Source organism: Moschus berezovskii, chromosome 23 (genome assembly GCF_049115385.1).
Source record: "Moschus berezovskii isolate FMDL1 chromosome 23, NW_MosBer_1.0, whole genome shotgun sequence".
NCBI classification, from domain to species: Eukaryota; Metazoa; Chordata; class Mammalia; order Artiodactyla; family Moschidae; genus Moschus; species Moschus berezovskii.
In genome coordinates, this window is record NC_142482.1 from 36840966 (window position 1) to 36901913 (window position 60948).

Below are 60948 nucleotides of genomic sequence, written 5' to 3' on the forward strand. Positions count from 1 at the left end.
TCCCTGACCAGTGATCAAACCCATGCCCCCTGCATCGGAAGGTAGGGTGTTAACCTCTGGACTACTGGGGAAGTCCTTTCAGCCTTTATCTTTGATGAGCTTATAGGAGCAGGCGATCTTTGGAAACTGGATAAATGGATTCGTGAGGACTATGGTCCAAGAATATACTTTAAAAAGGAGGCTTTGATCTTTTATTAAGCATAAAACAAGCACACAGCTAAGTAAACCTCCTCTTAAATTTGTGGTTATAGGCTTGGCTGTATATTGTAATCACCTGGGATAGAATATTGGTAGGTTTAAAAAACATACTGCTGCCAGGTCTCAGACCCAGACATTCTTGTATAATTGGTTTAATCTACAAATTTTTTCCAATAGCCATACATAGATGTGAGAGTTGGACTATAAAGAAAGCTGAGCGCCAAAGAACTGATGCTTTTAAACTGTGGTGTTGGAGAAGATTCTTGAAAGTTCCTTGGACTGCAAGGAGATCCAACCAGTCCATCCTAAAGGAAATCAGTCCTGAATATTCATTGGAAGGACTGATGCTGAAGCTGAAACTCCAATACTTTGGCCACCTGACGTGAAGAACTGACTCATTTGAAAAGACCCTGATGCTGGGAAAGATTGATGGTGGGAGGAGAAGGGGATAACAGAGTATGAGATGGTTGGATGGCATCCCTGACTCGATGGACATGAGTTTGAGTAAGCTCCGGTAGTTGGTGAAGGACAGGGAAGCCTGGTGTGCTGCAGTCCGTGGGGTCACAAAGAGTTGGACACAATTGAGCAACTGAACTGAACTGAGCTTCAGATTTTAAAAAACTTCCCAGGAAATTCTAATTGGCAGCCAGAGCTGAGCATCATTCTCTTACATGAGTGAACATATTTAATCAGTGTCTACTAAATGCCAGGCACTGTGCTGGGTATTTGTTATTCTTTATTTAACTAACAGGGAAACTGGAACTAGTGGATGTTGACTTGCTTACCATGATAGAGCAACTCAGTGTTAAAGTTGGAAAGAAAAAAGATCCTAGGGCCTTACACTCTTTTTGCCATTTACATCATAGTAATTAAAAAATATGCTAGTGACTGCAGAAGCCAATGTCTGACCTTTGAAAACATAGACATGAGTAAATGAAGACTGACTTATTGAAGATTAGAAGGGCAGTCCTCAGAATGCTATGTGAAGCCAATTTTTAAATATTTATTTTTATTATTTGGCTGTACCAGGTTTTACTTGTGGCTTGTGGCATCCCCAGCTTCAGCTCACAGGATCTTTAGTTGAGGCACCGAAACTCTTGGCTGTAGCATGTGGGATCTAGTTCCCCAACCAGGGATCGTACCCTGGCCCCTGCATTGGGAGCATGGAGTCTTAGCCACTGGACCACCAGAGAAGTCCCTGAAGCCAGTTTTAAAACACATATGGAAACAAAATCTGGGTGCCAAGCCTATTGGATACGTATTTCCTACTAATGTATTTAGGATGTATACATATTTCCTTCTATTGTTCAAAACCCAGCAACGTCTCTTACTGGATTGGAAATTGCAGATCGTTAGAAGGGCCTGATGTCAGCCCTTGTTGTGTTGAGCCTCAGCAATGTACTTACTAATAGCCACTGAAGAGCAGGACTGGGTGACCACCACAAAGAAAATCAGGGCTGAGCTGTCCACGGGTGGGAGTCACAAAGGTGCTACATGGCAGTCAGGGCACTCATTGCCCCTGTTGTAAACTAGCGTGCTGTGGACGGAGACTGCGTATCATTTATGGACATCAGACTGCTTAGAGACCCAGGGAGCAGCTATTCAGTTAAGAAAAGGTAAGCTAAGAAAAGCAAGACTTCAACCGAACCCCACCGTAATCGTGATGGAGAAGCTCATTGTCTGTCTGGAGGTGGCTTGTGACTCTAATATGTGAGTACGCTGTGTATGTTTTGGCTTGAATAGCCCCTTATTCACAGTGTTATGCCTCAAGTGTCCCATCAATGCTTCCTTTTTCTCTCTGAATTTCCCTCTCTTCAAGGTCTTTCCTCCATCCTAATAAACTCTCTGTTGGCCAAGAAACATATGGAGTAAGCATGGCTTGTGGGCATTTTAGAGTTCTGTTGGGAGAAGTGGGAACTATTTAAGAAATAAAGAGAAATCTGAGACAAAGGCTCATGAGAGAGGAAAGTGGACACAAAAAATGAAAGGGCAGGTAGAGCAAGTAATAGGAAGGTACTTAAATAAGAGATGGAGAAGAACAGATAGTATAAGAGTGAATGAGACAGAGACACGCAGAATCCCAGCGAGAGAACGGAGAGAAACACAGACACAGAGAGAGCCAGACAGACAGGGAGACAGACAGACAGACAGAGGCAGCAGAGAAGACCAGACAGGAGACAGGGGTGGTCAGAGGTGAAGGGAGAGAGAGAGACATGTATCGAGAGAGGCGCTTGGGAACAGAGAGAGGTGAACGGGGAGCAGAGGGAGTCTGTGAGCAGATGGGAGAGGCCAGCGGGGCTATGGTGTGGACAGCACTGTGCATCTCCTCACAGAGAAATGAGAAGGTGGATGGGCTTGCCGGGAGGGACACCCTTTCTACTGGGGCTGCTGAAGGGGATGAGTTTAGTCATCCTCAATAGAAGCAGGATTGCTTCCTCCCTAAGCCCAAACCCATGTTCCAACCGGGGGGCAGTCTAGTCAATGCGGCTTCCTACACCCGCACTCTGGGCCAGGGGAGGACCTCACAGAATTACACGATGTGGGAACCGAGACCCTTGTGGTGGACGAGTGTGGTTTCCTGGCCAGGCCTTTTCCATACACTCTGTTTCCAGTAACGACCTCCCATGTTTGTGGGGAACCACCCCTCCCCACATCCATCCCCTGTGGTTTTTGTGGCCTTGGCAGGACCTCCCACCACACCCATTTCAGGGACAGTGTAGGATCCAGGCTCGGCGTCTGATCCAGAGCATCAGTTTCCCCTGTGGTCAGTGACTGGCTCGGGGTAGGCACATAACTCAAGGGAGGCAAGTCAGAGCCAATCAGTCTCCTTTGGAGGGTGTATGTGGGCTCCACGGTTTGCCCTCAGATCCAGACTTGAACCTGGAGACACGTTGGCTGAAGCTGGGGCTCTGCCATCTTGCCAACTCGCATAGTGGCAAAATGAAGCCAGCACACAGTGAAACAGAGCAAAATGAAGAACCTCTGCATTCTCGTGGTCTCTTCTGAACCGTGATCAAGCTGTTCCAAGTCAGAACTATCTCTGGAGTTTTTATTTATAAAAGTTAATAGATAACCTTTTTCTCTGATAGCATAAACCAGTTCAAATGGAAGTTTCTGTCACTTGCAACCAAACCCTAACTGATATAATGTTCTGGGTTATATCATCACATTCTACAGACTTGTAGTTTAAATAACTTATCTTTTAGCTAGTTGGTACCAGCACATGAACTGAGGTTTCACCAGCCAAGTACCCCTCTGAAGTCACTCTTCCATTCTCTCCCCCTCATTTTAAGATAATGAGTCCATTTCAAATAAATAGTTTTACTCTAGTGACTTCATAAGGTTTGGAAATGCCAGCTCTAAGCAAAATTGCTATCCTCAGGCAATGCTTATTTAGGCTCAGCTGTTTTCTTATTCTGTGATGTTCTCCTCTCCCTTCCGTGCCGTGGTAAGCAGAATATGACAGGTATCTCAGATACTTTCATGTGAAAGCATCTTACGGTGGTTCAGACATTAAAGAATCTGTCTGCAATGTGAGCAGCCTGGGTTTGATCCCTGGGTTGGGAAAATCACCTGGAGAAGGTAATGGCAACCCACTCCTGTATTCTTGCCTGGAAAATTCCATGGACAGTGGAGCCTGGCATTCTACAGTCCATAGGATCACAGAGTTAGACATGACTAAGCAACTAACACTTCTGCTTCTACCAAGTAGAACTTTTACCTTAAAAGAGAACAGTTAAAAGATCCTGAAGGAATAAATCTCTAAAGCAGGAATCCAAATATTGTAGCATATGATTAGAGAACGTACTTGGAGGTGCTGAAGCATCTTCGTATTCTCTGAACAGTGGCACTAGGTCCAAGAGTCATTTTATAAGATTGTAAATGAAACCTTCCTGAAGAAACCTGAAAAATGTCCCCCATGTTACATAGAGCAGTGATTCTTCAACTTTGCTGCACATTAGAGTCATTGGAGAGCTTGTTAAAACAAACGCTGGGCCCTGCCCCCAGAGTCTCGGTCTCTGTGGGTCTGGGCCCAGGCCTGAGAACTTGCATTTCTAAAATGTTCCCAAGTGATGCTGGTACTGCAGGTCTGGGTGGCACCCCACTTTTGAAGATCAGTTCAGTTCAGTCGCTCAGTCGTGTCCGACTCTTTGCGACCCCATGAGTCACAGCACGCCAGGCCTCCCTGTTCATCACCAACTCCCGGAGTTCACTCAAACTCATGTCCATCAAGTCGGTGATGCCATCCAGCCATCTCATTCTCTGTCGTCCCCGTCTCCTCCCACCCCCAATTCTTCCTAGCATCAGACTCTTTTCCAGTGAGTCAACTGGATGCATGAGGTGGCCAAAGTATTGGAGTTTCAGCTTCAGTATCAGTCCTTCCAATGAACACCCAGGATTGATCTCCTTTAGAATGGACTGGTTGGCTCTCCTTGCAGTCCAAGGGACTCTCAAGAGTCTTCTCCAGCACCACAGTTCAAAAGCATCAATTCTTCAGCGATCAGCTTTCTTCACAGTCCAACTCTCACATCCATACATGACCACGGGAAAAACCATAGCCTTGACTAGACAGACCTTTGTTGGCAAAGTAATGTCTCTGCTTTTTAATATGCTATCTAGGTTGGTTATAACTTTCCTTCCAAGGAGTAAGCATCTTTTAATTTCATGGCTGCAATCAGCATCTGCAGTGATTTTGGAGCCCAAAAAAATAAAGTCTGACACTGTTTCCCCATCTATTTCCCATGAAGTGATGGGACCAGATTGCCATGATCTTTGTTTTCTGAATGTTGAGCTTCAAGCCAAACTTTTCACTCTCCTCTTTCACTTTCATCAAGAGGCTTTTGAGTTCCTCTTCACTTTCTGCCATAAGGGTGGTGTCATCTGCATATCTGAGGTTATTGATATTTCTCCCAGCAATCTTGATTCCAGCTTGTGCTTCTTCCAGCCCAGCGTTCCTCATGATGTACTCTGCATATAAGTTAAATAAGCAGGGTGACAATATACAGCCTTGACGTACTCCTTTTCCTATTTGGAACCAGTCTGTTGTTCCATGTCATGTTTAGATTTAAAAATACAACTCTGAGAGAGTTTGACCAGCTGACATAAAACCTCCACCCTGAGCTGCTCTAGGGCTAGATAGCAGCAGACCCCCACTTCTCCCCACCCCACCCCCCAGTAGAGATGCCAGAGCTTGAGGTGTAGCCTGGACAGTGGTGCAAAGGTCCCTGGTGTCCCCCAAGTGAGCCCACTTGTGAATAAGATGCAGGACTAGAGACCAGAGTCCAGGAGGGCTAAGATCTGCTGATGCTTGTGTGGAGAGAAAACATTTTAAAAGTATGAATTCAGAGTTTTTTCCTTTCTGATAATTCCTGTTACTCTAGCACCGTCCCCTACCCAAACCTCTCCTCTGACTCTACTCCAGGCAACAACTAGAACCCCTTTAAAAAAAATTATTTATTTGGCTGCACTGGGTCTCAGCTGCAGCATGCAGGATCTTCGATCTTCATCGTGGCAGGTGGGATCCTTAGTTGCAGCTTGTGGGATCTAATTCCCTGACCAGGATTTGAACCCAGGCCCCCTTCATTGGGAGTGCAGAGTCTTAGCCACTGGACCACCAGGGAGGTCCCAGCTAGAACCCTCTTATTCTTATTGCACCCAGGAGGGGCTGATACAGTACAAGAAACAGGAAGTCTGTTTTGAGCTTTTGTGCATCGGACCACACAGGCCAGCCTGTTTGGCTGTGTGACCAGTGTCGTGCACAGAGCACTGCTCCCAGAAGGCCCTCGCACTTAGATAGAATGCTCCGTAGTGGTTGCCCTGAAATTCTTAATAATTTTAGCTTTGAATCTGTGACTTGTAAACCAGACCACAGGACAGTGGAGCTCGCACCAGGGGCTTGGAGCCGTGACTGCTGTGCATCCTGACCCCACTGTGTCTGGCTTGGGTTCCCCACTACTCACCCCTATGTCCCCTGGTGACACAGTCCCTGTCACCTCCCTCTTCATGTGTTGGGATCTGCTAGCTCCCTCCACACCTGATGTGGGCCTGGGCACAGTGCAGGCACTGGGGGTGTCAGGGCTGGGTATGCCAAACCCATGGCATCTGGGGGTGGGATTGAAGGAAGCTGCCTTTTGGCCTCAGGCTGAGGGTACCAATCTGGTGGAGTTTCTTGACCACTCATCCAGACACTGAGTGTGCGCACGTGTGTACCAGCATGAAGGCTGCCATCCCCTGGGATCAGCTATCTGCTGTGGGCTGGCACTGTGGGCCCTCGGGAAAGAGACATTGACTTTCCCAACCCCTGCCCAGCTCGGTGTTTTCATTTTGCATGGAGTCTGGCAAGTGATGTAGCTGCCCTGAACATGGGGCCTAACACAGCCCACCAAAACCTCTGTACCCAAGAATAGCAGAGATGTAATGAAGAGATGAAACAGCAGAGATGAAATGAAGTTCATAGATAGCCCCACGGAGGTTCCTGCTTTTCCCAGCACCATGTGGGAAAGACCGTTGCGCTCCAAGTAGTAAAGACTTGAGCTGAGAGCAAGCTGGAATTCGGGGGCCTTGGGTCAAGGATGACTTAGCACTGACCAGAGCAGTCCAAAGGCCAGGTGAGAGCAGTCATCCACTGCGGGATACCAGCATGGATGGGCTGTGACCCAGACGAGGTGGATCTATACCTGTGTATAAACCCACTTAGACAGATAAAACTCCTGCCATCATATGAAATGGAGGTTTGAAGTAGAAAGTAAGTTTGTTTATAGACAAAGAATCTTCAAGGTCTTTCCTGAATTTATGAATTGCGGTTCATACCTGACACACTATCCTCCCCAAAATGGGAAAAGGAGGTTGTAGAGGCATAGGGTTAAGAATGTGCAAGAAAAGGCATCATCTTGCCGACTGTGAGCTGAGAGACTGGTCAGCCTGGCAAGGAACCACTGTTCAGAGGGCCTAAATAGAGAACTCTGGATGTCACCCACAAGAGACAAACTACCCAGGCTTGTGAGACATCAGGACTAAGGCTGGCCAGAGGAAGCCACCCTAAGAAGCAGGGCCATGGCCCACTCAGAAACTCCCTTATAAGAGAGTTGTTTAAATTGTTCATTAAAATATTTTGTTCTATCATGGATATATGTTTCTTTTGCATTTTATTTGGGAGAACACTTTCCTTAAAGTAACTTCGCTAAAGTGGTTTACGAATAACAAAAAAAAATGTTGGTTGCTAGGGGCCAGATCAGAACTTATGAAAGTGAGCAGGAGCTGAGTTAGAAAGACTGGAAGGGGGAAAGTGACCTCAGCCTGATATTTTTACTGAAAAATAGTTTTAAGATGTTTTTCTTTTTATCTACTTTTTCTGTAACAAGCATGCCTTCCTTGTGCATTTTTACAAGAGGGGGAAAACAAGAGGAAACTGGAGGGACTCACAATACCTGTGGTGAAGGCCATTTTATGATTAGCCTTTCTCTGCATTTTGGAGGAGAGGAGGAATAAAGGAAGAAAAATCCCCAACATAGACTACCTGTCACATTCTGTTTTCATTAGCTGGATCCAGATGTAAATGAAAGAACAAACATTCCCAGGGAGCAACCGGAAATATGTGGCAGCAGGGTGGTCCCCAAGGGGCCTGGGTCTTCAAAGGTAGAAAGTCCACCTGCAGGAGCCCTTCTCAAGTTGTCAGCTTGGGTTAGACGGAAGCTGACCCAGAGGATGCACCCCAGCAGGTTGCTGGGCTTTTGAGACTGCAGGGTGGGGGCAGGGAGTGGATTCTGTGGCCAGACTAGACCTGTGTCTGTAAAACGTCTTACATAATCAAGTATGTTCCAGGTTGCAGCAAACGAGACAAAACTCAGATAAAACCAAAACCACTGCATCCAAAGTGCACAGATGGTTCCCTGGGGTTCCCTGGAACTGGATCTGACTTAGGGAGGGTTTCAACTTCTCCCTTTGGTGCCAAATCTACCATAAGAGAGAACTCCCGATACGGATGCAACTCAAACCTGTGATAAACTAGGACAGAAAAAGCCATTCAAAAAGCCGAAGCAGCTACACAGGACAAAAAGGGAGCAGAGACAAGCAGACTCAAAGAGAAATGGCATTTGATCACTCAGAGCAGATTACTAACTTGTTCTTATGCAATCAGAGTGGGAAAAGGTTCTTCAGAAGGGGGTCAAGGCCCCTGTCCCATTTGAAAGAACATGCACCCCACTTGGCTGGGCGCCCTTCTCCACCAGTGTGGCCTCTATGTAAAGAGAATTGGACCTTGGTTCTCAGAAGCTTGTGTTTCCTCTCTGTCAGGGAGCCTGTTTAGCTCATGATGGGAATTCTGTCTTCAGCAGCATCGGTTTTCAAAATTCCTCACATGGACACAAAATTAAAAGGGAAGTGGAGTCCCTGTGGGATGTTTTATCTCATGAATCATCTGTCCCTTCCTGACTCTCCTGGGAATCCCATCCACACACAGAGGTCCCATTGACTCCTGTGGTCCCTGTCAAAGCCAACTTCAAGAATGGAAAAGATGAGCCCTAGTTGATTTCATGTCAGACTCACCAGCTAAATTCTATTGCTGGCAATGGTCAGATCAGCCTAGGATTAAAGAGACAGAAATACAAGAGCCTGCTATTCAAGTACTTGGGGGTTTCTAGCATTTGGACTGTAAACAGATCCAATAATTTATATGCAGACAGATGAATGGGCAACAGAGCTCTGTAGAGTTGTTGTTGTTGCTAAACCTACTCTTTAGCCTGTTTGGGTAGTAACTAGGCTGTAAACACATGCAACTAAAGAAAGTCCTTTGTCAATTTTTATTTTTCATTTAATATTAGAACCAGTAACAGAGTTTAAGAAAGTTCATTGAAATCTGTGCAGTCCAAATCCTTTCCAGGGACACAGCAACTTCAGTTTTTGAAATACTTATCTGATTTAAATATTCAACAAGAAAAATTATTTTTCATAAACAGGCTAGAACTGTTCTGTATACCTCACACTCCCAGGAAGAGAAGAGAGAACTGACTGATGGTCATCAGAAATGTGTTCTCTGGAAACATGAGTATTTCTGTGTTATTCGTAAATAACGCAAATAACTGATTTGTACACTCGTTCATTCACTGGACATCTGGTAAGTCCCTTCTTGTGCTAGGCCTAGGTGAGGAAAATGAAATTAGATAGATTCCAATTCTGTGTAAGATGGGATAGGTAGCCTTGTGTCTCCCACTGAATACAGCTATAAAGCCTGGACAGAATACATGGAGCAAGTATTCACCGAGAAAAGTAAATAGTATTAGGTTGACTGGAGAAAAGACCAAATTTTGAAATACCACTGAATAGGTGGTGAACCTGACACTTTTTTCCCACTAACATGCCCTGGCCTGGTCTCAAGGCAGCCTCAGACCTGGAGGTGAGCCTTGGCAAGGATGTGAAAAGGCTCCAGGAGACGCCATTTAAATTCTGACATGAGGAACGGCAAAGGGTTTCCTGACATTCAGAGAAAACAGAGAAAATTCCCCACTTTTCTTTTTCCTTCCTTTGCTTTTCCTTAATCTCTCACATGATCCAGCCTCCAGCCTTCAGACACCTAAAAACTCTGAGGGAGAGGAATCCTCCTCTCTGATTGGACGAAGTGGCCCAAGAACAGCACAAATCCTATTCCTTTTTTTCTATCTTCTGGTCCTTACAATGATGGATCTGATTCTTTTTTTGAAGTTCGAATGCTCATAGCTCTCACGCCTCACCATACCCCCACTTCCCTTTCTGCCCCACATCTGGGCAAAACTGATAGAAAGCTTAGATACTCCTTTGTAGCTAGCAGGCAGTTCACACTATGGAGCTCCAGCTCCCAAGAACTCACCCCAGCATCACAAACACCAAGCCAGTCTCCTTACCTGGTTCTTGCAAGCCATTTTCAGACCAGCCTGAGAGCTCTCCCTGCTCTCTCCAGAATGTAACAACCCTTTTCATGCCTCCTAGTTGCATCTAGCTGCCTGTGTGGTATCATTGATCTTAATATCCAAAACAAAAAAAAACTGGGGGTGGGGTTCTATCTCACTTGCACTGAGTGACCCTAACAGCTCCAGACATGGGTGCAGTTATGGGAAACACACAGCAGACGAGGGTCAAAAAGGGACACTCCAGGAAATGAGAGGGCACCAGGGAGATCTCAGAAGGTATCGGAGAGGAGGCAGATGAGGCGCTGCTCAAGTTGTTTAAGAATCTGGGCTTCTTCTATAGCTGTGTATGTGTGAATCTGACTCCGAAGTCAGCGAAGGACTGAGAAACCTACCACGGGTGAGATCACCGCCCGTGTTCAGATTGGCCACTAGGTGGCGTACACACAGGATCAGAAGAGCTTGGCAAAGGCTTTGAAAACAGAACCAATGTTGAAAACACCATCCACAGCAAGTTGGTTAGGCCTTGCAGACTGAAATCAGCTAAGTTGATTGCCTGCTAAAACAGAAATGGCAACATTTTACAGGATTCAAACAAGGCTCAGAGTCTCATAACATCATTTCAAAATGTCCAGGATACCATTATTCAAATTATTCAGTATATCAAGAACCAGGAAAATCTTAACTCAAAAAATATGTACAATTGTCAAACTTCATAAACCGTATAAAAAAGTCAGATTTGCTGTATGTCAAAAAATTTAATTACTACAATGTAAAAAATTTTAATAATGTTATTTGCCTACAAGAAGCTCACAATCTAGGGTTGGAAATAGAATAAAAAATGGATAATGACATAACCTTTACCACCTATGATTTTTTTCGTTTTTGTTCAGTCACCAAGTCGTGTCCGACTCTTTGCAACTCCATCAACTGCACCACGCTGGGCTTCCCTGACCTTCACTATCTCCTGGAGTTTGCTCAGATTCATGTCCACTGAGTTGGTGCTGCCATCCAACCACCTCATCCTCTGTCGCCCCCTTCTTCTCCTGCCCTCAATCTTTTCCAACATCAGGATCTTTTCCAATGAGTTGGCTATTCACATCAGGTGGCCACAGTACTGGCGCTTCAGCTTCAGCACCAGTTCTTCCAGTGAATATTCAGGGTTGATGTTAGGACAGGATAACGTGGATGCACAGGACACCTAACTCAATCTGGAGAGGAGGGCGTTCGGAGATTAGGATCACCTTCCTAGAAGCACGGATGCTTAAGTCTTAAAGAATAAGTAGGAAAAGAGAAGGTAGGTAAAGAAGCAGAAAGTATTCACATCTAAGTAAGGGGTTTCAGGAGCAAAGATATAAGGCCTAGTGGGCATGAGGAACTATAAAAGTTTTGTTTTGTTGAGGTTCTAGCTGCCAAGTGGGATGCCCAGAATCCAGCCATGGAAGTCTTCATCATATACTACACTTAACCTGATAAATCATCGTATCTAGAATCTGATCTTAGTTCTGTCAACATTAACACAATGATCATAATGAAATCATGGCATTCCTCTGTGTCTTGGCTTCCTGTGGGAAAAAACTATAGGTGTGTGACCGATATTGGTGTGGTCCTCTGTTTCCCAGCCTCCTTTGCAACTGGGTTGGCTGTAGGATCCATTCTGCCTAAAGGATCTGAGTGGAAGTGATTCATGAAATACTCAGGCCTTGGATGTCTAAAGTAGCCAGGTGCCTTTCCTGAATTCTCTTCCCCTTTCCCATGGACTTTTCAGGCCACGTGTTGAAGGGACATAAAACAAGATAGAAGGAACCTGTATCACTCAGTCATCACTTGGAGGAGAATGCCTGATCAGAAACATCCGTAAAGGAGTTTGCACAAGGGAGCAATCAACTTTTCTTCTGTTAAGCCACTGAGATTTCATAGTTTATTAATGCATCATAGTCTAGCCTATCTGACTGATAGTTTCTCCATTTCTTTATCAAGAGCATGACGGTCACCCCCTAAAGTCTTTTCCAGCTCCATAAATCCAATTTAATCTAGAGAAGGCTCCCCTCCAGTTATCTGGCTTCTTCCTGGTGCTTTGCCTAAATATCTTGGGACCAGTCCTGCCTATACTCTTCCTTTCTAGGATAATTCTGCATCTTCCCTTGGAGAAAGGAGATGTTGCCAGAGACACCAGCACTGCATAGGCTCTCAGAGTTCACCTCATATAACTTTCTACTGCCTGACTCATTTCTCCAACACCCCTGCTATGTGGTGGTCCAGGGCCTGCTTGAAAATCTCCAGTAACTGGAAACTCGTGACCCTGACTATACAAAACTTCTTCCTCCCTAAACATTCTAAATAAGGAACACACTGCCCATAATTTATAATCCCCATGGACTGTGCTTAAATCCCCCTATTTTTCAAATATTCCATTCAAGTCAACGAGCTGTAATTCAGTTTGGGACATCTGAGCCTTTTCCTGTCCTCTCCTCATCATGACAACAGTTCTTTTTTTCTTTATACAAAGAACTATTTATTTGGTGAGATTGTATGGCCTGTGTGTGACAGTCCAGAGATGACTCTTATATCCATCAACTCCCTTATCCCCATGGGTAAAGAGCTTTCTTTGAAAGAAACTTGTCCATAAGATCAAGGACAAGATCTGATAAGCAATGGTTGTCTTGCAGTTCACATCCTTGGAAATTTCAAGTTTCTCTGTATGTCCTGGGGTTTCTCTGAAACCACAAACATCCTTTAAAAGTCAACACACCTAAACAAAAAAAAAAAAAAGAGAAGGGAAACATCTTCATATAGATGGAAAGTTTTAACATGAAAGCTCTTTGCAGTGAGGGACTCAGCATTCTTTGATGCAATGTGTTTAGTGGATAATGCTAAACAGTCCTTGAGTAATGTCAAGCATAATCCATGAAAAAATGATAAACTGGACTGCATCAAAATTAAACTTTTGCTCTATATGGAAAAACTCTATCAGAAGTGTGAAAAGACAAATTCCACATGGGAGAAAATATTTGCAAACCACAAATGTGACAAGGGACTAGTATCTAGAATATATAGAGAACTCTCAAACTCAAAAGTAAAAAAATGTCATTCAACTAGAAAATGGGCAAAGACATGAATAGACATTTCACCAAATTGTGGCAAATAAGCACATGAAGTTCAGTTCAGTTCAGTCGCTCAGTCGTGTCTGACTCTTTGTGACTCCATGGACTGCAGCACGCCAGGCCTCCCTGTCCATCGCCAACTCCTGGAGTTTACCCAAACTCATGTCCATTGAGTTAGTGGTGGCATCCAACCATCTCATCCTCTGTCATCCCCTTCTCCTCCTGCCTTCAACTTTTCCCAGCATCAGAGTCTTTTCCAATGAGTCAGCTCTCTGCAACAGGTGGCCAAAGTACTGGAGTTTCAACTTCAACATCAGACCTTCCAATGAATATTCAGGACTGATTTCCTTTAGGATGGACTGGTTGGATCTCCTTTCAGTCCAAGGGACTCTCAAGAGTCTTCTCCAAAACCACAGTTCAAAAGCATCAATTCTGTGGTGCTCGACTTTCTTTATAGTCCAACTCTCACATCCATACATGACTACTGGAAAAACCATAGCCTTGATAGATGGACCTTTGTTGGCAAAATAATGTCTCTGCTTTTTAATATGCTGTCTAGGTTGGTTATAACTTTTCTTCCAAGGAGAAAGCATCTTTTAATGTCATGGCTGCAGTCACCACCTGCAGTGATTTTGGAGCCCCCTGAAAATAAAGTCAGTCACTGTTTTCACTGTTTCTCTATCTATTTGGAAACACCTGGAGTAACAGGAAAATTTGGCCTTGGAGTACAGAATGAAGCAGGGCAAAGACTAATAGAGTTTTGCCAAGAGAACGCACTGGTCATAGCAAACACCCTCTTCCAACAACACAAGAGAAGACTCTACACATGGACATCACCAGATGGTCACACTGAAATCAGACTGATTATATTCTTTGCAGCCAAAGATGGAGAAGCTCTATACAGTCAGCAAAAACAAGACCAGGAGCTGACTGTGGCTGAGATCATGAACTCCTTATTGGCAAATTCAGACTTAAACTGAAGAAAGTAGGAAAAACCACTAGAGCATTCAGGTATGGCCTAAATCAAATCCCTAACGATTATACAGTGGAAGTGAGAAATAGATTTAAGGGACTAGATCTGATAGACAGAGTGCCTGGTGAACTATGGATGGAGGTTCATGACATTGTACAGGAGACAGGGAACAAGACCATCCCCAAGAAAAAGAAATGCAAAAAAGCAAAATGGCTGTCTGAGGAGGCCTTACAAATAGCTGTGAAAAGAAGAGAAGCGAAAAGCAAAGGAGAAAAGGAAAGCACATGAAAGGCGAAATAAAAGGTGTTTACTTAGCCATTAGGAAAATGCAAGTTAAAACCACAATGTGCTATCACTAACTAAAATCGAAGAGACTGACAACACCAAATGCTGGTGAGGATGCAGAGAAACTGAATCACTCACACATTGCTGTGTGTGATTTTTTGCATTTTTACGAATGCAAAAATGGTACAGCCCCTCTGCAAAATAGTTCAGCATTTTCTTTAAAAACTAAACATGCACTAACCATACAACTCAACAATTCCACTGCTGGACATTTATCCCAGAGAAATGACAATGTATGTTAACACAAAAATATGTACATCAATGTTTATAGGAGTTAATTCCTAATAGTCAGAATCGGGTAACACTCCAGATGGTAAAACAAAGTGTGGTACAAACTAAATATTGACACCTGCAACAGCCTGGATGAATCTCCAGAGAATTATGCTGCATGAAAAAGTCTAGTTCCCAAAGATGACACATTGCATGATTACACTTATATTCTTAAGATGACCAATTATTGAAATGGAGAGTAGATTAGTGGTTGCCAAGAGGTTAGAATGGGGTTGGACGTCAGGCATGAGTGAAACTGCGGCTCGCCCTCCGTCTCCTATCACTGATGACCCTTCAGCTCGACCATCTCCCGCCTCCCCTTCCTCCTCCAGTCAGCGACTCTTCTCGCCTGTTCACGTGATGCCGGGTCCTGCGTGCCAGCCATTATAATGCACTCCCGTACTTTTCAAGGCGCTGTACTGTGAGATCAAAATTGTTTTACTTTAAAAAGCAAAAAAAAAAAAAAAAAGGATGGGGTTGGAGCGGGCAGGGAGGTAGGTGTGGCTATAAAAGCCCAACAAGAGGGAAGGATCCTGATGATGATGAAAATGTTCCGGATCTTGCATGTATCAATGTCAATAATGTGGCTGTGATATTGTGTTACCATTTGGAAGGTGTTACCATGCAGGAGGTACTGGGTAAACAGTATACGGAAACTCTCTGTATTATTTCTTACAATCATCTGTAAACCTATGTATAAAAAGATTAACAAAACCACTTCCCATGCCTGGGTTGCAGTCCATACCTGGTAAATTACAATACTGAGAGATGGGAGCCAGGCATCAGTAGTTTTTAAAGGTGATTCCAGTGGGCAGCAAATTTGTGGACCACTGAATTGAGAATTTCAGAAGCCTCTAAGGAGATAATCTAAGAACAATGAGAAAAAACAAACAGTTTTCCTAAAATTCTGTTAGAGGCATCTTTGCAAAAGGGAATGGCAGAAGTATCCTATTACATCTTGGGCACATCTCCAGACAATTTGAGGGGGAAGCCCTGACTGTTTCTTATTCATCTTGCAGGCTCCTAGCATTGAGTTTCCCCTAACTGAAAACTCCAGCCTCCACGCCAGCATTATTAACCACGTTACCTATTAACTGACAAAAAAGTTTTCATAAATAGTTCAGTTTCTTCCTATCCATCTTTATCCCAATGATCTTCATTAAATCCAGCCTGAGAAGTGAGTTATATAAACGCTGATAGAAGTTCCGGGGCCTCCCCAGGTATTACAGGTGTGTGGTTGTTTTAAAATTAACTCGCCATCCACACTTAGTTGGAATTTCAGAAACTAATATTCACTTCCCTTTCTTCCATGATATTTGTTAGAGATACCACATAAACTTGCTCTAATAATTGGTATGAAGCCTAAGACGAAAGGAGAGAGAGAGGCTGAAACGTTCCTTTCTTTAAATTTGGACCCAATTTCACCTTTACAGTGAGTCCTACTACACTGATGAGTGGATTTTCAGAACGTTTCTCCATTGCATGTTTCCAAACGTTATCATGCCCTCTTTTTCGACCTAAGTCTTCTCTTGGGACTTTTTCTTTTAAATTAAAAACACTGTTTAAAATGCATGATCAGAGCAACATTAAAGTAATGAGGAAAGGCAGCCTTATCGGATAAGATAATCTGCTTTTCCTCAAAGATGCCATTTTTATTGCATTAAGGGTTGCTTGCTCAAAGAGATCTGAAGAAGAAACACAAATTAACTCTGTACATCAAGTCCTCTTTCTCACATCTGTTTGATTTTTACACTACTAGTACAGAATTGGCTCCATGGAGACCCACAGAATAGGAAAAATGAGCTATCTTTAATATGTGGTTTTTTTATTCCAAGAAATCTTTAGGGAAAGATGTTAGAGATACTACGGAATGACTATAAATCCATTTTACCATTCTTTTACTGCTAAGCAGGACAGAAGAGTCAGGAGTCACCTCCTCTGAAACAGAGGCACTTCTGGATTTAAGCACACACAGATGCAAAGCATTCAACTCAGTTAAAAACAACCAATGGAAACAAAGCAGTGCACAAGGTTACCTCTCACCCCATAATGGAAATTTCCTTTCAGCAACACCTGGAGGCTGCACAGTCAAGACGATCTAAATAAAAGACTCAGAGGCAGGAAACCTGTACTCAGCCCAGCTCTTTATGAACACAGCTTGTTGCTGCACCAGTTTACTCTGCCTCTAGTTCACTATTCTCTAGCCCCACCCTCCTTTGGCTCTCACCAGGCATGGAGCCCTTCCCATCCAGCCCCCCTGCAAGGGCCTTTGCTCAGGCCATTCCTGCTGCCTGCAGTGAGGACCCCCTGACTCCTTGCTGCTGGCTCCCTCTCAGACTTCAGGTTTCAATTATAATATCCCTTCCCACTCCCCTTGCTCCAGAGTCAGTCTCTAACTCTGAGTCCTATTCTCAGACTCCTGTTCCAGGGCTTGACATCTGTTGAGGGGCATCCCACAGGTCTGCAAGCCTTGTAGTTGTCCAGCCTTGAGAACAAAGAAATAGCCTGGAGACAGCGACAGAGATATGGGTGGTTTATTGGACGGGGGAATCCTACAAAGGGTCCTGGAGCGACAACTCAACACAACTGGTGGACAGGACACAGCAACAGCCTTTGCTACTCAGGGGAGGAGGAGGCTATCATTTACAGGGAGAATTGACATCAGTTGCCAGGGACTAATTAAGCCCTATAATTAAGAGGAACTGAGTATTTATGTGAGTGAAGCAGTGGCTGGTGGAGCAGGGGATGTACACAGAGCAAGAGAACAGTCATCTTGAATGGCCTGACCATATAACATCTAACAGATAATTGTGAAATTAATAAATGCTTTCTCTGAAAAATTAATAAATGCTTCCTCCAGCTAGAAGAGTAGATAGCCTAACATTCCTTAGGACAATTTCAGTGACTAATAAAAACTGACTACATTTTTCTTTTGGCCTCACCGTGTGGCACGTGGGATCTTAGTTTGCTGTCCAGAGATCGAACCCCTGCCCCTTGCCTTGGGAGGAGTCTCAACCACTGAATCTCCAAGAAAGTCCTGACTAGATTTTTAATTAAACATGCATACCCATATGATATCTAAATACAGAGACTACAGTGATCAGCTCAAGCCATTCAGGATCTGAGACCACTTTCTACTGATGATACGTAGGCTTCTCATTTAAGCAGGTTTCACATTCAATGATCTGTGAGCCAGACCTGACCACTCCTGTTTCACAGCTGTTTCCCCCTCCACTCACTTCCATGCATCTATTCTCTGTCCCATTCACCCATTAGAGACATCTCTACTGCCTTATGAGTCATAAGGACCACTGAAAGTAGATTTTAAAGTCTTGGAGAGCAAGGACGACTCTTTTAATAATAATAGCAAACACTATTGAGTATTTCCTCTATACCAGTCAAAATGTTATGAGCTTCCCCGTATTAATAAAATATGCAGTGGAGCCATGATTGGAGCCCAGGCACAATGATTGCAGAGGCCCTATACCCACTCTTCTTTAACCTGGATCGGACACTTCTCAACTGTCAGCATCACCTTTGGCAAGTTGCCTCACTTTCCTCTTCTGTAAAATGGGGATGACCCAGTGTCTATCTCAGACGGTTACTGAGAGGGTTAAATGCTTAGAAGGTGGCCAGCCCACTATACTCATTAGATGTTAGTTATCATTATTGTTTATAGTTATGTCAAAAATTCCAGGAAACCTCTCAGTCCTGGTTTTAGCACGGAAAGTCCCCTGTTCTCGGCAAAAGTTCAAAATGAGTCTAGATGGCAGGCTTAGGTAAACAAGTCAGAAGTACCCTGCTCATTCTCCAGTGCCTGCCTCTTTCAGAGCCCACCTTAAAATTCCGTTATATCCTGGCACTGACCCTTCCCCTCGCCACAATATCTCAGGAACCTGTACTCCGTAGTCTACAGGTCGTAATTCAGACAGCATTACTCTTGTACATTCTTTTACGCAGACCACCGATCTGTTCTCTAAGAGCAAGTTATTTGGTGTCAGACCGTTCCTAAGTCAATCACGGTTTGAAAGTCCCGGCTACCTGAACGAAACGAGAGCATCTAGTGCCCCCTGCCGCCTTTCGTAGGTAAGGCACCCAAACGAGAAGCGCTCGACTCTGACCGTGAACTTTGGCTTATCAAGTTCTAAATAGAAATCGGTATAAATATCCTAAAATTGAAGTTAAGATTTCCGTTTTATCTTTTCTAGAATTCAGTGCCATGAAATTCATCTGTTTACTTTGCCTATGCAAAAAAAAAAATGACTCTAGCTTAATTAAAATTTTCTCATTTACCTTTGCTTTCCTTGAATTCGACTGTAGCTGTTTTGACTTGGGGATTTATTTGTACTGGTTTTTGTCTTACTCTTGGCTCGCTTTCACTTCCGTGAAGCCTGAGGCTGGCGCCCGGTTGAGGCGTCGGCTGGCGGAGGCGACCTCCGCCGGCTTCACCGGCCTCGGGAACCGCCCCCCGACGCGCCCCGGGAATCCTCTGACGCGCGGCGACCGCTCAGCTTTCTCAGACACCCGGATTTATGGAGCGCGCCCTTGGAGCCAATGGGACGCCGCCGCACGACTGAGTGTCGGATGGGCTCAACCAATGAGCACGCGAGTTAGGCAATATGGGCCCGCCCACCTCGGCCATACAAGCTGCCGGCTGCTTGCTCATGAACAAAGGAGATGGTCACCACTATGGTCTGGGCTGTGGCTGGTGCCCACGAGCGGGCTCGCGGCGTCCTCGCCGGGGAGGGTACAGCTGGATCTGCTATGGGGGTCAGAAGCAGGTCAGGGCGAACAGCCTGTGGAGACGGTGCGCCCGGCTGAGAACAGGCACGGGGCCGCCGGAGAACCGTCCAAGGGCGAGCAGGGCGCGGGTAGGGGCTGGGAAACTCGGGAGTCCTTGGGTGGCCTTGGGCGTCGTCCCCAGGCCGCCTGGCCTAGAGGGTAGGAGGCCGGGAGTCAAGTGTGCGCTCGGATGGGGCTGAGCCAAGTCCTGCCGTGCCCCAGCCAAGACCTCCATCCCCCCGCGCGCTCTCCCCTCCAGCTGGGAACGCACTCACCGTGTGACCGCAGTCTCTGCCCCAGGAAGGCCACGTTTCCTGACAGCGATATCTGAGCACAGAGGAAGACAGGGATAGACGGTAGCACTTTGATAAGAGGGTGTCTTCCAGTTGTGACCGCCGGCCCGGGTGGTTGCCCTTTCTGTCCTCTGCCAGCCTGGAGGGGCTGCGGTCTTGAGTTTTGTTAGGGCCTCGGTGGAGTTGAGATCTCAGTTAGGAGGTGGTGTAGCTTTGTTAACTGTCTTTCCAAGATGAAATCCTTCATCCTCAGGGTAAGTGAGAATGGACTTTTGCTGCAGATTGTGGCTTTATTTGTAATCCTTCCAGTGAAAACTTTGGGATATCCAGCCCTTCCTTAGCTCATGTATTTCTAGTAAGACATTCAAAGCTCGTAAATTCCTTGTAAGACTTCTTGTGGCCTCGTGTCTTACCCAACCTTTTCTGAAAATTGGTCATTGGTGGCATAAGCTGGGACACCCAGCCTGTGTATTAACTGTCATTTTTTCTATCAGGAGAGTGCTAGTTTTAACTTTTTTTTTTAATAACACTGAGTATCGTGACCATGTTTTCTAAGAGGTCAGATAATGAAAATGAGAACAGTTATACTATCAACGCAGGCATGATCCCGTCACCAAAAAAAAAGGCTAAACAACTGTGTTATGTTAACTTCCCTGGTAGCTCAGACGGTAAAGCGTCTGCCTACAATTCAGGGGACCAGGGTTCAATCCCTGGATCGGGAAGATCTCCAGGAGAAGGAATTGGCAACTCACTGCAGTACTTTTGCCTGGAAAATCTCATGGACGGAGAAGCCTGGTAGGCTACAGTCCATGGGGTGGCAAAGAGTCAGACAGGACTGAGCGACTTCACTTTCACTTTCTTAAGTTAACAACAAATGGAAGGACACATACAGTTGGATCGAAAGGGGTGGGTGGTGGTAAGTAATCCACACAGAGCATCCTGTACAGTGTGTGGGAAAGACTCTGGGATTGGGCATAGTGGAGAAGGGGATGTGAAAGCACATTTGGAGATTGAATCTGGCAAGTTCAGAATGAGAGAGGTGAGTGCCTCCAAACAAACCGTCTTTTTGGGAAATGAAATCAGCCTTTAGTCAAAAGTATCAACAGCAGCTGCTGAATTAGCGTGGGTGTCCCATATGAACAGACATGCCTTGTCCTTTGGGTGCCTTGATTACTTTATGAACCTGAGTACAGTCACTTTTCCTGATTCAGAGGCAGTGACCAAAATATCCTGTGGTTATATGATGAGTTTATGGATGTCAGCAGCTGGGCTGTCACAGCAAGCCTGTGGAAACAAAGTGGACGTTTTTGGAGAAATGGAAATGAATTCCTACAAATCTAAAAACTTGTTGTTGCTAATAAGTAAAATTCCAAGTATTCCATGTTCAAACATTTGTATTGAGTGGATATTTAGCTTAATGTCATCACATTGGACTGAGCCTCAGTGTCATGAGCGTGAGAACAGAGCTGCAAGTCAGAGTGAATTTGACTTTTGACCGTATCGTATGCAGTTTTACCACTGCATCAAAGAGAAGGATGTCCTAAAGGCCGCAAGTAACTCAGAAAAGTATTATTGGAAAAGAAGACAGAAAGAATGAAAATATTCTACTGTATCTTGGGACAGAAAGAAATATGCCATCTTTTAAATATGGGAAATACCTGTTTAATCTTATTCATAGTTTCCTTTTAAAGTTTTACTTTATGTATCTTATATATTTGTATTTAAAATATCCACAATGTGTTTACTTTAGAGATGAATGATACACATGTATTGAGATGCTTGTTCAAAATTTGTTTGACTGATGAGCAGAGAGAGGCCTAAATGATAAGTAACCACGTGGGATCTGGAAGAAGAAAAGAATCAAAGACCTGATACAGGCTTTGTCATTTGTTTAAAAATCAACTAGTCCCTTATGATGTTGGTTTCTATGAATCAATCTCCCAAAGCCAGGATGCCCCTGGAAGAAAGGATACAAACTGAGTTTCTGCACATTTGAAAATGAGGACCAGGCTCAGGATCACAGAGCACTTACTGATGTGCAAACCTCCTTGGAGGTCCTGCCTGAGCAGCCCATCTGCAAGTCAATAGGGCTCTTAGCCTTGCCCTTCTTCCCTTCACGTCCATCAGATACAACTTAGGAAACCCTACATTACTGGGGACAGGGAGTTCTGCAAATCCAAAGGGAGCTGAGGATAGAAATCAGGAATTGGAGAACCTGGATGGGAAAAAGAAGTTTCTGTGTTCACCAACCTCTAACTGAAATTTAACATTTGTTTCCATTAGGAAAATAGGAAGCAAACCAAGTAGTACTGGTACCTGTGACTTTCTCATCCCCAGGAGTCACAGATATTCACATGTTATGGATACCTCAAAGTATCGTTATATGCACCACTACTTGGAAGTTACGGTAATTAATACACCCACTCCTAGATCCCATTATTTATTAATGAAGCACATCTTTAGCACAGATTTAAATGTTTACTACTTTAATAACTTTTCTTCTTTGGATACCTTTATTTCAATAAAACTGGCTTCCCTGGCAATCCTGTGTATTTTATCTTGTATGTTTCTCTAGGAGTGGTGGAACACTGGAACTTAAGAATCTGCTGTGGATAATGAGCAGACAGCTTTACAAAAAAGGTAGAGGTGAATTGATTTTGCTGCACCCTCACCTTGGGCTCTAACGTTCCCATTAGATGGAGTAGGTGGCAGTTGGTGGCATGTAAGCTGAGAGGACAGTGGCCCCTTTGCTTAAGAACCTTCCTGTTCCCACATGTTGTTCATGTTGCTCTTTTTCTTTAGATGAAAATACCTTGAGTAGGAATATCATGCTTTCAGCCTCTAAGACCTCAGTGACAGGGCTGGAAGGGATCTCAGCATCATAAATCCAGGCTCTGGGGTTCAGGGGTAAGTTATTTACTTGAGGAGGGGGATCATATTAGTTAAAGATACTGAGGCATCTCAAGATAGTTTTGGTCTTATTCTGGATACAGAAAGTGTCCTGGGAGTCTTGGGAGAGAGAGAAAAAGGGGAGGGAGGAAAGAAGGAAGAGACACACACACACATGGGTGTGCACACGCGTGGGCGAACACATGCACAAGGGTGCCAGCACGCACTGGGCTAAGGATGGGCATAGAAGGGGGTGAGGAGAGCTGGAAGAACTCAGCACCAAACTCCAGGATACCTCTTCCTCCATCCACATTCCAGCACCTGCCATCAACTCTCCTATGAATCTCCCAGAACCCTGTTAACTCCCTCGGCCCACCTTAGACTTCTCAGAAGTTAGATACAGTCACACTGCTTCCTTGAAGCACTTTTAAACACAAGGAGTAGATTCAACAAACAAATTTCACAAGGTTTAACTTATATTCTTAGGTTTCTTTTTCTTTTTTAAAGAAATTCTATTATGCCCAACCCCACAGCACCCTTAGAGCTGCTTGATGAACCCGAGATGATGCTTTCCTGGTGGCTCAGACGGTGGCTCAGAATCTGCCTGCAATGCAGGTGACCTGGGTTCGATCCCTGGGTCAGGAAGATGCCCTGGAGAAGGGACCTGGAGAATTCCAAGGACAGAGGCGCCTGGCGGGCTACAGTCCATGGGGTTGAAAAAAGTCGGACACGACAGAGCGACAGCCAAGATGACAGCCTTCTTCAACTCTGAAGAGCTATTATACAAGGAAAAGGGTTGGAGTTACTGGCAGTGGCCTGGAAGGCAAAACTGGAGTGAGATGAGAAGTTGTAGCCTGGAGGCAGGATTCACAGGTTTATCCCTGGGAATGCTGGAATTAGACATGATTTAGTGCCTTTCAGTTCTGGCACTCTGTACCTGGTCCCTTCAGGTACTTAAGCCCGGCAAATCCTGGGTTTTACCAGGATGCTGGTCTCCGCACCACATCTAGATAACGTCATAGACGGTACGATGCAATGAAGGGTGCTCGAGCTTTGAAACCAGACAAACTCGGCCTCTAACCTTTGCACCCCACTTGAGTGAGAGTTGAGTCTCTGGAAAACTCCTTCGCCTCTCCGAACCTTAGGTCCCTCCGCTGAAAATGGGGTCAATCTTCTGGAGAGTACGTAAAAGGCCTGCTGAAGAGGCCCCACAAACGCCCCTTAAATGAAGCCATCTCTACACGGGTTAAAAGTCTTCTGCGGTCTGGAATCCCCGTTACACCCAGGTCCACGCCCAGTCTCGCTCCATCCGGCAGGGGGCAGCAGTCTCCAGTCCCGGGATCAGGCCAGGACCGAAAGCCGAGCCGCCGGAGTGAATAGCCGGGTCCCGAGCGAGTGATCAGGTGTGGCCGCCGCCAGGGATGCTACAGCGCCGGCACTGCAGGTGGTACAGCTAAGTAACAACCTCCGCAGCAGCGGGAGGGGACCCGCAGGGTAGGACCGAGACGCGAAGGAAGGGATGCAGCGCATGCGCGTGCGGGGGCGGGGCCGGTGCTTCCTGGAACCAGCAGCCCCGCCCAGTGCTGGGAGGCGAGCTCTGAGTGGGAAGGCGCTGGCGGCGAGGTTAGCTTGGCGGTTCCAGGTACGAAGTTTTCCCGTAGCTGGCTCCCAACTTTTTTCTTTTCAGCCGCGGGGAGAGCTTGAGGCTGCAGGTGAGCTATACATCTGGCTGTACCTCGAGATCTTTCTGCCCGTAATTTTCATGCAAAGGTGGAGAAATAGGCAGATAACGATGTCGAGAAACTTGGGAAGATTTTGCAAGGGGTGGAGTCTTCTCTTCCGGGGATCGCCTCTCTCCTTTTTCTGGGAAGTCCCCGAATTTCTTCCTTCCAAGGTCCTGAATCTCCTACCTGTCCTCCCTCCTCCCTTCCCGGAGCTAGGGAGAGATGGAGAAAGGGGTGGGGCCCTTGGGTCATCGCAGAAATGCTTAGTAAGGTTTCAAACCTTCTCAGCACCACCCAGACTTCACTCGAAAATGTCTTTCAAGCCCCAAGGAGTTAAAAGGTAGGTAATTATTGATACTCAGCATATGGAAATGCTTTTTATATAATAGCTTAGGGAGATCTCTTATTGGGTTCTCCAAATTTTGGAAAGCTGGGGACAAGGCAGGGCCCTGTCACCTAGTTTTGTGCGCTGTGCAGTAAATCATTTTGCTGCATTGCACCCAAGATGCTTTCTGGCCTTTGCAAGGGCTGGGCATTGCATTTGCGATGGGAGCACGTGATGCGTCGCGCACACCATCTTCATTCCCGCCCCCGCCTTGTTAACTTAGCCTCTGGCTTTCCTGTGTGATTCTGAGCAAATCAAACGGTCTTGCAACGGAAAAGGAGCGACAGGGCGAATTGCCTTTTGTTTGGATTTTCGCTGTAAACCCTTACAAGAGTTGAGAATAGATTTCTTTTGCCTCTTTAGAACAACACTCAGCTCCCTAAGGATATGAAGGGCTTTTTCCTGGCAATAGAGCTATACCGAGGGTATGTCAGTTTCAGAGTATCTTAAGGCAGAAGTTATTCCTGAGTTTAGTCCTCAAGGACCTTGACTGGCGAAGAGGAGAGAGCTCAACGGAAGTGACTCTACATCAGGGCCCCAAGAGAGGGTCAGAGGAAAAACCGGGGGGCTTAGAGGAGGGAAAGGAACCAGCCTTCCACAGCAGGTGATTGACTTAAGGAAAGAATCAGGTTCCTGAATTACCACCTGATGATGAGTGATCTCTCTCATAACTTCACCTCTGTATGTGAGCATGTTTCCTGACTGTGTGTTGGTCATCTTAGACTGAATATGTTGTTTCCCTGTCTCAGGAAACAACATCAAGGTTCTCCTCCCCACTAGTGGTCCAAGCCAGAGACTCATCCCTTCCCTGCTCCCCCCCACCCCCACTCCCCCACTCCGGGCTTGTTGACTCACTGACCTGTCCACATCACTCCACTCTCATTTCTCCAGGCCAGACCACCATCATCTTTTGCTTGGCTTACTGCATCAGCCTCCCAGCCCGTCTTTACCAGACTCCCTTTACAGGGCTTCCAGGAGTAGTCCGGCCCTTACTCACCAGCCCCCACTCTTTTCACACCCCCTGCATTTCTCTCCGTTTTAAAACCATGCCATGCTCTCTCATGCCATTAGGCTTTTGTAGGTGTCTCCCTTCTGCCTGGGACACACCCTTCCTTGCCAGCCTCCTCCTTTGCTTTACTCCTGCCCTCCTCAAGGTCCCAGCTGGGTCCCTGCTTCCTCACAGAATGAAGTTTAGGCCGGCAGCCTGGGAGGGTGAAGCTCCTGGTTATAGAGCCTGTGCCTCTCCTCTGAGGGCTCCCTCAGGCAGCTGCGGCCTTCCCGGCGCTGCCCTGGAAGTCCTGGAAGACCAGGGCCCTGTCCATCAGTGGGGCTTTCCATCTCTTCCTGCTGCCTGCACACAGAAGACGCCCAAGAGATAGTCATTGATGTAACTGAGTATACATGCAAGTTATATTAGTAATATTATGGTTTGAGTCTATGAACGCCTGTATCATAAATCCACCCTGCCTCAGTTGATTTCTCATTGTGCTGAAATAGTATTGCCCTTGTTCACGTCCAGCTTAAAAATGGGTGTAAGAGTGAAAGGGAGGAATCATCATTTGAGCAGCTAATATTTGTTAGGTGTTCAGTGTGTGCCAGGCATGGGTTCTGAGTGCCTTACAGCATTAACTCATTTCATCACCACAGGAACTCTGTGACGTAGGTATTTTTATTATCCCTGTTTTACAGGTGGAGAAACTGAGATACAGAGAGATTAAGGAACATACCTAACATTACACGTTGGTGAAGCCAAGCATACACTGTGGAATGTGATGGGCTCCTTGAGAAAGACAGGAAGTAGGACTGGACGTGAGGTGCTCACAGGGCTGAGGGTGATAGGTCTCCAGGTGGAAGACAGTGCAGTGTAGGCTAAGCTACGACGCCAAGTGCTTAACCCATAATTCAAAGTTTTCAGGAACTTCAGTCTCACTTGCACGTTTACTCTTTTGGCAGCTAACTTAGTTTTTGGAAGTACTACTGATCAGGAATGAAACTTCTCTGAGTTTGCTATCTTAGTTCTGCTCTGTGACCTCGGGGCTGCTGCTTGCCTTTTCTGTGCTTTAGTCGCCTCATCTGCAAAGAGGATAACAATAGTACTTACCTCCTAGGGTCGTGGTGATAATAAATGAGTTGATACATATAAGGCCCTACAGTGGTGCCTGGCACGTGGTAACTGCTCAGGAACAACATCCTTATGATTTATCCATGATTTTGGAACACAGGTCCTTCTTCTATATTCAGCCCCACTGGACCACTTCTTGGGCATCAAGAACCATCCTGTTTTAATTCTTCATCCCACAGACATTGAGAATTTTCCATCGTTGCCTCCTTTTCAGCGCCATCACCTCCTGTGCCTTGGGCTCCCAACCCCAGACCCTTCCTCACAGTAAGTGCTAGCTTACTCTCCTTTTCCATTCTTCTGGGCGAATTTGTTACCAGTTACTATAGAGAATTAAAGACCAGGTTAACATAAATGGCAAACAGTGAGAAAATTGTGAAAATACAAAAAATTCTCATACCATTCCTCGTGTATACAAAGATAATTATTTTTCCCAGGGAGAAAATGGAAATGTAAAAAGATGTGCAGTCACCGCCAGGAATCTTAGAATTAAAAAAAAAAACAAAAACACCTCTAGAGCTTATCTCATCTATTCCCCTCACTTTGGGGGAGTTAGCCTTTTAGGGATGGGGCATGGTCCAGGGTCCAAGCAGCCACTCGTGACCAGAGGCCATGTGTCCAGCCTGTAGCCAGCACTCTTTCCTACGTCTTGGAGAATTCCAGGCAGGATTTCCATGGAATTTCTTCGAACTTTTCACCCGTGGGTGTTTCAGCTGCTGCTGTGAGCCCTTCAGGATCTCACGGTCACTCAGTTAACTTCCTGCCAGGGCTGCATTGCATTGCATCCTTCAGTGGTTTCCCATGGACCAGGCGTGGGTGTCTCTGCCACCACAGGAGAGCTGTCTCACAACAAAGAGCACGTTAAAAGGGAATCGGCCAACAAGCACACGTCCTTGTTACCCCTTTCCTGTTCTTAGGTGTGAAGAGGAGCAGATACAAAAAGGAAAGAATTACAGATAGAGTTAAGGTCAAGGAAGTTAGAAGAGCAGACGCTTCAGACCAGGTGGACTGTGCGGGTGGGAATGGTTAAGAAGGTTAGGGGTGTGGCTGAGAGGGGGCGTGGTCAAGGAGGTTAGGGGTGTGGCTGAGAAGGGGCGTGGTTAAGGAGGTTAGGGTGTGGCTGAGAAGGGGCGTGGTTAAGGAGGTAGGGGTGTGGTTGAGAAGGGGCGTGGTTAAGGAGGTTAGGGTGTGGCTGAGAAGGAAAGTAGGTTCAGAGGGAAATCGTGCGTAGAGAACGTAGGTCGGGGAGAACGGGGCAAGTTCCAGGCACGGGAGTGCAAAGTCAACATGGCAGGGTCACTGCCCCGCTAGGAGACCGGGCTAACCAGAGCAGAAGTCCTGCTGGGGAGGTGGAAAGGCGTCCCCAACTGAGAGGACAGCAAGTCTTGCAGACAGGAAAGGAAAATCAGCCTCAGGTGTCTCCCTGAGTGATCTTGAGAGTGATGAGGGTGGGGGGACGGCGGCTGAGTGTTGGGAGAGGGGGAATATCTAGCTGCCCTTTTCTTAATGGACTAGAGAAATTAATTTATATAATTCTGTGGAATACACATCATTTTTATATACATTTGCTCCCCCAGACTCTTTTTATCTTGTAAAATATGTCCCTTCCCCCTTGCTTTAGACTTGAACCTTGCCAATGGACCTGATTGGTTTTGGTTATGCAGCCCTGGTGACATTCGGAAGCATTTTGGGATATAAGCGGAGAGGTGAGGCCAAACCAGATTTTTCATCAAAAGGACCTGGTAGGAGGTTGTGCTGGGATCATCTGAGGAGTCTATAAATAGGACATGATGTCCTCAGGTGGCTGAGGACCAGCATGTGTTGGGAGGATTCTGGGAAGTAGGGGGGTTCCCTGGGGCAGGGTGAACACAGCCTGTCATTCCAGAGCCTGGGCTTCTGGGTTTCCCTTCTTCTGTTAATATCAGTTGCATAATTAATTGACTTAACCTCCTCAGGGCTACTCACTTATTATCAGATGAGTTTGTTTTTTTTTTTTTACATACTCATAGTGTCAAAGGGAGAAGACAATGGCACCCCACTCCAGTACTCTTGCCTGGAAAATCGCATGGACAGAGGAGCCTGGTGGGCTGCAGTCCATGGGGTCGCTACTAGTTGGACACGACTGAGCGACTTCACTTTGACTTTTCACTTTCACACATTGGAGACGGAAATGGCAACCCACTCCAGTGTTCTTGCCTGGAGAATCCCAGGGAGGGCGGAGCCTGGTGGGCTGCCATCTATGGGGTCTAACTGAAGCGACTTAGCAGCAGCAGCAGCAGTGTCAAAAGGGCTTCCCTTGTGGCTCAGGCTGGTAAAGAATCTACCTACAATGTGGGAGACCTGGGTTCAGTCCCTGGGTTGGGGAGATACCCTGGAGAAATCCATGGACTATATAGTCCATGGGGTTGCAAAAGTGTCAAAAAACTGAATTGTGTTGATATTATGTGTGGCTACAGAAAATTTGTTCAATACTTAGGTATAATATCTGAAGTGGTCTCTTCATCTCTATCCCAAGATGGAGAAAACACCCAGTTGATAAAATAAAGGACTTTCATGGAGAAAAATGAAAGGCCAAGTTTTCTATTTTACTTTGTTTTAAGGTAAATGCATTTATATAGTCATGCTGCTGCTACTGCTGCTAAGTCGCTTCAGTCGTGTCCAACTCTGTGCGACCCCATAGACGGCAGCCCACCAGGTTCCACCATCCCTGGGATTCTCCAGGCAAGAACACTGGAGTGGCTTGCCATTGCCTTCTCCAATTAAATAGTCATAGTATCCCACATTTCTCTTTCTTATTTTTTTAAGAAATTCACAAAATGAAGTTACATTTTGAAGACTGTTTTATTAGTGACATTGGGGGAGTTGAATTTCAGGTCTATATGGTTTTGAAGGTTACTTCTTTTAGTGATTTTTTTGAGGTGTAGGAAAAAGAGCGCGCGCGCGCGTGTGTGTGTGTGTGTGTGTGTGTGTTGGGGTTGCTGGAGGGTTGTGGCAGGAAAGGGTTACTTTAGTTATAAGGCATCTTCTTCCACTTGTTGCCTGAAGAATTAAGCTAGGACCTAGTGCCTGTGGCTTCTGTTTCTGGATGGGTGTGTGGGTATATGTGCATTGCTATAATGGTTCTTAACCCTGCTGCAATCTGAATTTTCTGTAGACCTTTTAAAAAACAGAGATGCCTTGTAACTGAATCACTTTGCTGTACACCAGTAACTAACACAACACTATAAATCAACTATACTTCAGTAGGAATAAATTAATAAAAAATAAATGATACATTTAAACCCCTCTCCCTAAAAAACCCCTCCAGAGGTGCCTTGACCCTAGAGCTTCCAATTTGATAGATTCTAAATAAAGTGAGTACCCTGAAGTGGGGACTGTGTATGTTGGTCACAGTATCGCTGGCATGTGCCCTCTTGCTCCCTCCGCGGGGCAGAGGAAGTCCTCTGTCTGTCCCAGTGCCCAGGGCAATGCTGGGTGGGTACTGGGTGGGGAAGGGGATGGGTTGGCAGCTGGTTAGCTGAATCAGTGACTGGGTTTTTCCTGTTACTCATTGTGGTCATGATCCACCCCTGAGTCCCGACGTGTTGAGGCTAGAAGCTTTGTTAATTATTCAGGACAGAATCACTGCTTGGTTTGCATAGGACCCCCTCTACCTCCATGAGTTGAAAACATCATTTATCTTATTTTTATCATCACAACCTGAGAGTGAAATAATAGAGGCAAGGAGAATAGGGGGAATAAAAGCGGGGCATAAATAAGTTAGATAATTGTCTAAGATCATGCAGTTGCCATTGGAAGCACTACTACAAGGCAGGCTTTATCACCACACCCATCCCTCCCATTGCTGTGCACTTGTGGTTCTGCATGAAACAGTCATTTCTTAGAAACTGTCCATGGATAGCTGATACCTGACTTGGCCTTGTCCAGTTACAGTGCCCAAGAAGAAACACATTTTTTCCCACTTGTTGCATGTATCACACATTAAGTGATAAAGGCATGTCTTCATTTGAGGATTTTCCATCTGAACCCTTACTTTTCTTTCCCCCTCCAGGTGGTGTTCTGTCTCTGATTGCCGGTCTTTTTGTTGGATTTTTGGCTGGCTATGGAGCTTACCGTGTCTCCAATGATAAGCGAGATGTAAAGCTGTCACTGTGTAAGGTGTTTTTTTCCTGATTATGCAAAATCAAAGCTTGGGGGTAGGTTTTTAATACCCAGCCCAGGTGTCCTAGAAAATACTGGTGAGTTGGCAGGTGGCAAAATGCTTGTATGGAGATGGAACACACTATTCTTGTTCCTTTCTACACAGACCCAATCGAAAGTAATGATGTTGCTACCAGGCCTCAGAAGAATATTTCTGTAAAGTTTGTTACTAGGAAGAAAAATAAAATTAGAAAAAATGAGGAATTATGTCTGAATTTTCTACTAACCCTCCTAAATGCATGTTAGCATAGTTTTTATTACTATGAAAATATCTAAAAAGAGACAGTCTTGGATTATTTTTTGAATTCACAAACTGCTTTTAGATCCCACTTTGCCTTAAGATTTAACCTAGAAAAGCAAGACTGGGGCTCCCCTGGCTGTCCAGTGATTAAGACTTTGCTTTCTAATGCAGGGGGTGTGGGTCTGAACTTCTGGTCAGGGCACTAGATCCCACATGCTGCAACTAAGACCTGGCAAAGCCAAATAAATATTTTTTTAAAAGCTATACATATATTGGGCATTTTATTCATATGCACTTAAACAGTTAATATATCTTACTGCCAGTCATGTTGATTTGTGTATCAGCAAGTGATTTCGCCTTGAAAGTTGTTCTTAAACTGTGATATCAATGGCCTAGTCTCTTCCACAATCTCTTATCATAGTGGTTCAGCTCCTAAAAGGCTGGTATGGTGCTTCTGAATTTGTATTATATTAGACTGTACATTTCATCTCCAGGCATTCATTTTTTCAAAATGGAATGCTATGAAATAAAGTCAGCCTTTTCCTACTATTATTTTATTAATCAGGTCTTATTTTAAAGATTCACTTTAGAAGCCGATTCTTTTCCTTCCATTTATTGGATGTCTCCTGTGAGTCTAGGCATACTGCCTAGTGTTCCTGAGGAAGCTTGAAAAAGATAACAGCCCTGGCCTTCCCAGGAGTGTTCTATAAATAGAAATTTAAGTTAGAAAAACACTTTTTCTTTTCAAGATATTTCAGTAATGGATTTTACCATACTTGTTTACTCAGAAACCTTTTTGATTAGCTAATTTATAAAGTATTTTGACAGAGCACTTTATCTTTTCAAAAACATAGCAACTCAGTACCAACACATAATCATCGTTATATTAGAAAGCTGAAATCAAATCCATCTGTCTCACACGCAAGCAGTGATAACATGTTTGAGGCCCTGGTTCATGCACTGGTCTGTTTTTTAGTTACAGCTTTCCTCCTGGCCACCATAATGGGGGTGAGATTTAAGAGGTCCAAGAAAATCATGCCAGCTGGACTGGTTGCAGGTTTAAGGTAAGGAAAAACCTATTTTGATCTATTCTTTCCTCTGCTGTCATTTTGAAGTGCTGAATTTTGGGCAAAAGTCAGTTTTAACTTGAAAGGTCAAAGTAATTTTCATTATAGTCAGCATGACTATAAAACCTTAAAACATCATCCATTCAATCAACTGCTGATTTTTTTTTTATCAGCATACACTGTTTTATCAAATACACTTAGTGTTGCTATAGTTTTTATCAAATACACTTAGTGTTGCTATAGTATCTAATCACATGTACACAGTTACCTTTTTTCAGAATAAAGAATTAAAATCAGCCTCATTTTTTCTCAGGATTTACCTGTCTGAGACAGTAAGTGGATTCATTTAAATCTGATATCTCTCTTAGAGAGTTCGACAGTGACAGTCTCTCACGGTTATTTTGAGTTTTTAAGGGAGAAAACAATATTTTTTAAAAAGATAAACAGGGAGCTTCATGTTTCTCTTAGTCTCAGTAATTCTTTCCATGAGATTAAGCACATTCCCAAGTAAAAATTTGTGCATAACATTTTAAATTCTTCTTGGAAGCTGCCTTTATACTGTCAATGTATTCATTTTCTTTGATGTACGTTTTCACTTTTGGCAATTTATGCTAAAGAAATAATGAGATGTATACAAAGACGGATGTTTATTGCAACTCTGTGTCTAGTTGAAGACATGATGAACTGAAAAATTAGAAGCAGCTTGAAAGTTCACCAGTAAGGAAATGGTTCAATAATTGGCTTTTCCACTTAGTGGAATATTGAGCAAGCATTGCATCTCATGTTTTCAAAAGCCATTTAGTGATGTTTGAAAATATTAATGACAAAATAGGAGATGAAAACAGAATAAACAACCAAATATAGTGCGATCTCAATTTACTTCAAATACTTCATATTAGTAATTTCTAGGTGGTAACAGAATGAGAAATTTTCTGCTTTCTACTTTTCAATAGAATTTTCTAGCATGGCTGGATATGATGTTTATGATTTGGGATTATACAGGCCTGATTTCTAATGAGAGTCCTGTTCTAATGATGATACTTGGTGGTGGAAAGTCAAAGTATGGTTTACAGGCTAAAAAGACAAGACTTCAAACTTGGAAAGTAGCTGAGATTGTAATAATAACACAAAATTGCCCCCTGATGAGTTTTTCAAGGTCCTTGCCTTTACTATCTATTGAAAATTTTGTTTTCTAATCTTTCTCTTATGAAAGTTCAGCCCTGATTTTCAGAACATTAAATTCTGATTTTTCTCCTTCACTTAGTGAACATTTTTTAAGTGGCCAGTTCAGTCACATCTGGGAAGTTCACGTACAGGGATCCTGAGAGCGTCTCTGGCCCAGGGATAGCAGCAGAGCTGCACCTTGGAAGCCAGGGTCTAGTACCACACAGGTTAGGTGGGCACATGAGCCTTCTCTCACCTCCTGAGTCACCTCCCCTTGCCTGTCTTTTGTTTTAATCCAGCCTCTTGATGATCCTGAGACTTGTCTTACTGCTGCTTTGAGAATCCAGAGAAAGTGAAAACTAAATCTGAGTTGTTCTCTCTAACGGGCAGAAGCCTACTGTTTGTACTGAAAAGATAAATTCCAGTATGGAATGTTCAATGTGGTCTTATTTTATGTTGGAAACTACCCAAGAAACACTGTTGCCTCTAATATGGACACTAGTTTGAGGGATTTTTGGTTTTTCTAAGTAGTTTAACTGTTTTCTAATTGTTAGATTCTGATTTCATTAAAGATATTTTAATGAAATTGTGACGTACATCATAAATTGTGATGTCCTCTTTGATTTTCTACGTCATGTTTTATAGATGGTGGTTCCAAATACTCATGTCTGGAGTAAGTTTAAACTATAAACTTTAAATCATAAACTATAACTTATCAGATGATGGAATGCCCTGAGTGGGCTTCATAGAATGCTCTTGTATCTATTTGTCATTTGTGTTATATTCGATTTTTTTTTCCATTTTAATTGTATTTCTGCCAGTGTTCTGTTTTTTTTTTCTTTAATAAACTTCATCCCCAGCACACTCTGTACAAATAGAATGTATTCAGTATTCAAATAAAAGACCTGTTTTAAGCCTGTTTCTCTCATTTTAAAGTCTTCTGTATATCCTCATCATCTTTGATAGTATTTTTCCCAAGGATTCTATTCTACTCCCTTTATAATAACAGAAAATAAATAAAAGTTTAAGTGTTTACAATTTGGAATAATAAAAAATATTAAGAAAATATACTGAACATGGCTCCCTGATTGTCATTCCTTAATATTTTATGTTAAGTAGTGTTAAACCCCTGAGGGCGTCAGATCACCCTCATTCTATACCGTGAAGATCAACTACAATTAATTAACTGCCATTCTCAAAACCAACAGCAAGAAACATCTCTATTTCCAGGGAATCCTGCCATTTTCAGAAGATAGGACAAATGCAAAGATGAAAAAAATAAATCTGTCTTCCCCTTATTCACTTACAAACTATTTTCAATATTATTGCATAAGTTATAGGAACTCATTGTAGACAAATCAGAAAATATGGATTAGCTAAAAACATTTGTCCTCCCTACTGGCCTTTTTCCTCAGATTGAGCAGGTGTTTAATAGATGTGCATTTTTCCTTGTGGCTATGTCTTCATGAGTAGAAACTGGCATTCGCAAGGTAGACACTGGGCACTTAGCTACCTTTAAAAAGAATCCTGTGTGAGAGTGGAGTGTGTGTGAGGGCGTCTCTTTTTTCCCCTCTACTCTTTGTTTTCGCAAAATAAGTTCTCTTTCACACTACTGTATATAAAATAGGTAACCAACAAATTCCTACTGTGTAGCACAGGAAACTATATTCAGTATCTTGTAATAACCTGTGATGGAAAAGAATCTAAAAAAAGATAGATAACTGAATAACTTTGCTGTGTACCTGAAACTAACACAACATTGTAAATCAACTATATTTCAGTAAGTTTTCTTAAGAAAAACAAAACAACCCCAAATAAGTTCTCTCTGGGTCTGCTCATGGCGCCCAGTATTAAGGCTTTCTCTCCGCCGCCTCTTCTTCTGTGTCCCCAAACTTTCTCATTTCAGACGTTGGTGGTGGGGATCCCGCGCTTTCCCTCTCACGTATTTTCACCAGCAAAAGAAACAAAGTTGGGGGGAGGAGCTGACATAATCACCTTGGTGCTCTTCTACAAGCCTTTGTTTGATTCTTGGGAAGCCCAGAGACATCAAGTGATTTTCCTAAAGTCCCTAAGCTAAAAGGTGGGAAGGACCAGGGCTGGGATCTCTTCTTTCCAAGCCCACCACCTTCTGGATACTCTCATCTTAGCAAATGTCTAATTTGTATTTAACTACTTTTGATAGGAAGAAGCCGTGTTCCAAAATTAATAACAAATACAAGAATACAGATAGGGGTAACCAAAATAAACCAAAGCTTCCCCCAAAGCATTTTCCCCTAAATTTAAAGATTACTTGTGACTTTTATGAAGTGTGATTTGAAAGAAAACCCATATGTTCCTGATTTCAATTTCTCCTAAAATTTCTCATGTCAGGAACTGCAGGCTAATTTTTTCCTGTCTGGTTTGGCAAGACTTCAGAAGCTCCCAGAGTGGAGCCCAGTCTAAAATTCCAATGAGGCCATTCTTGTTACCTTGTTAGGCCTTGCGGGCAGCTGGGGAAGAGGGGAGAGGGCAGCTGTGAACCCCACCAGGCCCAGGGGTGCACAGTCTGGGTGGGGCCATGAAACATCCTGGGATGCATCAAAAGTCCAAATAGATACTGTCAAAAGAATTTTCTGGTATGTTAAGATTGAGTTTCTCCAGATTACACAGAAAAGTTTTACCAGCAGAACTTTGTTTTACAAAAATGATGTGTTTTTCTCATTTTTTCAATGTGCTTACAGGCTTACTATGTGAGGGCTTACTATCTGCAGGGGCTCCAAGGATAAAGTGCAGCTGTTTTGGCAAAGTTGTATGATGATTCAACTTCTGAAAATTTGCTATGACTCACATCATAAGAGAAATTTGGGCACAGAAGGTGAATATTGACTAGGAACTTTCTTCTAACCCTGGCCGGCTCGGATGGTGCCAACACCGAAAATAAAACCCATGAGGAAATCAGAAGACCCAGGAAGAGCATCACATAGCTCAGATTTGGCTCTTCCCCGATTTGAAAAAATTAGGTCATCAGAAGAAGAAATGACAAGCTAAAAACTTTTTTATACTAAGCAGTATTTTTTTTTTTACTGTTTCTTAGCATTCTTGAGATACAGTTAAACACAGTACTTGGCTGATAAGAATGAGATGAAAAGCATTGTGTCCCTTCACTGTTTGCACCACCTTGGATAAGCTCAGTATCAACAACCAGTTACCATAGACTTTGGGCACTTATTTAAAAACACTGAGTCATTCATTCACAGCTCAACATTTTAAAAACTGCTTTTTGTTTGGGTATCATATAAAGAGTTTTCTACAACTGCTCCCTAGGTAAGTGCTTAATAACCCCCTGAGATCAAAGTCATTTTCTTATGCTGTTATGTTTTTTTTTGGGTCACATTGCAGCATGTGGGATCTTAGTTCCCAACAGAGATTGAACCTATGTCCTCTGCATTGGAAGCACAAAAGCGCGGAATCTCAGTCACTGGATTGCCAGGGAATTCTTAGCCCCCATCCTTTGAATACATTTACAATTCATTTATTTTACAAGTTTTACAAATTATACCAGCATACTTATCCGTGAAACTTCAGAAAGCCAAAGAGTCTAGCTGAGTTGGCAAATCCACACTGACTGGTGTTCAGTTTCCTCTTCATCCTTTTTCTGGTGCAGAAGCAGATGAGTTTTTTCTTCTTCAGTTCAAGCCATGCTTTCAAATAGCTACAGTGTGAAATTATGCCTCCCAAAATACTGTATCATCTGGCAAGAGCTTATGGAAGAAAGCCAGACATTGGATTCTCACTTCATTTAGAATAAGATCCAAATTCCTTGACAGGACTGAAGGAGCGTGTCATCTGCCATCTGTCGCCCCTTCTCATACTACAAGTGGCTCAGATGGTGAAGAATCTGCCTGCGATGCAAGATACCTGGGTTCAACCCCTGGGTAGGGAAGACCCTCTGGAGAAGGATATGGCTAAACCCACTCCAGCATTCTTGCCTGGGGAATTCTATGGACAAAGGAGTCTGGCAGGCTACAGCCCACGGGGTTGCATGACTGAGCAACTAACACTCTTTCTTTCTCACGCCGGAAGCCACCCACTACCCTCCAGTCTTCCTTCTTTGGCTTGGGGTACCAGACACTGCTTTCTACTCCAGGGCTTTGAAAATTCTGGTGTGTCCATCTGGAACCGTCTTGCCCAACTCCTTGCATGTCTGCTTCTTTCTTACATTGTGTCTCAGTGTAAATGTCACTTCCCCAGAGTGGCCTTCCCTCATCACCCATCTAAAGTAGAGCTCTTCAGCCTTCTCTGGTGGTCCAATGGCTGAGACTCCACATTCCCAATGTAGGGAGTCTGGGTTCGATTCCTGGTCAGGGAACTAGGTCCCACATGTCACAGCTAAGACCCAGAACAGCCAAATAAACACATAACAACACAAAAATAAAAAATAAAAATAGAGCCCTCATTGGGCAAAGGGCACAAACTTTCAGTTATAGGATAAATAACTTCTGAGGATCTAATGTGTAATGGTGACCCTAGTTGGTAACGTGTGTGTTAGTTGCTCAGTCATATCTGACTCTCTGCGGCCCCATGGACTGTAGCCTGCCAGGTTCCTCTGTCCATGAAATTCTCCAGGTGAGAGTACTGGAGTGGGTTGCCATTTCCTTCTCCGTGGTAACATTATGTTGTATTTTTAAAAAGTAAATATGTAAGGTAATGATGGATGTGTTAATTAATTTGGTGGGGGCAACCATTTCATGATGTATAACAAACATTTTTAAAATATTGTACAATTTCATTTGTCAATTACACTTTGTTAAAGCAGGAAAAGATAAAGCAGAACTCTGCCCTCTCCTCCCCCTGCAACTCATCTCTGGGACAGACCCTGTTTAATTTGCCTCACATCCCTATCATGCCGCTCTTGGGTCTCATCCAGGTTGCCCTGCCACATGCTGCATTTCTGCCCAATGTCAGACACTAGAGCCTTTTCAGAGCCTTATTCACAAGCCTGAGCTCCGGATGGGGGAGGGCTGTCACTGATAACGTGTTATTTATTTTGTGAAAATTCTGACCTTTTGAAATGAAGCAGGACTGGATGGGATTAGCGTGACAGTATGTAGGCAAGGAAGGCGTGTGAATCACAAAACTAAGAAAATGAACGGTATGGACAACATGAATGCTAGAGTGATGGAGGGCAGCGGTCTGGCAGAAAGTTGCTGATAGAAGAGGAGACAGGGCTTGGATTTGTAGTAAAGAAATCAAAGAGGATAGATATGAGGAAAGACTTTGAACTATTAGAACTAATATGGTGATTAGTTCATTCGGTAAGAAACCAAAGCTCAAGACTTTGGAGAGACGTCAAGTCAGAGCAAAGACTACTTGAGTTTTGGAAGTGATAGCAAAGAGGGAAGAAAATACCAAAGGGAAAACCAGCCAGGGATGAAAGAGGACTTTTTGGATTTGTTTTGGAGTGCTTGTTGTTGCTGTTGGTTTTGAGGGGTGGAGATATAGGTGGCTACGGGGTGTACGACAGGAGAGATCAAAGCCTTGATTGTAATTAGATGACAACTTCCCAGAAGAAAGAGAAGCAGCCTGGAGGAAGAGAGAAATTGTCCAGAATGACCATCATAGGATAGATTTGTGGGGTTTTACTTGCCTCCTTTAGTCTTAGTATCATATTTGGGGGTATAATTGCCAAATAATAAATGGCACATAATTTAAGTGTACAGTTGGATACGTGTGTGTGTTAGTCACTTAGTCTTGTCCGACTCTTTGTGACTCGTGAACTGTATCTGCCAGGCTCTTCTGTCCATGAAATTCTCCAGGCAAGAATAGTGGAGTGGGTTGCCATTCCCTTCTCCCGGGGGTCTTCCTGACCCAGGGATCCAACCTTGGTCTCCTGCCTTGCAGGCAGATTCTTTACCCTCTGAGCTACCAGTGAAGCCCAAGTGTTGACAGGTATACATCCACAAAAGAATTATAATCAATATGGTGAACACAGGATGTCCTATGCCCTTGGACTCTCTTCCCCCTGCTCCTCCCCTGCTATGTTACTTTCTTGTCAAGATAAACTAGTTTGCATTTTCCAGAATTGTATATGAATTGAGCCATACAAGTGTTTTTTTTTTTTTTTTTTTGGTCTAGTTTCTTTCACTCAGTGTATCATTTTGAATTCTGGACTATGTTGTTCGATGTATTCATTCTTGTCTATTGCAAAGTAGTTGTGTTAGTTTTCTGTGGCCATTGTAACAGATGCCCACACACTGGGTGGCTTTAAACAACAGAAATGTATTCCCTCTGGAGGCCTGAAATCAAGGTGTGGACACGGTTGGTTCCTTTTGAAGGCTCTGAGGAAGAATCCTTTCCATGATGCTCTTCTAGCTCCTGTCGCTGTCAGTAGTCCTTGGGGTTCCTTGGCTTGTGGAAGCATCACTCTGATCTGTATCATAGAAACGGAGGATGGAGAGGGACATGGAACAGAAGGACTGACGGAGAGGGTGAGGAGATGAGGGCATAAGAAAAGTGTCGAGGGGAAGAGAGGAGAGCGCTCCAACTTAGCCTTCCATCAGCAGTTTTAGTTTCTCTTGGGAGCAGTTTATGTGGATTTACGATTTTTTAAAATTTTTATTTATTTTAATTGGAGGATAATTACAATATTATGATGGTTTTTGCTGTACATCAACATGAATCGGCCACAGGTATACATGTGTTCCCCCCCCAATCCTAACCTCCCTCCCACCTCCCTCCCCACCCTACCCTCTGGGTTGTCCCAGAGCACAGGCTTCAGAAAAAGCAATCTTTCTGTTCCAGCAAGCAGATTGCTCCCAACTGAAGAGGCCCCACCTACTCTGAGCAGTGAGTCCGGCGGATGCCAGAGCTGAACACGAGGTGGCGCACTTGCACTCCCTGGGGTCTGGCATTCTAGGGCTTTAGGAACCTCTGTGGCTGTGACACCCGTTTCTGCTGTTCTTGGGTGACTTCCCACAATTACAAATAAAACTGAGCCTAATCCTCCCTTTCTGTCCTAGATCTCAGATGAAGTCTATTATTCCACTCATCTGCCTTTTGCAGAGCAAACCTCTAAAGGGCTGTCAATGGCTGCCATCTCTGTATCAAACTTCCCGTAAGAATCTGCCCCCGCCCCAGCGTCAGACGCCTGTCTCAGCACCCCGCTGCCGTCTTCAGCCTCCAGCTTTGTGATGCTACACTTCCCTGCCTCACGGATGCCTCCTCCTCAGACTCCTTGGCTGGCCCCTCCCTTCTAGGCCATCTCCTCAATGTATCACTGCCCTTGGAGCCATGACTTCCGATGCCAGGTCACAGATATTGCTGTTTCCGCCTTGGTCTTTCCTGGACTGCTCACTCTGGGGGAAGTTAGTGGATCCATCATGAGGACACTCAAGCTGCCCCATGAAGAGGTAGACAAGGAGGTCTTTTCCAGCAGCTGTGAGAGTGAACCATGTTGGCAGTGGATCCCCCATCCCCAGTCAAGCTTTCAGATGAGTGCAGACCCCGCTGAGGGCCTCCTGGGAGATCCCGACCCAGAACCACCCAACTAAGTTGCTCCCAGATCCCTGACCCTCAGAAATTGTCTCGGGTAAGAACTGGTCACCTTGACTTCACTAAACTTTGGGGTGATTTGTTATGTAGCAGGAGATAACAGATGCACCCATGCCCACCTCTCTGACCTCATCTTTCATACTTTCTAACCATGTCTCCCACCATGCTTGCCTGCCTGCTGTGACTGAAATCTACCAAAGTTGTTCCTGACCAAGGCCCTGGTCCCTCTTGTTCAGATCCTGTTACTCGGGGTCTTCTCATGCTGGCTTTTTCTGGTCAGTAAGGTCTTAGACTGCTCTGACCACTCTTTTGGAGTTAACCATTGCCCCATCACCATCCATCACATTGCTCTTTTATTTTTCTTATATAATAGCATTCATCATTAAGCATAATTAACTTTTAAAATTTATTTATTATCTGAGCAGGAAAATGCTCTTATATGTACCATAGCATCTTCTGTGCCTTGAAAAATGAAAGAAACAGAATACATGCCCAGTAAACATTCATTCACTAGATAAAATAATGAATGAAAGCTTTTAAATATGGTTTATTGGAACCAAAATCCTTAAGAAGATTTTATCAATTCCTGAGTCAAAGTCTAAATTTGTTTCTTAAACTGGGTATGTTTATCTGGCCTGTTGCTTAGAATGTTGCAACTATGTTGAAAGCTTCAAAGGACAACATATTCAAACAGAGCTGTAGAGTGCAGAGGGGAGGTGAACAAAGATTGTGGGGATCACGGTCAACACAGATTAACCTTGAGCTGACGCACGGCTGCTGTGTCCAAGCAGCTGTGGTTGGAAGAATGTTTCTGATACAGATTTGTTCTTCCAGAAGGTTTTGGAAAATCGACAAGTTGCTGTATATAATGGGCTTCCCTGATGGCTCAGATGGTAAAGAACCTCCTGCAATGCAGAAGACCAGGGTTTGATCCCTGGGTCGGGAAGATCCCCCTGGAGAAGGAAATGGCAACTCACTCCAGTATTCTTGCCTGGGAAAGCCCATGGACAGAGGAGCCTGGTGGGCTATAGTCCATGTGGTTGCAGAGTTGGACACAACTGAGCTATGAACACAACACTATATATAATAGCTCAAATCTTGATCCAATCCCCCCAGGACATTCAGAGTAATATCTACTTACATTTATATAAATACAAATACGTATTAAAATATATTTTTAAAATATATATGCAAATACACACACATATGTAGTATATCTCCAGAAAATGCTGGATGATGTAGGGATCAAAGACCAAATGCAAATAACTTTGTAACAGATCTCTTTGTGCGTTTATGTCACAAGTTACCAGGAATGATACTCAACAGGCATGGTTTTGGATTCAGTTCCGTTCAGTCGCTCAGTCGTGTCCGACTCTGCGAGCCCATGAATTGCAGCACGCCCAGGCCTCCCTGTCCATCAGAACTGCCCGTTTTGTTGTTTCTCTTACTAATGTAACCTCCTTGATGACAGGGACTATATCTGGTTTGTTTACCCTTAATTATCATGCTCCTGGAATACTGAATGTTCCATACTAGATATAAAATAAAGATTCCATAACAATAGGAAAAGGGGTTGATAACGTGAAGGAAAGAGGTTGTCTGAAAAAAGAAAAGAAAAGGCTTAGGTCATGGGTTAGAAGGGCAGCAAAATGCAAAAAGAAAAGACTATTTTTGTGACACCAAGCATGTCAGTTGAAAATTTCTACTTAACTCGCTTTGACAGTGATAGCTGGTATATGAATAACTTTTTTGAATAGATCAAACAGTCCATGATACTTTTTCTCCCTTTATTTATGTTTAGGTCTGAAACACATTCTAGGAGGAGATCATGATTTTATACATGATCAAAACAAAATAGATTGTCTTGCAACTAAATCTGCATTCTAATTAAATCATCAGCTATACTTTTAAAAAGTTTATTAGTTCCACAATAGCGAAGATCTACATTTAAGTAAAGCACTTCATTGCTGGAGAACTTCAGAAGAGTGATCCTGCATGTAATGGGCAGCCCTGCCTGCTTTATTTAATCCTGAAAATCCTCTTTGCTTCTTCCAAACTTTTCTCATCCATGGGAGGCTTCCTCTGACTGCCAGGCTGCAGAAACTTCTTCACGGCCGGGAGATTGCTGACTCTGGTTTTCAGGCCCTGCAACCCACAAGAGCACAGCTCAGAGTGCAGCTAAAGACCAGCCCTGTCACTGACACAAGCCAGGGACCCCAAGACCCTCCTAGACAAGGGCCAGCCAAGGCCCCTCCATCAGCACCATGAGAAGGCTGGACACAGGCACCCAGTAAGCGAGGAAGATGATAGCCCAATAGCATTTTCTCCAGAGATGTCTTAGTGCCAGACTCCATTCAACTTCCTGAACTTCCTACTTATCAGTCCTGCAGGTTCACCCTCGAGTGCAGTGTGAGGAAGAGAAATGTGTCAGATATTAAGACAGGAAAATGAAAATATAGGGAAGTTGGGCTGGAAGTGAAGACAGAAAATATGAATGGTAATCTGTAAGGCAAGTCAGAACCAATCTGCTCTCAGAGGGGGAGAGAGACAGGCAGAGAGACCAGCATGTGAGAGAAGGAACAGGAGCTGAGGGGAGGAAACGTGATGTGTGGACCCTAGCATCCCAGTCCCGGGGTCCAGAGAGAAGATGCCGAGGTAGGGGGTGTGGCTGTCCCCCCAGGGCCGAGGGAGAGCTCACCTTCAGCAGAGGGAAGTTGGCCAAAAGGCTGGGGTCCAGCTCTTCCACATAGTAGAGAAGTTCAACCAGGTGGATGTCAGCCTTGCTCAGCTTGTTGCCCACCAGGTAGTCTTGTCCATGGCTCTTTAACACCTGGCGAATGGAGGGGTCAGATCAGGGACACAGGTCCTGGCAGGCTGGACCCCTGTTTCTCCCCGGCCCCCCATCCAGCCCCGCTTCCATCTCTGCCCCTCACTGGGTGGGTGGGGACCTCAGACATTCTGCTTCCCCTGATACATAAGCAACAAATTAATACTTGTGAAGTTCATGAAACAATGATTTAAATTTTATAAAGATGACAGTGTTGGTGTTAAGCTTTTTATTTACATGTAAGCCTCCTGTATCTCTTACAATCTTTTTTTTTTCAGTTTGTGATTTCTGTTTAGCATGATTTAAGGTAGTCTAATCATGAAACGTTCTCCTCTTACATTTAAAGAGAAACATTACTACTAAGATGTATATTAGGTGTAATGATGGAACATTATTTTCTTGGTTTTATGTGACTTTCTTCAAAAGTCTGAGAGCCATGTCCCCCAAATTTGTAGATTATTTTCTTCTGAATAACTTTTCCCCTGTCTTTTCTTTTCTACCCCACCACCCCCATATCTGTTTAGATATGTCTCATCCACCCCCAAAACACTACCACATTCTGCTGACAGGCAGCTGGTCTCATGTCTCCCTACACATGGTATCAGAATATTTTCTGATGTATTGCTGATATCATGCTTCTCTTGGATCAAAGCCCATGCACTGTATTCTGCAGGATCCATCTACTCCAGGCTCCAGTGTGGCTCTCAGAGTTTCTAAAGCCCAAGTTCTAAGTATGTGAAATTCCATTGAATAGAGAATTCCAGATTGGCTCTGAGTAAACAGAAATTTGGCTGAAAAGTTATAACTTGGGTAAAACTGGTGCATTTTTTCCTCATAGTTGACTTCTATAAAGTGCCCTGAGAATCAGAGTACTACATTAGTATTTAGACAGGCTCGCAGAGGTGAAGGTCAATGCCCTAGCAATGCCAAGCACTGTTTTCCTTTGTCCTCTGATCTCAGTGCCAAAAATACTGAACAGTCCACTCACTTTTTCAAATGCAGGGAGATAACGGTTTGTTGTACTCTCTTTGATCTGAGTTATTTTGGCATCTTTTTGATCAGGTGGGCACAGTGGCAAAAGCAGAATCATTTCACCCAAATCTACCACACCCTCTGAGTACATATCAATCCTGAAAAGACAAAATGACCAAATTGTCAGATATCTCCTGCCTTAGGTTTTCAGTTCAGTTCAGTCGCTCAGTCGTGTCCAACTCTTTACGACCCCATGAATCACACCATGCCAGGCCTCCCTGTCCATCACCAACTCCTGGAGTTCACTCAAACTCACCTCCATCGAGTCGGTGATGCCATCCAGCCATCTCATTCTCTGTCGTCCCCTTCTCCTCCTGCCCCCAATCCCTCCCAGCATCAGAGTCTTTTCCAGTGAGTCAACTCTTCACATGAGGTGGCCAAAGTATTGGAGTTTCAGCTTTAGCATCAGTCCCTCCAATGAATACCCAGGACTGATCTCCTTTAGGATGGACTGGCTGGCTCTCCTTGCAGTCCAAGGGACTCTGAAGAGTCTTCTCCAGCACCACAGTTCAAAAGCATCAATTCTTCAGCGGTCAGCTTTCTTCACAGTCCAACTCTCACATCCATACATGACCACTGGAAAAACCATAGCCTTGACTAGACGGACCTTGGCTGGCAAAGTAATGTCTCTGCTTTTTAATATGCTATCTAGGTTGGTCACAACTTTTCTATGCCAGTCATACAGTTATGGTTTTTTAAAATTAATTTTAACATTTCATTCCAGAACAAATCATCTAGGCAGATATATATGTCTAATATTTTTGTTATACATGTGGCCAAATATAGGAAGAGCATATCAGTGACCCATCCAGAGTCACAAGAATGAGAGAAAAGAGTGGAATCAGTGCAGGCAGCCATGAGACCACATTGGGCTTGCCATCTCTGCTGTGCTGTGGTCTGTCCACAGTTAGTGCGATGCATTAGTAGCACCTCAGTTGTATCAAGAGAGAACCCTGGCACCGCCACCCCTGTCACATCCTTTTCCCTCTCTTGTCCTGTTATAACACGAGGCTCATTTAGCTGCCCAATACCAGCACTTCTTCCAGTTACTTCCCATAGACCATGGTTTCACAATGCTCTCCATATACTGCTGCTGGACTCTGGCTTTATTTGCATTTCTCAAAATTCAACCCAAAATATTCCCCGAAATAGTGCATTTCTTCATTCTGTTCCCACAGTTCATATTCCAGGTAATTTTGTTGTTTTTCATCCAAAGATGGCTTCCTACAAGAGTGTTCTTAAATAAAAAAAGCTTTGTTGAAATATAATTCACATACCAGAATGTCACCCTTTTCAAGTGTAAAACTGTTCAAGTGGTAAAGTCTCAGGATTCTGTACCATCATCATACTCTAACTCTAAAATATTAATATTTTCATCACTCCCAAAAGAGATGCTGAGTTGTTGTGTTTTTTTTTTTTTTCAGGTATTCAACATTCCTTCCTCTCTCCAGCTTTGGCAGTCACTAAACTGCTTTTGGTTTTATGACCAGGAATGTCCTGAATGTGCCGGACAAAGGGAATCCTACAATATGCATTGTTTGTGTCTGGTTTCTTTCTGTAAGAGAATGTTTTCAAGTTCCACACATGTTGTAGCATGGATCAGGACTTCATTTCTTTTTGTGGTCACATAATGTTCCATCGTATGGATGTGCCTGCCTTTGTTCATCCATTCACCAGGTAATGGACATTTGTGTTGTTTCTGCTTTTTGTTTGTTGTTTTTTTTTTTTTCTTTTTGTTTCTTTCTGCTTTTTGAATGTTATGAACAACAGCCCTATGAACTTTTGTATACAAGTTTTAGTGTGGTTGTATTTTTAGTTCTTGAGTATATTCCTAGTAGAGGATTGCTGAGTTGTATGGTAACTCTATGTATAATTTTTTGAGTAACTGCCACATTTCATGATTCAATCATATGGTCCCATCACAACACAGAGGAGACTCCCCCCAAATATGGTTGCAATGAATAAGTCAGGCTGCTACATGTGAAGTGTTATTGTTCAGTTGTGCCCGACTTTGCAACCCCGTGGACTGCAGCCCACCAGGCTCCTCTGTCCACGGGAATTTCCAGGCAAGGATACTGGAGTGGGCTGCCATTTCCTTCTCCAGGGGATCTTCCTGACCCAGGGATGGAACCCAGGTCTCCTGAACTGCAGGCATTCTTTACTGACAGAGCTATGAGGGAAGCTCCTGGCTGCTATAGACATATTCAAATGTTCCAGACAACCCTAGCATCTTGGGCTCAATATCTGCTAACCTTTGCAAGTGACCAGTTCATACAAAAGACTGATAAATCAGGTTCCTGGTCATCAGTCTTATAATTTCTGGAACTTAAAAATCATCTCCTTTAGAGCCTTCCCTTCTAAGGCTTTACCCTCTAGACACTCAGATGCTTTGTCCCTTGTCTCTAACTGTTTTTGGGTGTTAAGCTCAATCTGGTGTCATGGTTCCACCATCCTCCCAGCTTCATAGTCCATCCGTGTTTGGAGACCTCTGTCACCGTTCTATACCCATGGTCCACATCCTCTTACATAAATATATTAAAATGGATGTATTTAGTTTATTTATATGACTGTGCTGGGTCTTAGTGGTGGCATATGGGAATTTTAGTTGCAGCATGTGGAATCCAGCTCCCTGACCAGGGATCGAACCTGAGTTCCCAGCATTGGGAATGCAGAGCCTTAGCCACTGGATCACCAGCAGAGTCCTACGTCAATTCTTGGTTCCACTCCAAGTTTACTCTTCCCTCGCCCTCGTGGGTGTCTGTAGTACTGGACCTCAGTTACACCATGAGGTCTATACTGCTGTTGGTCATGATCCTGCTCACTCAGGGAAGCACCTAAATTGTTCCTATTAATCACAGATGAAAGAACAAAACAAAACAAAAAAACGTACAGGGCTCTCTCCTTCATGTCTTTCCCATAGAGGTTGTATTTGGTGGCAACGTAGTTGAGAATGGCTCTGGTCTGTACCAGCTTCATCCCATCAATTTCAACCATTGGCACTTGCTGGAACATCAAACTCCCATCTTTTGAAAGAAGAAGAAAAGTAGAGTGAGATGTTGGATGAACCACGCTGTTTAATTAAACTGAAATTTTTTATGAATCAAAATTTTTGCCGAAATGACTGCAGACATAAAAGGAAACACAAATTTTTACTTGGTAAAATATCAGTGGAAATGGCATGTTGGTTTTAGCTTCCTGTAGTCCTTCTTATCAATTTGTCTCTTACTTTTCAATCTGTCATTTCATTTCACTTTTTATTTCCCATCCGGATCATGGTATGTGTCTTTATTTTATAAATTTGACTTGCCTTCATGGATTTTTTAGGAACAATATAGGAGAGCTTCTACTAGCCAGCTGCCAAGTCAAATGAGAGATTTCTAAAGTAAGCCTCCTGTGGTTCATGGCGTGAAGGGCAGTTCTAAGAGAGACTCCTACATATGGGGTTTTGTATGCTCATCAGATCCCACCACCAGGCAGTGCACAGGGCAGCCCTCTTTTTCCAACTCCATTGCTGCTGGCCTTTGTGCTTTATCTCCCTCCTCACTCACTCACCTGGACTTCGAACTATTTCAACACCAGTTGTTATTTGAGTTTGCAATATTGCTTCGATATTACCTTTTCAAACCCCTTAATGAAAAGGACTCATGGCAATGGCTGGGCCTCTTTCTCTTCCCTTCTCTCTGATGCATGTGTTTTCCTGACTTGGGTGGGAGGGCTGTGTGGCATCCTGAACTGGTATAGTCTCTCATGGTGCAGAAAGGCAGAGAGGGCATTCAGGGGGCACCGGGGCTGGCTCCTTTAGCAAATACTCGAGTTCCAGCCCTTCTAAGTCCTGGGTGAGCTGCCAGACCTCCTCAAGGAGCCCCAATCCTTGCCTTCAACCATGTCTCTTCCACTCCCCTGACTGCACACCTACTGTGCACGCACATGGCATTGCTCATGCTCTAACCTCAACTGAAGACTTCTCCTGGATACTCCCATCAGAGGAATTCAGTTCTTGGTCTTACCATTTCTTAACTTATCCAGGTCTTCTGGTTTTTCCATAAATTTCTCTTCAAACTGAAAGACAGAAACAGTCAACAAGTCTTTGGTATTTCATTCCGTAGCATTCATCGTTGAACTTGAATGTCCCCTGTCTGGTGCTATGGAGAAGATAAGATTTCCAAGTTTGGCAGAGGACAATGATTACGGCTTCTTGGAAATTCAGATTAGAGCCACCAAGATAAAAATGTGGGTTGCAGCACATAACTGCTTATTTTGCAGGTTCAGTTCCCCTCCACACTGTCTCCATCTCATCAATCAGTAGACACGATTTGGGAGGAGGATGTCACTGGAGGGAACAGATGGCAAGTTCTAGTTATGGAGTTTTAACATCTCTGGAAAGCCTTTCTCTTCCTATAAGGTCAGGACAGGGTATTGCGTGTCCCCCAGCATGGAGGATCCATGGGGTCAGTGACCCCCAAGATGTCACCAGGGGCCTCTGCTGCATAATACCTCCTTCCATTCAAGTTTATATTTTAAAAGGGGTCTTGCTGGTGAGGGAATTCCCTCGTGGCTCAGACAGTAAAGAATCCACCTGCAATGCAGGAGACCTGGGTTCAATCCCTGGGTCGGGAAGATCCCCTGGAGAATGGAATGGCAAGCCACCCCAGTACTCTTGCCTGGAGAATCCCATGAACAGAGAAGCCTGGCAGGCTACAGTCCATGGGATTGAAAAGAGTCAGATATGACTGAGTGACTTTCATGTGCAGATTCTTGACGGTGAAGAGTTTGGGAAGTGGGAGTTTCTAACTTGCTAAACAGTTTATTGTGGGTCTGCGTGAACTCACAGGGTCAGTCTATGCAGTCTATCTCCCTCCGTCAGGCTGGGCTGCACAAGAGGAGGCCAGGGTGCTCTCAGCGTCTCAGCACCCTTCTGTGCCAAACTCATCCCGCCCAAGAACTCTGAACGCATCCTCGAACCCCAAGGCTGGGCCGCAGTGAAAACTGTTGGTTGTTGATTACTAGAAATTAAACAACCTGGAACGGCACTGTTTGAATTTTTTTGTGTACTTGTTTCTTCACACACTTGAGAATGGATCAAGCATGAAGCAATGGAGAAAGTGTTATCTGAGGCTTAGGTGAACATCTTGTTAGGAAGCTAAGGGAGCACACTAGAGCTTAACTTTGCAGAACCCCACCTCACCTGAAGCCCTCCTTTACTGCTGTCCCCTAAGGGACCAAATCTCCAGCGTCTGTCCACGACTCCCTCCCCAGGGAACCCTCACAGGGTTGCTGGGTCCCTCTGACCTGGGCTGAGAAGGGCTTTTCTCAGTGACACCTCTAGAGGGCAGCACTCAACAGAGTCCCACAGAAACCTACACATTTGCTGCTGGAAATATGGCATCGTATCTCTAAAATGTTTGGGTGTCCTTCTAGGTGCTCCCACCCCCTTTTAATCACCCACACACTTGTCTGCATCCTCACTAGAGTGTAAGCTGCCCAAGGGCAGGGACTGTATCTGTTTCATTTATCCCTGTATCCATTCAATTCAGTTCAGTCGCTCAGTCGTGTCGGACTCTGCGACCCCACTCACTGCAGCGGCACGCTAGGCCTCCCTGTCCATCGCTAGGTCCCGGAGTTTACTCAAACTCATGTCCCTTGAGTCGGTATCCATTAACTAGCTTCAATAATTATCAGCTCAACCCAATTGTAAGTCATCTATAGGCTTATCCCCCTCCCCCTTGTAAGAATTTGAAACAAATCTCAGATATCACATATTTTCATTTAAATACTTCAGTGTGTATTTCCAAAATATAAAAACTATTAAAAGTAACACAGTACATTATAATACCTAACACATTAACAAAAGTTACTGAATATATCTATTGATATTTAATGTTCACGTTTCTAATTGTTGTATAACTGTCATATATAATATTTTACAATTTTAAAAATCAAATTCCAACTTAGGACCACACAATGTGATTAGTTTCTTAAATTTATTCTAATTGGTTATTCTCTTTGATAGGAAGAAAATTTAATAATCCCTAAGGACAAATCTGCTTATCTCTTAACAGCGGACAAATTTTCTTTAATGAAAAACAACAGGTCATTTAGAAAGAGAAGTCTCCTAGCTTACGTGAGAAAAATAGTTTGATACTGTCAATTTATATCCAACTGGAGATGAAACCTACCTCCACTCCGGCTGCAGCCAGGAGCCACCGAATGCACTCCATTCTGCCGCGTCCATTGAAGTAGTGTAACTTGGGCTTCCCCGCCATGATGGTAGTCTCCTGGTTTCTCTAAATACTGATGAATGAATGAATAGTGAATGAATGAACAAAGACAAACCACAGAAGCCAAATGCACTTTATGATATACGGCTGAACAGCACCCACAGTGCTGAGGAAGTGTCGACCTCCTTCATGGCAGAGTTGGAAGCGTCCCTGGAATGTCTTTCTTGGTCCATATTCTCACCTCCTTTAACCAATCATGGAAAATTGTACCAAGCCATTCTCCAGTCTCCACAGGGTAAAATCTGATTGTCTTGGCAGGCTAAGAGGTAAGTCTGTGGTAAGGATGATGGGTGGGTATTAGAGAGGGAAAGGACTAGAGAACTAGTATATATGTATTTTTAATTAATGCATTTATTTGACTGTAACGATCTTCTCTGTGCCAGGCAGGATCTTCTTTTCAGTTGCACCATGTGGGATCTTTAGTTGTGGCAAGCAAACTCCTTAGTTGTGGCATGTGGATTCTTGTTCTGTGACCAGGGATTGAACCCAGTCATCGGGGAGCATAAAGTCTTAGCCATGGGATCACTAGGGAAATCCTGAGCACTAGTATTTACTGAAAAATCTCCTAATGGGCCTGCTCCAATGTTAACCCCTTTGGATGTTTAATCCTCACAGCAATCCCATGAAATAGTTTTTGTGGTTTTTTTAGTTAATAAAACGAAAGCTCAGAGCTTAAGAGACATGTTCACAGTCATAATCCAGTTAGTGATGGATGTGGATATCCACACCTAGGATTAAAATGAGGACAAGGCTGGAACCTACACAGATGCAGGCCCTGGGACCCTGGGAGGGAGGGGCCTTGGAGCCAGAGGACTTCAAAAAGAGTGAGGAGGAGGAGGTGGAGACAGAGGCCATGTTCAGCTCCTTGGCTGTTCCACTGCATTTGTTCAAAAGCTGACATTAGGACTCAGATTTGCTTAACTGTTGCTCAAAAATCCTAATTCTTTCTACAGACTTGGGATGCTAAGTCCTTCCGTTTTCTTGCAATTCTAGATTCTAACTGTTTGGTACATCTTCTGTGTAGAACAAGGGATGTTGCTGCATGAACTTTACAGTCTGGGATGGAACCAACATTTGTTCAATGTCTGTCACGCAGTGGGCATTGTCACAAATTTACCTTCATTTAACCCTCCCAAAATCACCTGCTGTGAAGTTTGTCATTGCTCTCATTTTGCAGTTGGAAATATTGAAGTTTCTAGAGTAACTTGCCCAAAGTAGTCGGCGGACCAGGGATTCAAAGCTACTTCTATATGAACCCAAAGCTTGGTTTCATTTTTCCATATTAGTGTTTTTCCAAGTGTGCATGACAATCCTTCAGTGGACTGTGAAATCCACCAATTTTTAAAGTAGAAGAAAATAGAAATAGGAAATATCAAAGTGCCTTCTATGTTCAAGAGGTAAGCATCATTCCATGAAATTTTAGTTTTGTTGTGTGTATGGGTAAAGGAAAGCATATGGGCACAGTTATCTGGTCATTGCAATGGTAAGAGATACTTTGGTTGGGTCCACTCAATGAAGTTTAAAAGCCCTTGGTCTACAGCAGCCTGCCTGAGGGGTGGACATAGCAGGGAACCAGAGAATGAAACTCAAAGGCTCTGGACAGAACTAGTTCTGTTATGAGTGTGAATGGAAACATACAGGACTCATTAAAAACAGGAGTCCCAAAGACCGGATGTATGGACAAACAGCTGCATTTTCTGCGCAAATCCCAATGTTTAGAAAGAACTAAGATTCTCTTGCAAAACTTTGTTGTTATGGAACTTGGGACAAAATATATTTCTCTTTGCCCAATAATCATCTCCTAAAAAGTATACACGACTTGAATTTTAGATACCAAATGTTTTTAATATCCACATTTTTAATGTGAGATCAGTGGTCTAACCTTTGGAAAATAAAGGATCCCTTGGAAACCTATTTATCTCATCTGTCTGGAAATTGGAGATTGTGTATATTGTACTTTTCTTATCATGGGGAATGGAGGAGCTGTGATTCAGCAGAATTCTGAGAAGGTGTCGCTGTGAGGTGGAAGTCACAGATCCCCCTCACACTAAGCTCCCTCTCCTACTAAGCCTCCTTATCCAATGACCAAGGATCATGTTACAAAGGGAAATGAATTTTTAACTTACATAATATTTCATCATATCTTTCTTATAATATCTTTCTTCATCTTTTGAAGGCTGGGGCAAATGTGATATAAACCTCCTGGTCCCCAGAAAATGAGAACTAGAGAGATTCAGTGACTTGCCATCAGTCACACACGTGTGTTCCTGATTCACACTCAATATCTAGCAAGTGTGTCCACCCTGGGACAACCCCGGGAAACAGCTTCTAGTATCCTATTGTCAGGAGGAGGAAACCCAAGTTCAAAGAGTTGAAGCTACTTTCCTAGCTCATTCGTTTTGTGAGCAATGGGGTCCTTTGAAAGCATCTTCTGACTTCTGATCTGGGCTTCCACCCCAACCAGGTAACACTTATGCCCTCTCTCTGCTGATCTCCGAGACCCTCAATATTAGTTTGCTACCCATTCAGAATCCATTAGTCAATTAACAATTAAATGGGAGAGAAGGAAACATTAAATTCATGAGTTCCTTTTCTGTTCGGAGAAGGCAATGGCAACCCACTCCAGTACTCTTGCCTGGAAAATCCCATGGAAGGAGGAGCCTGGTAGGCTGCAGTCCATGGGGTCGTGAAGAGTTGGACATGACTGAGCGACTTCACTTTCACTTTTCACTTTCATTCATTGGAGAAGGAAATGGCAACCCACTCCAGTGTTCTTGCCTGAAGAATTCCAGGGACGGGGGAGCCTGATGGGCTGCCGTCTATGGGGTTGCACAGAGTCGGACACGACTGAAGTGACTTAGCAGCAGCAGCAGCCTTTTCTGTTAGCTGATTCCTAGGCACTTGATATGAGGAAACACAAGCTGGAATCAAGATTTCCAGGAGAAATATCAATAACCTCAGATATGCAGATGACACCACCTTTATGGCAGAAAGTGAGAAACTAAGGAGCTTCTTGATGAAAGTGAAAGAGGAGAGTGAAAAAGTTGGCTTAAAACTCAACATTCAGAAAACTAAGATCATGGCATCTGGTCCCATTACTTCATGGCAAATAGATGGGGAAACAATGGAAACAGTGAGAGACCTTATTTTGGGGGGGCTCCAAAATCCCTGCAGATGGTGACTGCAGCCATGAAATTAAAAGACGCTTAAAAAAAAAAAAGACGCTTACTCCTTGGAAGAAAAGCTATGACCAACCTAGACAGCATATTAAAAAACAGAGACATTACTTTGCCAACAAAGGTCCATCAAAGCTATGGTTTTTCCAGTGGTCATGTATGGATGTGAGAGTTGGACTATAAAGAAAGCTGAGCACCAAAGAATTGATGCTTTTGAACTGTGGTGTTGAAGAAGACTCTTGAGATTCACTTGGACAAAAGAGAAGATCAAACCAGACAATCCTAAAGGAAATCAGTCCTGAATATTCATTGGAAGGACTGATGTTGAAGCTGAAACTCCAATATTTTGGCCACCAGATGTGAAAAACTAACTCATTGGAAAAGACCCTGATGCTGGGAAGGATTGAAGGCAGGAGAAAGGGACGACAGAGGATGAGATGGTTGGATGGCATCACTGACTGGATGGACATGAATTTGAGCAAACTCCAGGAGTTGTTGATGGACAAGGAAGTCTGGCCTGCTGCAGTCCATGGGGTCGCAAAGAGTCGGACATGACTGAGTGACTGAACTGCACTGAATTGATATGAGGAAAAATGGTTAGAAACACACCTTACTTTACCTGAAACCCTAAAAACTTACTGTGAGTAAATTGAACACTAGTATAACTATATTTGTGACGCGAGAGACGCCGGCCCCGGCACAACGAACCACGCAAAGAGGTGCGGCCGTGAGGAGCTACCCCACGCCTGAGGCCAGGGCCGGCGGCCGAGAGGAGCTGCCCCACGTCCAACAGGCGGTGGCTGCGCGGGCGCAGGAGGGCCGAGAGGAGCTACTCCGCGTTCAAGGTCAGGAGGGGCGGCCTCGAGGAGATACCCCTCACCCAAGGTAAGGTACAGCGGCTGCACTTTGCTGGAGCGGCTGTGAAGAGATTTTCCACGACCAAGGTAAGAGAAACCCAAATAAGACGGTAGGTATTGCTAGGGGGCACCAGAGGGTGGACAGACTGATATCATAATCACAGGAAACTAGCCAATCTGATCACATGGACCACAGCCGAATGTGGTCCACTGGAGAAGGGAATGGCAAACCACTTCAGTATACTTGCTTTGAGAACCCCATGAACAGTAACAAAGGGCAAAATGATAGGATACTGAATGAGGAATTCCCCAGGTCGGTAGGTGCCCAGTATGCTACTGGAGATCAGTGGAGAAGTAACTCTAGAAGGAATAAAGGGATGGAGCAAAAGCAAAACCAATACCCAGTTGTGGATGTGACCAGTGATAGAAGTAAGGTCCGGTGCTGTAAAGAGTAGTATTGCATAGGAACCTGGAATGTTAGGTCCATGAATCAAGGCAAATTGGAAGTGGTCAAACAGGAGATGGCAAGAGTGAACGTTGACATTCTAGGAATCAGTGAATTAAAATGGACTGGAATGGGTGAATTTAACTCGGATGACCATTATATCTACTACTGTGGGCAGGAATCCCTTAGAAGAAATGGAGTAGCCATCATGGTCAACAAAAGAGTCCGAAATGCAGTACTTGGATGCAATCTTAAAAATGACAGGATGATTTCTGTTCGTTTCCAAGGCAAACCATTCAATATTACAGTAATCCAGGCCTATGCCCCAACCAGTAATGCTGAAGAAGCCGAAGTTAATCGGTTCTATGAAGACCTACAAGACCTTTTAGAACTAACACCCAAAAAAGATGTCCTTTTCATTATAGGGGACTGGAATGCAAAAGTAGGAAGTCAAGAAACACCTGGAGTAACTGGCAAATTTGGCCTTGGAGCACGGAATGAAGCAGGGCAAAGGCTAATAGAGTTTTGTCAAGAGAATGCACTGGTCATAGCAAACACCCTCTTCCAACAGCACAAGTGAAGACTCTACACATGGACATCACCAGATGGTCAACACCGAAATCAGATTGATTATATTCTTTGCAACCAAAGATGGAGAAGCTGTATACAGTTAGTGAAAACAAGACCAGGAGCTGACTGTGGCTCAGATCATGAACTCCTTATTGCGAAGTTCAGACTTAAATTGAAGAAAGTAGGGAAAACCACTAGATCATTCAGATATGACCTCAATCAAATCCCTTATGATTATACAGTGGAAGTGAGAAATAGATTTAAGGGACTAGATCTGATTGATAGAGTGCCTGATGAACTCTGGACAGAGGTTCGTGACATTGTACAGGAGACAGGGACCAAGACCATCCCCATGGAAAAGAAATGCAAAAGAGCGAAATGGCTGTCTGAGGAGGCCTTACAAATAGCTGTGAAAAGAAGAGAGGCGAAAAGCAAAGGAGAAAAGGAAAGATATAAGCATCTGAATGCAGAGTTCCAAAGAATAGCAAGGAGAGATAAGAAAGACTTCCTCAGTGATCAATGCAAAGAAATAGAGGAAAACAACAGAATAGGAAAAACAAGAGAGCTCTTCAAGAAAATTAGAGATTCCAAGGGAACATTTCATGCAAAGATGGGCTCGATAAAGGACAGAAATGGTATGGACCTAACAGAAGCAGAAGATATTAAGAAGAGGTGGCAGGAATACACAGAAGAACTGTACAAAAAAGATCTTCACGACCAAGATAGTCACGATAACGTGATCACTGACCTAGAGCCAGACATCTTGGAATGTGAAGTCAAGTGGGCCTTAGAAAGCATCACTACAAACAAAGCTAGTGGAGGTGATGGAATTCCAGTTGAGCTATTTCAAGTCTTGAAAGATGATGCTGTGAAAATGCTGCACTCAATATGCCAGCAGATTTGGAAAACTCAGCAGTGGCCACAGGACTGGAAGAGGTCAGTCTTCATTCCAATCCCAAAGAAAGGCAATGCCAAAGAATGCTCAAACTACCGCACAATTGCACTCATCTCACACGCTAGTAAAGTCATGCTCAAAATTCTCCAAGCCAGGCTTCAGCAGGATGTAAACCGTGAACTCCCAGATATTCAAGCAGGTTTTAGAAAAGGCAGAGGCACCAGAGATCAAATTGCCAACATCCGCTGGATCATGGAGAAAGCAAGAGAGTTTCAGAAAAACATCTATTTCTGCTTTATTGACTATGCCAAAGCCTTTGACTGTGTCGATCACAATAAACTGTGGAGCATTCTGAAAGAGATGGGAATCCCAGACCACCTGACCTGCCTCTTGAGAAACCTGTATGCAGGTCAGGAAGCAACTGTTAGAACTGGACATGGAACAACAGACTGGTTCCAAATAGGAAAAGGTGTACGTCAAGGTTGTATATTGTCACCTTGCTTATTTAACTTATATGCAGAGTACATCATGAGGAACGCTGGGCTGGAAGAATTAGAAGCTGGAATCAAGATTGCTGGGAGAAATATCAATAACCTCAGATATGCAGATGACACTACCCTTATGGCAGAAAGTGAAGAGGAACTCAAAAGCCTCTTGATGAAAGTGAAAGAGGAGAGTGAAAAGGTTGGCTTGAAGCTCAACATTCAGAAAACAAAGATCATGGCATCTGGTCCCATCACTTCATGGGAAATAGATGGTAAAACAGTGGAAACAGTGTCAGACTTTATTTTTTTGGGCTCCAAAATCACTGCAGATGCTGATTGCAGCCAGGAAATTAAAAGACGCTTGCTCCTTGGAAGGAAAGTTATGACCAACCTTGATAGTATATTAAAAAGCAGAGACATTACTTTGCCAACCAAGGTCCGTCTAGTCAAGGCAATGGTTTTTCCCGTGGTCATGTATGGATGTGAGAGTTGGACTCTGAAGAAGGCTGACCACCGAAGAATCGATGCTTTTGAACTGTGGTGTTGGCGAAGACTCTTGAGAGTCCCTTATACTGCAAGGAGATCCAACCAGTCCATTCTAGAGGAGATCAATCCTGGATGTTCATTGGAGGGACTGATGCTAAAGCTGAAACTGCAATACTTTGGCCACCTCATGCGACGAGTTAACTCACTGGAAAAGACTCTGATGCTGGGAAAGATTGGGGGCGGGAGGAGAAGGGGACGACGGAGAATGAGATGGCTGGATGGCATCACCGACTCTGTGGACATGAGTTTGAGTGAACTCCGGGAGTTGGTGATGGACAGGGAGGCCTGGCGTGCTGTGATTCATGGGGTCGCGGAGAGTCGGACACGACTGAGCGACTGAACTGAACTGAACTGAACTGATAACTATATTTGACATTCACAAGGAGTTAGGCTTATATTCCCTGAGAGGAATGTGTGTGTGTGTGTGTGTTTGTGTATCTGCTTAGTTGCTCAGTCGTGTCCCACTCTTTGTGACCCCATGGACTGTAGCCTGCCAGGCTCCTCTGAGTATGGAATTCTCCAGGTAAGAAAACTGGAGTGGGTTGCCGTTCCCTTCTCCAGGGGATCTTCCCAACCCAGGGATTAAACCCATGTCTCTTGCATCTCCTGCATTGGCAGATGGATTCTTTACCACTGCACTACCTGTGAAACCCAAAAGGAGTGTATTCCGGGATAATCCAGTGTGAACTAAAGGAGCTGTATGTGGGAGCTGGTGGGGAGTAGGGCCCTGATGACAGCGTTTCTTAGCAGAGAGAAGGAAGGCTTAGAGACAAAGCCCAACTGCTTTCCTTATGAGGTACATACACTCAGGGGGGTTGTTTAATCTCTTTACCTCAGCGTTCTCTTTTGAAATATAGTTATATCTACTGGTAAAGGCTGTTGAGAAAATTAAAGTATAAAAAATTAATAATAGGGACCAGGAAATTTCCCTCCTGCTCCCAGTTCCTGGAAGATGGGCAAGTTTCCGAGCACTCTGGGCAACGTGTGTGTCTATGTACTTCTTGACTCAAAGGTCTTGTAGTAACACGAATTTATTCAGATTTTTTTCAACTAAGTCATGCTGGTTCTCTTTTTATTTGGCTTGTGTGAAATATCAGTGATGATCACTGATTAGTTAACCTGGATTGCATGAAGTTTTTGGCAAAGATTCAGAGAGATACATCTCAGCGTATTTCCCTTTGGCAGCCCCAAGATTGTAGCTGGCCCCTGGTTGAATCATGCACCCCGCCTTGCCTTGCCCCTCGTGCCTGGCCCTGCCCCACTCACTCCCTGTTCTGGACTCCCTGGAATCTTTTCTGCCCCATCCCTCACCCCCCTTTGCATGGGTCCCAGACACAGGAGGAGCTCAGGGTCTCACTCTCAACACCTGATGGAAAATGATCCCTTCTCTCCAACCTCTGGTTCCTTACCTGAATATGCAGACCCTTCACTGATCTTTCTTCAACACCTTATCTCTGGTTGATGTGTATGTGTATTTCGTCCTCTTAACAAGTTTCCTTCAAACCTTCTAAGGCCTTCGTTTTTCCCCCAATATTAGTACTTACAACAATGCATTGTTCACTCCTGCATTCCGATTCGAATGACTTATGCCTTCTGAAAGTGAAAGTGTTAGTTGCTCAGTTGTGTCTGACTTTTTGCGACCCCATGGACAGAGGACCCTGGCAGGCTACAGTCTATGGGATTCTCCAGGCCAGAATACTGGAGTGGGTTACCATTTCCTTCTCCAGGGTATCTTCCCAACCCAGGGATTGAACCCAGGTCTCCTGTATTGCAAGCAGATTCTTTACCATCTGAACCACTGGAGAAGCCCTGTACCTTCTAGCCAGGTGAATGTCTGTGCTTTTTAAAAGCTAGTTTCTGCTCCCATATTATTCAGTTTTCTATCCAGACCGCTTTTGGAGGTTTGCCAAGAGTTGCTTGAAACCCAGAGAGAGAAGAGGACTTGCCAGCTGCCTAATCACAGCACAGAGTTTCTGTTGACATTCAGACTTATTTGTATAATAATATATCCACGTAGTATTACAACATCACAGTTTGCACCTGTTGTGTGCTGACTATGTCTGTGGAGAAACTTACTTCAGCAAAAACATCTACTCTCTCGTTTGCACCGGTCATATTCTCCGATTGTCTAAAATGCTATCATTCTTTTTTCTCTTCACATCATGAATTTTTCTCAGATCTAACTTCTCATGCTTAGTGTTTTACATTCTTTATTTTTACACTTCTGTAAAGCTATATCCAACAAACGTAGACTAAACAACTTGAAATGTCCCTTAAGAAACCACAATGTGAGTACAAAATAGAGTTTTTCTTGTGCTACAGGCACATTATACTGACATATAAAATCAGTACTTACCTTTGGACTGTCTGTCTCCCGCTTGGCTCAGCCCCTTAATGCCAAGTCCACATGTGTTTATAAGCTGCTGTTAGTTGACTAACCCCACCTCTTTCAAGAGGGCAAGAGCCCAGGTAGGGAAAAAGCTCTCCTACAGTGTTCAGAGCTGCAGATTCCACACTAGATTAAAAAAAAAAAAAAGAATGATGAGTCATTCCCTTATCGTGATATAGCTAGTTAATATGTTCCTTTCAAGGTTGGCAATTAAAGAGTAAACACAAAATTTCAAGTTGCTGGAGCCACTCTGCCAGATGGTGAAGTTTTGAAGTATGACTTTTTC

General features: G+C 44.0%; 2 protein-coding genes across 13 annotated transcripts; one reads left to right on the plus strand and one right to left on the minus strand.

Moving 5' to 3' along the window:
* The first annotated feature begins 23437 nt into the window (after positions 1 to 23437).
* TMEM14A (transmembrane protein 14A) lies at positions 23438 to 51204 on the plus strand. 12 transcript variants are annotated; one of them, XR_016036101.1, is made up of 8 exons: positions 24199 to 24444; positions 27064 to 27227; positions 28582 to 28666; positions 31012 to 31113; positions 32378 to 32465; positions 36353 to 41199; positions 46446 to 46698; positions 51032 to 51204. XR_016036101.1 is itself a non-coding variant. In XM_088831416.1 (7 exons), exons 4-7 carry the CDS (start codon positions 28597 to 28599, stop codon positions 33969 to 33971), a joined length of 300 nt encoding a protein of 99 aa, XP_088687542.1. In that variant the 5' UTR covers positions 24203 to 24444; positions 27064 to 27227; positions 27878 to 27963; positions 28582 to 28596; the 3' UTR covers positions 33972 to 34551. The 12 variants fall into 12 exon arrangements, 11 of the variants coding, with proteins under 11 accessions (XP_055262170.2, XP_088687541.1, XP_088687540.1 ...); XM_088831416.1 differs by lacking the exons at positions 36353 to 41199; positions 46446 to 46698; positions 51032 to 51204 and adding exons at positions 27878 to 27963; positions 33932 to 34551 and having other exon boundaries at positions 24203 to 24444; XM_088831418.1 differs by lacking the exons at positions 36353 to 41199; positions 46446 to 46698; positions 51032 to 51204 and adding exons at positions 27878 to 27963; positions 33932 to 34551 and having other exon boundaries at positions 24203 to 24444; positions 27178 to 27227.
* Positions 42936 to 60653, minus strand: LOC129543199 (glutathione S-transferase A2). The gene is made up of 7 exons (XM_055406190.2): positions 60630 to 60653; positions 51198 to 51312; positions 49029 to 49080; positions 47912 to 48044; positions 44978 to 45119; positions 43861 to 43992; positions 42936 to 43307 (listed from the first exon to the last, which is right to left on the minus strand). Exons 2-7 carry the CDS (start codon positions 51282 to 51284, stop codon positions 43182 to 43184), a joined length of 672 nt encoding a protein of 223 aa, XP_055262165.2. The 5' UTR covers positions 51285 to 51312; positions 60630 to 60653; the 3' UTR covers positions 42936 to 43181.
* Positions 60654 to 60948: the final 295 nt, after the last annotated feature.

What these genes read in the sequence shown, in the direction of transcription:
- TMEM14A (XM_088831414.1), top strand. Translation starts at nt 24,252, where the DNA reads ATGCAGCGCATGCGCGTGCGGGGGCGGGGCCGGTGCTTCCTGGAACCA. An exon ending in GGTTAGCTTGGCGGTTCCAG is followed by an intron (nt 24,375 to 27,063) that starts GTACGAAGTTTT and finishes TTTGGAACACAG; the next exon opens with GTCCTTCTTCTATATTCAGC. An exon ending in ACCCCAGACCCTTCCTCACA is followed by an intron (nt 27,228 to 27,877) that starts GTAAGTGCTAGC and finishes TCCTGTTCTTAG; the next exon opens with GTGTGAAGAGGAGCAGATAC.
- LOC129543199 (XM_055406190.2), bottom strand. Translation starts at nt 51,284, where the DNA reads ATGGCGGGGAAGCCCAAGTTACACTACTTCAATGGACGCGGCAGAATG. An exon ending in ATCTCCCTGCATTTGAAAAA is followed by an intron (nt 43,993 to 44,977) that starts GTGAGTGGACTG and finishes TCCATTCGCCAG; the next exon opens with GTGTTAAAGAGCCATGGACA. An exon ending in CCAACTTCCCTCTGCTGAAG is followed by an intron (nt 43,308 to 43,860) that starts GTGAGCTCTCCC and finishes TGTGGGTTGCAG; the next exon opens with GGCCTGAAAACCAGAGTCAG.